This window comes from Primulina eburnea, chromosome 17 (genome assembly GCF_022965805.1).
Source record: "Primulina eburnea isolate SZY01 chromosome 17, ASM2296580v1, whole genome shotgun sequence".
Taxonomy (NCBI): Eukaryota; Viridiplantae; Streptophyta; class Magnoliopsida; order Lamiales; family Gesneriaceae; genus Primulina; species Primulina eburnea.
In genome coordinates this window covers 3,932,477-4,004,565 of record NC_133117.1, presented here as the reverse complement: position 1 = coordinate 4,004,565, position 72,089 = coordinate 3,932,477, and the positions used below count along the sequence as shown (strand labels likewise).

The 72,089-nt window shown below is 34.4% G+C and overlaps 5 protein-coding genes across 6 annotated transcripts; 4 read left to right on the top strand and 1 right to left on the bottom strand.

Annotated features, from left to right (window-relative positions):
• The first annotated feature begins 4,319 nt into the window (after positions 1-4,319).
• Positions 4,320-14,598, top strand: LOC140818498 (zinc finger CCCH domain-containing protein 64-like). Of its 2 annotated transcripts, none has more exons than XR_012114995.1 (10): positions 4,320-4,465; positions 4,573-4,846; positions 5,716-5,845; positions 5,950-6,069; positions 6,710-6,827; positions 7,024-7,475; positions 7,906-8,191; positions 8,530-8,623; positions 13,533-13,643; positions 14,268-14,598. XR_012114995.1 is itself a non-coding variant. In XM_073178469.1 (10 exons), exons 1-10 carry the CDS (start codon positions 4,388-4,390, stop codon positions 14,394-14,396), a joined length of 1,827 nt encoding a protein of 608 aa, XP_073034570.1. In that variant the 5' UTR covers positions 4,320-4,387; the 3' UTR covers positions 14,397-14,598. The 2 variants fall into 2 exon arrangements, 1 of the variants encoding a protein (XP_073034570.1); XM_073178469.1 differs by having other exon boundaries at positions 13,498-13,643.
• A 9,910-nt stretch (positions 14,599-24,508) lies between these two features.
• On the top strand, positions 24,509-31,357 carry LOC140817791 (uncharacterized). Its single transcript, XM_073177579.1, has 16 exons — positions 24,509-25,196; positions 26,064-26,153; positions 26,238-26,477; positions 26,558-26,704; positions 26,792-26,881; positions 26,983-27,072; positions 27,526-27,645; positions 27,737-27,904; positions 27,986-28,045; positions 28,127-28,234; positions 28,340-28,447; positions 28,607-28,978; positions 29,097-29,393; positions 29,547-29,936; positions 30,016-30,259; positions 30,491-31,357. The coding sequence occupies exons 1-16, from the start codon at positions 25,112-25,114 to the stop codon at positions 31,152-31,154; spliced, it is 3,273 nt and encodes a 1,090-aa protein (XP_073033680.1). The 5' UTR covers positions 24,509-25,111; the 3' UTR covers positions 31,155-31,357.
• Positions 31,358-31,681: 324 nt separating this feature from the next.
• Positions 31,682-34,182, top strand: LOC140818169 (uncharacterized). Its single transcript, XM_073178056.1, has 4 exons — positions 31,682-31,791; positions 31,901-32,007; positions 33,789-33,867; positions 33,956-34,182. The coding sequence occupies exons 1-4, from the start codon at positions 31,789-31,791 to the stop codon at positions 34,001-34,003; spliced, it is 237 nt and encodes a 78-aa protein (XP_073034157.1). The 5' UTR covers positions 31,682-31,788; the 3' UTR covers positions 34,004-34,182.
• Positions 34,183-35,665: 1,483 nt separating this feature from the next.
• LOC140818096 (WD-40 repeat-containing protein MSI4-like) lies at positions 35,666-43,393 on the top strand. The gene is made up of 15 exons (XM_073177937.1): positions 35,666-35,942; positions 36,467-36,530; positions 38,564-38,650; positions 38,738-38,800; positions 39,080-39,145; positions 39,243-39,317; positions 39,843-39,918; positions 40,010-40,196; positions 40,530-40,611; positions 41,289-41,362; positions 41,463-41,574; positions 41,688-41,762; positions 42,002-42,078; positions 42,826-42,925; positions 43,016-43,393. The coding sequence occupies exons 1-15, from the start codon at positions 35,695-35,697 to the stop codon at positions 43,112-43,114; spliced, it is 1,485 nt and encodes a 494-aa protein (XP_073034038.1). The 5' UTR covers positions 35,666-35,694; the 3' UTR covers positions 43,115-43,393.
• Positions 43,394-64,777: 21,384 nt separating this feature from the next.
• On the bottom strand, positions 64,778-66,738 carry LOC140818473 (probable polyamine oxidase 5). The gene has a single exon (XM_073178432.1). It carries the CDS (start codon positions 66,587-66,589, stop codon positions 64,970-64,972), a length of 1,620 nt encoding a protein of 539 aa, XP_073034533.1. The 5' UTR covers positions 66,590-66,738; the 3' UTR covers positions 64,778-64,969.
• Between the last annotated feature and the right edge of the window lie 5,351 nt (positions 66,739-72,089).

The window sequence follows — 72,089 nt, the reverse complement described above, 5'->3', positions numbered from 1 at the left end:
TTAATATCCATCTATTTTATCGATTTTATTTAATAAAATTTAATTTTGAAAGTACGCTTAAAATATAATAAACAATAATTTTAAAAATGAAAATTTTGAATTTAAATGAAACTGGTCGATAGATCTCAAGTGTTTCAAATAAACTTTGAATCCTTAGTTTTTTTTTTAAAAAAAAATTGACCAATGTCATTTTGACAAATATTCTCATATCAATATTTTAGATTTGATTTATTACTTTAAGTTCAAACCCAATTTTTAAGGCACAAATTCATTGGATATATAATATAATGAGTGTTTTTTTTTTTGCTATAAATAATTTATCACTTTAAAATTTAAGCTCACTCAAATTTATATTATAATATTAAGTTTGAAACTCTGTAACTAATTTTTGATATCATTGTATGCTTTTAATAATTATATATATTAACAAATTGTTAAAAATTTAATCCAAGTCATATGTAGCTTAACAAATAGAGTTTTTGTAATGCCCGAGATTTGAGTTTGATACTTTTGAATTGATATATATTATGAATAAGGTGATGGAAGAACATACGTTGGGAAACGACGTTGCCAAATTTGAGTTTATTGGTAAAGGGAGACCGCACCCGTGCCCTGTTTTTTTACCGTACCCGCGGTAGTTGGGCAGTAGGGTATGATATTAGTACAATAGAGACACCGCACCCGCGGTACAAAAGTGAGCGCACCCGCGGTCGTCTATTTTGAAAATTTGGAAGAAAGGCCGTAGGCTCAGCGCACCCGCGGTGCAACGTGTTTTATGAAGAATAAGCCACTTGCCCCTTTTCATGCATGAAATGTTTATATATATATATAAATCGGCCCTTTTCTTCTCAGAACAAGAAGAAAACGGATATCCAGGGAAAGCTTTGATTCTTGATACTGGAATTTGATTCGCGAGAAATCCGCCCGTCTGATTTTGAATCCGACTTCGGTACTGTGTTCCTATCGACGTCGGCTACAACTGGACGTAAGTTGTGTTATGTTTTGATATGTTTTGAAATTATGATGTTGTTGGAATCGAATACACTTCATATATGATGTTCTTGACATGTTAGACATCGTAGAATCAAATACAGATTGAAAAACAGACTGATTATGGAATTGTTATGAATTTCAGAGTTGATTGGGTTGAGATATGATGTCAGATTTGTATCCTTATTGATCATGAGTTGCAGGAATTGATATGTGTCGAGTTGTATTGCTGGGTATATTGAAATTGTGCAGTTATGCCGTTGAAACAAAATGTGATTTAGTTCTGATTATATCCAGTACCGATTGATTGGGATATTGATATTGTATTCCTCGTTATTGTCATTGCCAGACTGAGTATTGATAGACTTTGCGTTCGAGACTTCGACAGATTCAGAAAGACAGAAAGAAAGGTATAAATTAATGTTGAGTTGAGATTGCACAACTCGAGTGAGGTTTGACTCGAGTTTCCCTAAATCACATACTTAGTATATTGAAGTGATATTTGCAATTAATGATATTGATGTGTGTGGTCTATTGATTCATAGACAATGGATGGGTGACCCCCTGGGAAGTCCTTGTGTTGCACCCTTTTTTTTTTTTTGCCCGCATGGGCTTAGCTCAGTTGGTCAGCAGCAGTGAATCTTGGAGCAATGACAAGGGATCGAGTCTCGCAAGCGGTAGTGTGGGAGTTAAATTCCCTCCAATGAGGGGGAGCTCCTTGTGCACGGCGTAGCATAAGGTCTAGCTGTTGTTGGTTGGCTGAGTCACCATGATTTACCTCCTCTCACATTCCTGTCGGGCCGGGGATGAGAGGCGCCTAAGGTGGGCGATTTCACCTTTTGGAGCAATGTATTGAGTCATAGACTGATTCGTCTAGCTATCGGCTGATTCGTCTAGTAACTGTGTAACGCCCCATATTCGACGACTGTCCTCACTGTATCAAGACGGGTCTTTCCAGCGTGCTTATGTCCTCACTCACACGCACCCTGGGAAACTTCCCAGGAGGTCACCCATCCCAAAATTTCCCCAAGTCAAGTACGCTTAAATTTGAAGTTCTTATGTGATGAGCTACCGAAAAGAATATGCGCATTCATGATATGAGTAGTACCAATCAAATCTTTTAAGCCCTCTTCAACTGTACAGTCCATTACATTGAACAGTCTCGGAATCCCTCTCCTTCCGGTGTAAGAACCGTTCATTCATGTTCCCTCTACCTAGAAGCCTGCCAGGAGCCGCTCATTGTCAATGCAACTAATGGCACCGGCGATCACCCCCCGCCCTCTTCGGCCCCGGGCCTCACATGCCCACCAGCTTCCGCTTGGTTCGTCCTCGAACCACACCGTACTCGGAGAGGTCGGCTCTGATACCACTTGTAACGCCCCAGATTCGACGACTGTCCTCACTGTATCAAGACGTGTCTTTCCAGCGTGCTTATGTCCTCACTCACACGCACCCTGGGAAGCTTCCCAGGAGGCCACCCATCCCAAAATTGCCCCAAGTCAAGCACGCTTAACTTTGGAGTTCTTATGTGATGAGCTACCGAAAAGAAGATGCACCTTCGTGATATGAGTAGTACCAATCAAATGTTTTAAGCCCTCTTCAACTGTACAGTCCATTACATGGAACAGTTTCGGAATCCCTCTCCTGCCGGTGTAAGAACGGCTCATTCATGTTCTCTCCACCTAGAAGCCTGCCAGGAGCCGCTCATTGTCTGTGCAACTGATGGCACCGGCGATCACCCCCGCCCTCTTCGGCCCTGGGCCTCACACACTGGCTGATTCGCCTAGTCATTAGCTGATTCGTCAATTATGTGGCCGATTCGCCCAGACACTGGATATATGAATTATATCGATGCCGTTTAGGAATGGAGTCATTCCTATCGACTGAGATTCGATATATTTGTCAATATCCAGACACCGGGATCCCTAGATTAGGAATGAGTCAAGTCTGAGTCTGAGTGTGATTCATTGTTTGATATTGATTTATGTTTCTGATTTGATACATGTTAGGAATATCTGTTATATGCTTTTATATTGTATATATGATTGCATGTATACATTGTTTATACTGGGATGTATTTCTCACCGGAGCTATCCGGCTGTTGTCTTGTTTTTTATGTGTGCATGACAACAGGTAGGGCAGTATCATGATCAAGAAGAGGATGAGAGATTCAGGATTAGCGTGGAGATCTGGACTTAGATTAGAGTGATTTTCAGGACTTGACATAACGACTGAACTTTAATTAAGTTAAATAAATGTTGTGCAAGATTTGTACTATTACACTGACACGTGTATTAGATCTATTATCTTATGTTTCCGCACTTTTATATTAAAAAAAAATTATGTCCCATTATTACTTAATTGTTAACTTTGATCTTAATAACAATTAAGTGTTGAATTAGGTTCGGGTCCCCATAACAGTTTTGGTTTTCTAAGCATCAAGTTGTAGGTTCAATTCCTAATTTTTTCTTTTTTTTCCTCATTTTTTCTCTATTTTTTTAATTCATATATCAAAATTACAATGTTGTCTCTCATTATTTCTATAATTACATTTTGATCCTCATTTTACTCTAAACAAAATCTATACTATCTATACTATATTATTATATGTAAAGATATGATAATAATTACTTAGAGAGGACACCAACTTTTTTTCCAATTTTACCCTTATATGATACTAATATTACTTTTGTTTTTATTTTTTAAATTTCAACACACACTTTTATTTTTATTTTTTTTATTTCAATCATTCAAATATCAATTTAATCACTCCATAATTTGTCAAATTTCACTTTAATCCACCGATAATAATAAAAAATATTATATACACACGCATCGCGTGTGCAGAATAACTAATAAATTATAAAAAAATATTATACAAACACACGACGCGTCGATGCACTAATTAAATTTATGTATCCATCCTTTTTTTTTATAACCGTCCCTTTTTATAAGGAACTGAATATATGTAAAAAAATTGGCTTACAATTCACCAAACTACAAGATCTCGAGTTTGTAAAAAAAATTATTATTATTTCTAATAGAAGATATTTGTAATTCTTAATAATATATATTATCTTGTTTGACTCTTAAAATAAATATTTTAAATGATACCGAAATATTTAATTTTATAATTATCATTTTTAACATACTAAAACTCGTCAAATCATAATATATTTTACATAAAAAAATCTAAACAATTTTTTTTTTTTAAATCAAACAATTTTTTTAAATTAAAATAATTTCATATTAATTATTTAATATTATTTAATTAAATTAAAAATAATAATTATAACATATATTTTTACATATTTTCCAAAGATTCGTTTATTTGTCGTACCATTTCATTTCACGTAGTTCAGTTTCAGCTCTCTGGAAGTTAATCGCCGTCTCCGGCATGGCCGCCGCTCCTAGAATCCTTCTCTCCGGCGATGTCCTCGGCCGCATCGGCCAGCTTTTCAAGCGTGTTTCCTCTGTATGCAATACACCTCGACACTCACTCACCGTCATCATACACACACACATTTATCGATTCCAACTCCATTAAACTTTCGATGTATTGTCGCCATCTCAACTTTGCAGGTGAACAAATCGGCAGGTCCGTTCGATGCGTTGTTTTGCGTTGGTCAGTTTTTCCCTGAATCCCCGGACCAGCTCGAGGAGTTCAACGACTACCTCGAAGGACGCTCTCAAATCCCTATTCCGACTTACTTCATCGGCGATTATGGTGTTGGTTCCGCAAAGATTTTGTCTGCTGCTGCAAAAAATTCGGCAAACCTAGGGTTTAAGATGGATGGCTTGAAAGTCTGCGAGAATTTGTATTGGTTGAGAGGCAGTGGAAAGTTCACGCTACACGGTATGTAATTACCTACTCTTAAGTCTTAACAATTCTGCCTTTTTAATTTGAGTTACATATTGAATACTTTTTGCTCGTGGTTTGAACTGGTTCTTCAATACGTTCTGTGTATGTATGGCTTTTTTTTTTAGTAGGATGCGTTTTTACGTTTAAGTGCTCGAAATGTAGTGCTGCAATTTGACCACACAGTAATTAAAGAGATGGACGTAACAAAAACGTAACTAGAACTGTTTGTCTCGTGAAGCCTCACCTCATGAGATATTGATGTGCTTTACCAATTATTCGAATCCCTATGGCTACTAACCAAATGTAACAAATGAAGTTAAACACCACATTTATCCTTGTATGTGTTGTTTATAGTCCTTTTAATCGTAGGATGTTTCTGTTGGGTGTAGATGAAAGTTGTATACCTGGACTTTTTAATGATCATATCAACAACGGCACTTTGTGTTGAGGGTGAAAAAGAAGAAAGAAAATTGAAAAAAGAAAAAATAATTGATGTTGGGGTGTAAATCTAAGGTCAGACTAGCTTCAGTAGATGTTATTGTTTTTGTTTAAACTGCAACGGGCTTGTGTCTTTGGACCCTAACAGCCTAACTTCACAGGGCATATTAGATAACAATGTTATTTCCCTCAAATCTCTACTGGAAGTTGCATAATGTTTTCAATTTAAAGTGCCTGCTTTTTAGTGTAGATTTTCTTCATGCTTTTCCCTTGTCTACATTTTTTTGTAAGTAACCTTAATTTATTTACTTTTTGATTTTTGAAAGCTGATTAGCGCTTGAAAGTTATGGTTCAGGCCTTCAAAGGGTTGTATCATGCATATCTAACATTTTGCATCCTGTGCTAATATGAAAACTCGTGTTCAGGTCTTTCTGTGGTGTACTTATCTGGTAGGCAGTCTGCAAGTGTTCAACAATTTGGGACTTACAGTCAAGATGATGTTGATTCACTGAGGGCATTCTCCGAGGAGCATGGAATTGTGGATCTTTTCTTTACATATCCTACTTATAAACATAAAGTTCTTGATTATTCTTTCTCACTATCTCTCTCTTTCAAATTCTCCTCTTGCCACGATCTTTGCTTCCTTCACTTGATTTTACTAATGAATGGCCCAAAGGGGTCACAAATAGAGCTGCTGCATCTGAAGCTACTTCTGGAATATTGGATTCATCTACTGGTGACCCCACCTTATCAGATTTAGTATCAGAGATCAAACCACGGTAAGGAATGTTTAATTTGCTCATGTGATATTGTTTATCCAGAGGATTTTGGTAAACTCATGAAAAGTTTATGGTTTTGACTTTAATACCTATGAAAACCAAATTAGAAACATAACGAATCAAAAAGGCAAATCTAAAACTTTGGCCATGTGTATCCAAATGAGAAATTAAGATAGGGTCTACCAACTAATAGTTTTAGTTCGAGAAAAAAATTCCCTCGAAGCTTTGTAGAGATCCACATTGAGAATTTCCCAAAAATCAATCCTGTAAAAGAATGGCTGGTATTATGAGGAAAAAAATATAACTTCTGAAACAGCATGCGGAATGCAGGTAACACGTAGTATTGTGTAAATTATACTGGTAACTGTTCTAAAAGAGTTTAGTAAGTTTACTGTCTAAGCGTTTAGTTGGTAGATTGTGGCAGTGACAGTTTTAGCCCAGTCAGCAGTGCTCGCAAAATCTCTGAAAAGTGAAATGAAAAATCTTTGAAAAGTGAAATGCAAAATCTCTGAAAAGTGAAATAAGTCGAAGAGTAGGTGTTTGGAAAACACGTGTGAAAATGATTTTTGTAACGTTTTGCTATGATACGGCAATATTTGCCCTTGACATAATTTCTAACATGAGGTCACTTTTATGGTAGCTACCATATTGCAGGGACAGTTGGTGTCTACTATGATCGGGAACCTTATGTTAACGTTGGTGCTGTCCATGTGACTCGTTTTTTAGCCCTTGGGTCAGTTGGAAATAAAAACAAACAGGTTTTTGTTCTTTTTCAAATTTTATTCTATCATTTCCTCACATGTGACTTTCTGCTTTGTATGTTTCTAAATTCTTGCTGCACTTATAAATTCTGGATTTGCAAACCTGAAGAATGTCATGTAGAGTGTTATGCTTTTTATATTTTTTATGACACTAAAGCTACTATCACTTGATAATTTTTACTTATGATTCCAGAAGTTCCTTCACGCCCTTTCACCTATGCCAGCATCTATGATGTCTGCTGCTGAGATTTGCACAAAGCCGCCAAAAACTACTTTGTCTCCTTATTCATTTTCAGAAAATGCCAGCTCTGCTGATCAAGGAGTAAAAAGATCTGGAGACAGTAGTTCTGATACACAATATTGGCGTTATGATGACTCTCGCAAAAGACCGAAACATGGAGATGGTGATGGTGAGAAGTTGTGTTTTAAATTTGTATCCTCTGGGTTGTGTCCAAGAGGAGAGAAGTGCCACTTTCGTCATGACGCAGAGGCAAGAGAACAATCTGTCAGGGGTGTGTGTTTTTATTTTTTAAACAAGGGAAAATGTGAAAGAGGTCCAGAGTGCATCTTTAAGCACAGTTTACTAGAAGATGGAGAAGGATTTTCTGGAAGGAGATCTGAATCTGGCACTGGAAGCTCAAACAGGTACAAGATTGTTGAAGTTTTGTTCTATAGTTACTTTTGAATTTACGTGGAGCTTAAATGCCGATGGACAAATGACTTTAAAATTCGTTAGATGAAAAACTCTTTAGTTGTGGATCAAAACATTACTGCAAATGGTAGAAGTTAAGTTAAGCCCTTTCACATGATTTTGATTCTCTGTAAGAATCATAAATCCAAAATGAAGTATCATTAAAAGCTTGAAATTGGACAAGGTTTTGATTTAATAAAACCCAGCAGAAATATAGAATCTTATGAATTTGTTAATTTGATCTAAGATCCGTATAGATCATAGTTTTGACTTAAAAAGTCTGCATAGCTTTATGCAGCACTGGCATGCTATATTGTTTTCTTGTGGTTCATTCCATTTCTGGCGTGACATAAATCAACAACTATAAACATATTAGTGTATCAGGTCCAAAGAATGCTGGTTTTGTTTGTCAAGCCTCAGTGTGGAGTCTCATCTAATCGCCTCGATAGGAGAAGATTACTATTGTGCACTCGCCAAAGGACCATTAGTCCAAGATCATGTGCTCATAATACCTATTGAACATGTGCCGAGCACACTTACTTTACCCCCAGAATGTGAAGCACGCATATCTAGATTCCAGAGCAGCCTTAAAGCTTACTTTAAGAGCCAAGGGAAAGTAGGAGTTTTTTTCGAGTGGATATCTAAACGTGGAACACATACCAATCTTCAGGTATGAAAAGTTATACTCTTTTATCCTGGGCACGTTTTACTGATAATTGCTGGTAGTATGGCTTGTCCTGTTGCCCATATGTACCTGGAATAGTCCTGTTTACTTTGTGTTATGTCTTTGTTGCTTGTGTTTTGTTTTTCCATTTGACATTGAGTTTATATTCTCGACTTCACATCATTTTCCCTTATGTACATTGACCAATATATACATGAATGTCAACTGCTCATTAGCCATCAATTTATATAGGTTATTGGCTTTAAAGTTTTATGAAAAATCTCTGAGTGATTCCTCTAGTATTTTTATGATTTTTAAGACTCCATTGGTTTATCTTCTTGCAGGCTGTTCCTGTACCATCATCTCGTGCAACTTCTGTCAAAGATATTTTCAATTTAGCAGCGAAGAAGTTGGGTTTCAAGTTCACAACAGTTGAAAGTAAGCTTTTATTTTGACCTCAAGTGCTACTATCAACTCATAGATACCTATACATATAACTGAGATATGAAACTAACCCTAAATAGTGGAATCAGAGTTGTTATTAGGCATAAGATCATGAAACAGATGCAAGTTTAATCGCAAAGACCGTCATATTTCGCTGTATAATTTTAATAAATAAAACCTAACAGTAAGATGAATGTAAATTGTGAATCTGAATTATTAACTTGAAGATTCAGACTGTTGACAGCCAAATTGGAAGCAGTCAAGCATCATTGACTGAAATAAGTGTGTATTTGGAAACAAAGGTCATTGCCATATGTGTAGGAAGGAGTCCAATAATGTGATTCGTATCTTGAAAAATATAGTTGATTCATTTTGATTTACTTTTAAAAAAGGGTGATTGGAATTATGTTCATTGATGCGTAAGTTGTTGGTAGCAATTTGAACACTTCATATATAACGCCCTTACCCCAGCCATTACTATATATTATAAGCATGCACAATTAAACTTGATAACAATAATTAAATAGCGAAAACCAAATAACTTAATCATCTTACAACCCAAACGAAATCAGAACAATGATTGCAGTCTTAAACGTTAATACAACCGATATCGAAATCATAATCTTGCACGAGAATATTAGAAACCAAATAAAACCTTCATTGGATCACCACCGAAAACCCAACTACTCTAGTCACTGACTTGGCCGAATGAACCGTGGAATGGAATGCCCAAGATAAAAACAAGGACGTGAGCGACAATTGCCCAATACGAGTATGTACGAGTATACAAAGCAATATGATTCATGTGAAATGCAATACGCTCGGTATCAAGGATCAAGTCAAAAATCTCATGTTCAGTCTAGAGATCTATAAGTGTGTAATCTAGAATATATAGGCATGTTTTGGCTCCCACACAGTGTTTTCAAAACCAGGCCGGCTCGATCGGGAACTGGTCTTGAGTCTAGTTTGAAACACCTTAAAAAACCATTTAAGCGGTCAAACCGGTCAAAAACTGGTTGAACTGCCTATGAATGCCGGAAAATCGGTTCAACCAGTATTTTGAATTTTTTTTGAAAAATTAATTTTTTAAATCGTAAATTTAATATTTTGTTCTATATGTACATAATTATTTGGAATTTAGACTTCGTTAAAAATATTATTTTAGTAATTATATAATTTATTTAATTTATTGTTTTTGTTTTAAAAATATATATAACTATAATTGGAATTTTGGATATATGTATATAGTTATTTAGTTTTTAAACTTTGATAAATATATATTTTTTGTATATTTATATGTATCTTATACGTATGTTTAGATTTTAAACTTAGATAAGTATATCTTTTTTATTATTTATACACATTTAAAATATATTATTTATTATATTATTATTTATATAATATAATGGCTTTTTGGTCTGACTATCGGTGTTTAGCTTCGATCATCGATCCGGTTGATAAGTATATATTTTTTTATTATTTATACACATTTAAAGTTCCTCCTAATGATTCTTAATCTTTATTTAAGGTTTTATGATTATGTCGGTGTTTAGCTTCGATCACCGATCCGGTTGATTAAGTATATATTTTTTTTATTATTTATGCACATTTAAAGTCCTTCCTAATGATTCTTAAATCATTATTTAAGGTTTTGTGATTATATTTGTGTCTGTCGTCCGTCCGTTGATGACGCCTCGATCTGCGTGTCCCTCGAGTCGACACTAGCTCCGAAGCTTCCCGACACTAGGGTGTTCAAACTTCGGATAAAACCGAAAAAATCGAAAATCCAAACCGAAAAAACCGAACACTAAACTGAACCGAAAACCGAATTTTATAATTCGGATATAAATGTTAAAACCGAAATTAATTTGGTTCGGTTTCGGATTATAAATGTCAAAACCGAACCGACCGAAAAAACCGAAATTTAATTAAATTAATAATGTTATTTTTATTTTATATTATTTAATGAGATGATATTAGTGAATGAAGAATTATTTTGAAGAATACTTAGTTGATTGTTGTTTATGTAATTCATTTGTACTTTATATTTAAATATTTTACTAAGAAATCATTTAAAAAAATAACATATTATATTTTATAATATATTTATATTATTAATTTAAATAATTGTATCAAAACCGAAATAACCGACCGAAATAACCGAACTATTTCGGTAGAAAACCGAACCGAACCGAAGAAAAATGGTTCGGATATCGGATTATATATTTGTAAAACCGAAAACCGAAAAAACCAAAATAAAAAACCGAAAACCGAACCGAACCGACCGATGAACACCCCTACCCAACACTGTAATGCCCTTGAAACTTGCTAAAACATATAAGGTATATGAAGTTAGAATAAAGTGAGAATTGGAGAAACACCGTATATTTTTTATAAATGTAGAGTCAACAAGGATTAAAGAGTCTACAAGGATTAAATAAACAACTAAGGAGATAAGATAACTTAATCCTAGGAATTTAAAATACAAAGATACAAATAAAGAGATAAAATGATTGATAAGTTCTTATCCAACTAAGTAAATATGATCAACACTCCTTCTCAAGGTGGGTTGTATAGATTGATCATTCCCAGCTTGGAACAGAATTCATAAAATGTTGGACGAAAGATAGCCTTGGTTAGTATGTCTGCCACTTGTAGTTGAGTAGGAATGTAGGTGACAATAATAATCTCATCCTCAATCTTCTCACTAATGAAGTGATGGTCTACCTCAACATGTTTCGTCCGATCATGGTGCACTGGATTATTTGATATGCCGATAGCTGCTTGATTATTACACAACAATTCAACTGGGAGATTTTCTTCCACTTTTAACTCGGTTAGCAATCTTCTGAGCCACATCTCCTCACAGATCCCATGGGCCAATGTTCAAAATTCAGCTTCCGCACTGCTGGGGGAAACGACAGGTTGCTTCTTACTTCGCCATATCATTAGGTTTCCTCGTACAAATGTGCAATACCCTGATGTGGAATGTCAGTCTGTAGGGTATCCAGACCAATCAGCATCACCGTAGACTTTAGTTCTTCGGTCTGTAGTTTTTCTGAGTAGAAATCCTTTACCAGGAAGCCATTTGAGGTACCTCAACACACGATATGTAGCTGCCATATGTTCCTCAGTCGGGTTGTTCATCATGTAAGATCAGTGACGTTCCATGTGTTGTTATTTTCCGATGCCTTTATTTCATCAAGGACTACAATTTTCCAATTTGGATCATCTAAAGCATGATCTATGGTGGGGGGAATTTGGACCTGATCTAAATTGAAAAGAAAAGCACAATACGTAGGTGAAAAACGTTCAAATGAGATGAAGTTGCCTATAGGGTGTTGTGTGTATGATCGAATTCCTTTTCGTAGAACGATAGGTCTTTCATCAAGGCTATCAACAAGATCACTGTTGTTGATCCCATGAGTATCAGTAATGATTAATTCTTGTGAGTGTGTACCTGCATTTTTTATTGGGGAGATTTCATTAACAGTCTGAATTTGTGTGGGTACTTGTATATTCTCTTGACGATGATGGTTTCTTCCAGAATTGGTATGAATTGGCTCATGGAGGTTGAGTTTTCTAGGAACCGGTGGTGGATCTGCTGGCTTAATATTAGATGTAATAGGCTCTATATAAGGAATGGATGGTATTGTGGATTCCCAACTGCTCGGTTCATTGGTGGTTGACAGTCCAAAGGAAGATCTTCTAGCCTCAAATTGAAGCCAATCACATCCTTTGATCTCTCCCAACTCTCATGTAATTGATTTCTGAAATTATGATGTAAAGATCTTCCTTTGGACTGTAATATTTGAACAGAATTTTCCATCTAAATCTCGAACTTCCAATATACCATTTTTGAAATGACCGTTATTATTTTTAAACCCGCCTACACTTGCTAGCAACCGTTAATTCAAATCCGCATATCACCGTTTTCCTGATTCCTTGATATTTTTCATCCTTTCTTATTTGTCTCATCTTTAAGATACTTGTCATTTTTTGCTGCTGCTTGTTCTACATGTTGATCCTGGGTAAAATTCTCATGTGCAGTAAATGAGTTTGGGTATTATGGAGACTTTGGTGTGTTCGAAGTTGGGGGCTTGAGTTGTATGCTATGTGCTGGTCATTGGCCCCGCTTTCCAATTCCCGAATTATATCTCCAAAATATTATTGGTATCATGAAATATTCTTGAAAACTGCTGACTGTGCTACAATCTGTGGCTACCATTATGGCTTCCCTTGAGGTTGATCAACCCGAAAATTACCTTCTTAATTAATGGCCTGTGGTATTAGCAATTACTAGTGAGTCATGACATGAAGGAACAAGCAGATATCAAGCGAGTGCAATGAGCCAAAACTTGAGTGAGGAAAAGTATTGAGTACTAGATTTTACTTTGGGCACGACAAGATAGATGAAGACTCTTAATCTTTGAAAGCTTGTACAGGACTAGGATGTCTTGCCCTCCCAGTGATTATAAACTTCTATATTTGTTAATTAATTTCATTTCTTATAAAAACATAGTCAAGGAAGGTTTAACTTCATTTTTTCGTGATCTAATGATGCCAAGACTCCAAATATAGTACCCCCGGGACAGGTATCCTCTAGAAATTCTTTCATTGGAAAAACAACAATTTTACTCTTTATCCAATGTTAAACTGGATAACAAGCTCTGTAAAGTTATTGGTACTCAAAGATAATTGTTCTAGACCTTAATAAGAATGGAACACCTCTTGCCCTATCAAGTGCTTCTATGGTTTTTCTTCCATGTTAGTTCGTACATATCAGGGCTGCTAAGAATGAACGTAAAGTTGTATGTTTTTTTATCATTAACATTTTCACTTCATCTCTTTCTTTATTTTCTATTCAGATGATAATAGTTCTGAAGGACGGAAATTACTGCAGATGCATCTCGATAAGAATCAGAGTTTATTTTATGTGGAAGCTCCTGGGGGAACATTCATGTCACATGTCATCGAGGAGAATGAAAAATTTCCTGCTCAGTTTGGTCGCGAGGTAAGAATATGAAACTGCTACAAAACAAGGTTTGCAACTTCTCGGCTTTAAAAGTTGCGTTGAACTCTAAAAACACTTTAGAAGTAATGCCATCAAATTATACTGTATACTTGTTTCCAACCTCTTTCTGCAGGAACACAAATCCAATGTTGCTTTTTACTGTGTGTACGATATCATATCCCGTATAACACAATTGCACGATTCACGTAACACTGGATCCTAATCTGGGCCCGATCTTTTAAAAAGCGATACAAGCTTGCTAGTGCTTGATTGAGTTCATTAGACCAACTTACAACTTAAAAAATCCGCGCTAAGAAAACTATAAGTTTCTTATCGTTATCTTATTTTTTTAGTGAAAACACATGCTTTCCCTCCTATGTGGTACATTTTTTTCGGATTTTTTCAGCATTCTAATATCAGGTTGCTTTTTAGTGGACTCCTCATTCAACTTGTCAAAACCTAGATGCAAAGTCGGCCCCCTTTTATTGACTTCCACAATTTCTGTCAACTCGACAAACCTAGATGCGAGATCAGCTCCCCTTTTTTGGGAACTTCCATAATTTCAACTTCATCTCCGAACATGAAATTTTGGTCATCTTAACTTTACAACATTTGATATTGTAGGTTCTGGCTGGGTTGTTGAATATAGCTGATAAGGCTGATTGGAGGAATTGCCAACTGACCAAAGATGAAGAAACAAAAATGGCTGACGATTTTAAATGTCGATTTGAGGAGTATGATCCAAACCACTGATACAAGAGCAAGTAAGTCAACCTCTAAATACAAATATACCTTTTTTTTATGACAACAAGGGAGTGGGGGTATTATGCTTTTACTTGCTTTAGAACCATGTCCTCTCATAACCATAAAGAGTTCTTGGACTCAAGTGAGATGGAAAGGCATTTTCTCTGTTGTTAATATTGAATTTTATATACAAATGTTCACTATTTATTTGCTTTATGCTAGCCCAATAGTAAAGATAAACAATGAAATTCAAACATTGAATTCAAATGTTGGAGAGATATCCGTTGGGACGTTCTCTTCTATCTCTCAGGGACTATGCCAATCCAACCACCAGGCGGTGGCTATAAGTATACTTTTCATTTTTGTTTTATTGTAATTTGGTTGTTTTTATTGTTTTAAAATGTATAAATTTTGGTTTGGTGAACATAGTTTAACGTGGGAACTCCTTTATTAATTTAATCATATTTCAAATCCATATGCACAAGTAAATAATACATGATAAATTATATACTGATAATTGAGAATTAAATTTAATTAGTTGTGGATAAATAATCAATCCTATTACTTACAAATAAGTGTTGGGACTATGAAAAAAATAAGAAATACGAAGGATAAATTTTTTTATATCAATATAAGTTGATTTAATATTTAATTTTTTTAAGCACTGAAATTAGAAAAAAGATTTGGCATACTCAAATATTTAGGGGAATGTCTCTACATGTGTGTGTGTTCCAACACGGTTAGTTTAAGATAGTCGTATCGCAAAGATAATAGAATAGGTTTTTTGTGAGACGGTTTCACGAATATTTATCTGTGAGACGAGTCAAGCTTATCGATATTCACAATAAAAAGTAATACTCTTATCATAAAAAGTAATATTTTTTCATGTATGATTCAAATAAGATATTCGTCTCACAAAATACGATCGTAAGATCGTTTGACACAAGTTTTTGTCAAAATAATGATTAAATAAATCTTTTTAGAGTGAGTTTCACGTGAGACCGTCTTACGGATCATAATCTGTGAGACGGGTCAACTTTACTCATATTCACAATAAAAAGTAATATTCTTAGCATAAAAAGTAATATTTTTTCATGGGTGACTTAAATAAGAGACCCGTCTCATATATACGACCCGTGAGATCGTCTCACACAAGTTTTTGCCATCTTTCTAACACAAGAAATGTGTAAATTGAGGTGTTCGTGTAAGAACATAAATCACATAAATTTGGTCGAAATCACAACCATTTATTCCCCGAAAAGTGGCGCAAATCACCATAAAATTTACAATACACGGTTGGATGGGAAACACGAACATTCTATCACATATCTATATTGTTTATTAAGCCACAACTACGTATTAGAATAACGAAATTACTTCGGTAAATTTCACAGCTATTGTAAGGCGTCGAAAAATAATGATATTAAATAAAATAATATATATTATGATATTGCGTCATAATAATATATATTTAATATTATGGTATTAATATTATGATATATATTATGATATTGTGTCACAGCTATCTAATATTATATATTAAATTATGATATTTAATATATATTTAATATTATGATATATATTATGACATTGTGTCACAGCTATTTAATATTATGATATTAAATAAAATAATATATATTATTGTAAGGTCCCGAAAAATAATGATATTATATATATATATATATATATATATATATATATATATATATATATATTGTGACAAAAATGTATAAATGTACATATATTTAGACAAATGGGTACACTCATGTATGCATATATACATTTACATTCGTATTTAATTTGACAAAAACTTTATAAAATATTATATATATTATTTACTTATATAATAATAATTAGAATAAAGTATATAATCATAAAAAGGTGAAATGGTGAATCAAATTTCGACCGTAGAGTAAACGCAACTTGCCTTTGTAATCATTCTATAGCTTATGATAATCCTTGCAATATGTCCTCACAATCAGACAAATTGTCCAGCCTCACCTTTAATTATAGACAAAGATAAGATTTTGTTTCCAAAGTCTTCCTTTTGAAATGATGGCTCTATATTGTCTAAATAAGCATCATTAGTGTAAATATTTCTTTATATATTGCTGCTGTTACTAATGTTTGTTAAACAAAGACGGCGTAATAGGAATATGACAAAAACTTGTTTAAGACTGTCTCACATATCGTATTTTGTGATACATATCTCTTAATTGGGTCATCCATGAAAAAATATTACTTTTTATGCTAAGTGTTACTTTTTATTGTGAATATAGTTGTTGGTATATGTTAGTGTACATCCGTAATTAGCCCATGTAATGTACTGAAGTTGGTACATGTACCCATGTATTAAAGTCGCATATTAGCTTTAGGGTTTTACCGCTTTTGAACTCACGTTTCTTTGAGCTTCTATATATGGGTGCTTGTACAGACTTTTTGAATTAATTCAATAGAAGTTGGATTCACCATTTTCCTACTTGGAACGGTTGTTTGTTTAACATTGTATCAGAGCCACATCTCCGGGGAATCATGTTCGCGAGATTCATCGCCAATTTTTCTATTAATCGTCTTGGCTCGCAGCTAATTTTGCATTCAATCGATTGAGATCGTTGAGTACTTCATTTTTTCCTCGCACATCCGTTTTTATCCAGCTCCAAGTTGATAGATCCATGGCAAACAATAGTAATTTCAACGATCTCCTGTTCTTGCACCCATCCGATGCTCCAGGTATGACTATTGTTGGTGAACGATTGACAGAGGTAGAAAATTATGGCATTTGAAGTCGTGCTATGTTAATCGCACTTCGTTCTAAGAATAGATAGCGATTATTGACAGAGAACGTGTGCGCGACCAGCTGTAGGAGATGTTACCTTGAATCAGTGAGAAAGATGTAATGCATTGGTATTATCTTGGATTATGAGTTCTGTTTCGAAAGACATTTTTAGTGGAATTGTATATTCTAATGATGCTTCTACGGTTTGGTTAGACTTGAAAGATCAATTCGATAAGGTGAATGGCTCGTGGATTTTCTCTATTCACCGAGATCCTGGGAGATTGACACAAGGAAACAACACAATTTCTGTGTATTTTTGTAGGCTGAAACAACTGTGAGATGGATATAGTTCCTTGGTCACCTTGCCTTCGTGTGAGTGTGCTGCAGCGCGAAAATATGTCGAGCATGATTAGCAACATCGTTTATTGCAGTTTCTGATGGGCCTTAATGATAGCTATATGGATATTCGAAGCCAGCTTTTGATGATGATGCCTCTACCAACACTTAGTCAGGCGTTTTTGTTACTTTCTCAAGAGGAATCTCATCATTTGTTGTCCTCGGTTGATCAACCTGCTTCAGTCTTCTACTCAAGACAAGGACAGAGCGATGAGCGAAGGAAAGATGTGCTTAAATGTGAACATCGTGGATGGAATGGACATGTCAAGGCTCATTGTTTTAAGTTGATAGGCTATCCTCCAGTCCACAAGTTGTACAAACCACAACAGGATAAATGAAATTTTAAACGATTTAGTCCAGAGTTTGACACGCCCAAGATGAGGGTTGTAGCTCACAATGTTGATGGAGAAGACAATGAGTCCTCACCAAAGACCATTACAGGGGTTGTCTCTAGCTTTACCCCAGCTCAATATGCTGAGATATAACAACTACTGGGAGGTACCACTCTACATTTATCAAACACTAACGCTGCTAAAACTCTGGAAGCATGGGACACCAATGTTGTAAAAATGGCTGGAAAATTTCCAAATGGTGCTCAACTTCTAGTTAGTGCTAAAGGGTCCGTGGCTGTTTTATACAACATTCCCATTCATGATGTGCTTTATGTTCCCAACTTTCAATTCAACCTTCTCTTTATTTCCAAATTCACTACATCCCATAACTACTATGTCACATTTTATCCTCATTATTGTACATTTCAGGACCGTAAAAATGGGAGGATAATTTGGATTGGTAGGGCACAACATGGACTTTACCACTTATCAACAACACTATCCCAGCCTTCTCAAGTTCAAGTTGCACACCATATAACATCTAGCATACCACAGTGTAATACTTTAATTTCTTGTACCTATGTTACTCAAGATTTGTGGCATCAAAGACTAGGGCATATGTCATCTCTAGAATGCATTTGTTACTTATTCTGTCAAAGAGCATAGATATGTCTCATTGTGGGATTTGTCCTAAATCGAAACAAACAAGATTTATTTCCTAAAGTTAGTTTGTCCAAAACTTCTTCTTTGTTTGAACTTAACTAGTACTACATATGAGCATTTGGGGCCTTTTTCGAACACCAACCTATAATGGAGAAAATTATTTCTTAACAATTGTAGATGATTTTTCTAGAGGGACATGTGCTTATCTTATGCAATACAAATTGGATATTCTTAGACTTCTAAGCCAGTTTCTTGTCTTGGTTTTTACTCAATTCTCCTTGAAAGTCAAAACAATTCGAACCGATAATGCTTCTGATTTCATCAAATCTCGTGCCCATATACTCCTCAACAAAAAATGGGTGGTTGAAAAGAAACATCGTCATATTCTTGACTTGGCCCGAGCTTTGCACTTCCAATTGTCTGTTCCCCTCCATTTTGGGGAGATTGTGTCCTCACTGCAGTATACCTCATAAACGTACTCACAGCCCCCTCCTTACCAACAAAAGTCCTTTTGAAGTCATTTTTGGCAATACCTCTTAATATGCGCATTTGAAAGTCTTTGGTTGCCTTTGTTATGCCATATCTTTGCATCTCACACACAAGTTCTCTCCTAGAGCTAAGGCTAATGCGTTTTTGGGCTATTCCGTTCTTCAAAAAGGATAAAGGGTAATGGATCTTGACACCAAGTGATTTTTTGTTTTAAGGGATGATGTTTTTCATGAATCTCATTTTCCATTTGCTAAAAAGTCTCGGCCCAGTTTCATATTTCCTGAATCCATTTCATTATTCGGTCCTTCCCACTGGAAGATCACAATTTGTCAGATGACCCCATTTCTTCAACTATTCCAGCCCACACACCTCCAATCCCCTTGAGGATATCCTCTCAAATTGTCCAGCCACCTATTTGGACAAAAGATTTTTCTTGTCGCACATTGTCTCACGTCTACACTACTCCTTGCTCTTATCCCATTTCCAACCATATCAACTACTCAAAATTTTTTCGGTCCTATCTAAGTTTTTTAACTGCACTTTCCTCTACCACCGAACCACGATCTTACCATGAGGCCATCATGGATCCTAGGTGGAAGCATGCAATGGATTTAGAACTAGCAGCTCTGGTCTCTAACCATACATGGGATGCTGTTGATTTACCTCCCTATGTCAAGCCAATAGGGTGTCGATGGGTGTATAAACTGAAATTCTCGCCCAATGGAAATGTTGATAAGTTTAAAGCGCGGTTGGTTGCTAAGGGCTATACTCAACATGCTAGAGTTGATTTCCATGACACATTTTCTCCTACAACTAAAATTACCACCATCCAGTGTTTCTTCAGCATAGCAGCCATTCGAGGTTGGAGTTTATTTCAAATGGATATTGCTAATGCTTTTCTCCAAGGGGACTTAGATGAGGAGATCTTTATGCAATTGCCCCTCGGTTATCACGTTCAAGACCAGAATAAAATTTGTCGACTCTGCAAATCCTTTTATGGTCTTAAACAAGCCGACAATGGAATCAAAAGTTTGCTGCTGTGATAATTGAAGCAGGCTTTGCGCAATCTCAGCATGATCATTCCTTATTTACTCATCATGATGCTCATACCAATATTATTTTAGTGGTTTATGTTGATGATATTGTCATCACTGATAATAATATGGATGCATCTGATGCCTTAAAGATGTTCTGACACTCTAAACTAGAGCTTCAAGACCTTGGTCTTTTAAAGTATTTTTTGGGGATTTAAATAGAAAGTTCTACCGGTGGCATCCTCCTGAATCAACGAAAATATGTTTTGGATCTTCTTGCTGATGCAGGGGTTCTGGGAGCCAAACCTTTTGATACCCCAACTGAACAGCATCAAAAGCTCACTTCCCATGAATTTGATCGCTTGCTTCCCTCTCCATTAGCTGGTGTCTCGGATAGTGTACTTACTGATCCACACTCCTATAAACGATTAGTTGGCTGATTGATATATCTTATCATTACTAGACTCGATATATATTATGTCATTCAATGTTTAAGCCAATTTATGAACTCTCCTAAACACTCACATATGGATGCTGCCATGCGGTTTGTAAAGTACCTCAAGGGATATCCTAGTATGGGCATTTTTCTGTCCGCTCACAACGCTCTGAAGTTATCTGCCTATTGTGACTCGGATTGGGCTTCCTTCCCCATGTCTCATCGATCACTAACAGGTTTCTGCATTAAATTGGGTGATTCAATGGTGTTATGGTGAACTAAAAAACAGAGTACCGTTTCAAGATCTTCGGCCAATGCAGAGTATAGAGCCATGGCTACCACCTCGTTTGAGATAGTTTGGATACAAGGTTTGTTGTCTGATATGGGGGTGTTGTTTACAGAGCCTGCCAGGTTGTATTGTGATAATCATGCAGCTTTACACATTGTTGCAAATCCCATGTTTCATGAACGCACGAAGTACATCGATATCGATTGTCACCTCATCCGCGACAAGATTAAAGCTGGTTGTTTTCAGACGGCCTACGTTGCTTCCTCACATCAGCTCGCTGATATCTTCACCAAAGGATTGGGTACCGATCAACGTCGTTTTCTACCGTCCAAGCTTGTTGTCCATAACATGTTCCAAGCTTGACAAGTTAGTGTACATCTGTAATTGGCCAATATAATGTACTGAAGTTGGTCCATTTACACATGTAAAGTCGCATCTTATGGTTTTACTGCTTTTAAACTCACGTTTCTTTAAGCTTCTATATATGGGAGGTTGTACAAACATTTCCAATTAATTAAATAGAAGTTGGATTCACCATTTTCCTACCTGGAGCAGTTTTTCGTTTAACAACAGTTAACCATATCACATAAGAAAAATGTATGTTATTTTTGGGTAATATAACTTCGGGTAATATGCAACTGATACTCGTAAAATTTGATATTTGTTGAAAATGAATCAACTGACATTTATTTGCCTTCGTGGTTTTAACGGGAAATTGGCCTTCAATCTCCAGCCGTCGATTTTTTTTTTGTGTTCAGTCCCTGGGTACTTATTTAGTACCACATTTCCACATGAAGTGTACCACATTTCCACATGAAGTGTACCATATTTTGTATGACATAGTACTCCAATTTTGTGGGTAGGGAGTGAACCCAAAGAAATGTTTTGATTGGAGATTTTTCACCAACTTCTCCTTTATTTGTGGCATTTTTATAAACATCGATGTATGAAAGTAAATATATTTACACACATATAATTTTTATATAAAATTAGCATTGATCTATGTCATGGCATTGCATGACATTTTGAGCCTCGATCCTATTGATGGTCATTTTGATATCGCGTGTATGATCGAGGTAATTGTTGAAATGATAAGGAGTTGTCACTAGCCCGAGAGATGTTGTAGGCCGATAAGACGCAATATGTCTGTAGTCCCTGAAGAGCTGACCAACACATGGTAGTAGACTGGTGGAGTGGTCACTACGGCAATGTAGCCAAGCTTTGCATGTTGCTCGAGCTATTATTACTCTGCAATTACCGATTGTGCTTTTCTCGTTATTTTATTTACCCTTGCATGTGGATTTACTCTTATCATGCATTACATTCACATATCATTCATTTTAGTACACATTATTTTTATTTCGTTTTTTATATATTGGGTTATTATTCACCCTTTCAGAGGCAATTACTGTTTTGTGTGTGGATGGTAATCATGGCAGCACGACGTCCATAGTCCAACTGGGTGATGAGTGGTCTAAGCAGAGCACTTATAATGTGATGTTCATATATGGAGTACTGACGATAATAGAGGAGATAAGGATAAAACCCAATCTATCGTACTTCTCAGTGAGAGTTATATGGTCAGTGTATATGCCTCTCCAAGCGTTGTGTGTGTATATATTTATGGTTGTTACCCTAAAAATTTGAATGGTGTGGTCTCGATTATTATAATTTATATGGTTTTGATAACAAGAACGTATGTGTTTGAGATTTGTAAACATGAGGATGTGTGTTCAAGAAAGCACACAAATTTAAGTAATTTTTTTCATATGAACTTTTTAACTATCCAGAAAGATTAATATCCTTAACAAAAGGTGACTTGATTTGATAGTACATTACAACCTAAGCTAGTGAATGCGCAGAATGCAGTTCAACATTAATGGATTTGCCTCACTTATTTATTGATCTACAACTGTGGTAGGAATAAGTATTGGTGAGGTGTCAAATGCCAATTCACACGTGCACACATCAATATCTCAAATCCCATACACAAAAAAGAATTGAGTCAATAAAATAATTATTTATTTTATTTGAAAATATAATTCATTATGCTTCTTTATCTTACAATTTTTGACCAACTATTGTTAGTTTAAGGACTAATAATTATTTTTGCAAAAGTTACTCATTCCCAATAGAAAAGGCTGACTTTCTCATGATTCCACCTTTCTTTATTTTTTTAAAAAAAGTAAATGAAGATTTTTTGTTCCCATATGCAAGATTTAGTTAAGTATCTCTTAAACCATTCATCTAAACAATAAACTTTAATAGTTCTTTCTATTTTTAGACCATCTCCAATCCAACGTCATTGTAGACGTCGAGGATGGTGTCGCATAGCGCCAACGACCTCGTATTCACCTGTTTTATTATTTTGAAAACATTTAAATAAGACGTCGAGGATGGTGTCGCGTAGCACCAACGACCTCGTATTCACCTGTTTTATTATTTTAAAACATTTAAATAAGACGTCGAGTATGGTGTCGCGTAGCGTCAACGATCTCGTATTCACCTGTTTTATTATTTTTAAACATTTAAATAAATTTAAAAATGATTTGATTGAATTATTATTATACAAATGTTTTATTCACTACTTGAATTCATTTATTTAGTAAGTAAATATTTTTTAAAAAAAATTTAGTTCCTCTCTGAATTTTCACTGACCGATGCAGCATTGAGGTATTTTATTAATTTATGTTTTTAATTATGTCCATAATTTTAAAACTAGCCCAAATAATTAAATTGATGAATGTGTAAGTAATTAAATTCATTTTTTTAGTTCTTAATAACTAACTAAAGTACTTATTTTATTCTTTCATCATTTATGATAAATATTTATAAGCATTATATATGTTTATAGGATAAGCAATGCTATTAATCTGTTAAAAACTGTAACTTTTAGAAAAATGACAAGAACACGATCCCACATCTTATTTATTTATTATTTTATGATATATAAGTTGTTGAAAATATCAGTACTTGAGTTATTATTAACACAATTGAATAATTAGTTGAATAAATGAACTAAACTATTAATGTAAGCTATTTAAATGTAAATAATTTTTAAAAAGTTATTGAATAAAAAATTTGTAAATAAAATAATAAAGAATATTATGTGAATATCTTTTTAAAGTAAAGTTTAAAATTTATTGATTGAAGATAAATTTTATATTTATTACATAATTATGCTTTTTTTGAATCTAAATTCTGTGCTAAAATTGAGTTGCTAATTGAATTTGTCCATGATACATATCAATTGACCAATCTTATCCATTTTAAAAGCATAATCATGTGTGACTGAATAAATTTATATAATAATATCAATCGTGATTATGATATTTTCGCGTCATTTTTTTTTATTAAAAAAGTTCATTGTGCAGTCGTGTTTATATATATATATTAAAGTTTTTATATAAGAACCATCAAATAATTGGGTTTAACAAAAAAAAGTTTGTGAAATATTTCAATGAGGCTCTAATTATGACATCTCTTTCTTTCTTTTCATGCAACTATCTCATTAATTGGCTATTAATTGCAATCAATATCAAAGAAAATCTCCTCTCTTTCTAGTCAAGAACAGAATAAATAATATACACTATTTTTTCATCCATAAACTGAAAATATAATAAATAAATTTGACAGAATCACTCTCAGATATTCCATCTGTGTCTCTCATGTGTGCATGTGAGTGAGGAGGGAGAAATTCATAAAATCTTGAACAAAAACAAACATGGCTGTCGCTGTTTTACCAGCTACCAACACTCGTTAGCAATAAGACTGTTCATTTTTTTTTCTTTGCCAGAAAGGTTTAAATATTGGTAGCTTTTTGTACGCACTATTCTTTAAGTGCACATATGTCAGTGGAAACGGTTGTTTCTCACTTGTTTGATTGCTCTGCCCGGAAAATTTTGAATCTTGTATTCACAGCTGCCAAATCTTGTTATTATCTGGTTCCAATTTCTGTAATACCCATTTAATCAAGAACGAGAAAAGATTGTTTTTTTTTTTTTGGTTTTCATGGTATCATCGAGTGTTTGGATTGCGTTTTGCTAGGAACCGACCCTCCTTATTTCGTGTCTTGCTTACCTCTCACTCTTTCTGCCAGTGGGTCTCCATCTTTAATCTAACCACTTTTGTTTTTGCTTGAAGACATCATCTTTCTTGCACTAATTTCTGAAGATGAATTGTTTTTTGTGAGGAAGATCAGTTTTCTGGGCTTCCCTTATTTTGGTGTTATGTAGCTTCTTGATGTATGGATTTTCATTGAGATTGAGTGGAGGGGTTTCCCTTTCTCTTGTTTGGATTTTTGAGTGAGATGGGGGTGGTGATGCTTCAAGTTCTTGGATTGGTGCTGAAAGCCTGTGCCTTTTCTTGTTTTATGGTGATTCACGCACTTGCTGGTAATTCTTTCAATTTGTTCTTGCTTGATATTTTATCCAAAGATCCGAGAAGCTTTTGTTTTCCTCAGTGTTTGGAACAAATTATTCGATTGTTCTAGTTTGGAGGCTTGCCGCTACTTTGATTTGGTTTTGGCAACATCAAACTACTAATGCATTTCATGATTTAGAGGAATTAGTTGTTTTTGGTATTTATTTTTTAAAATTCTTTAGAAGTAAAGGGTGGAAACTGGATATCAAATATGATTTGTGAATTATGAATTTCACACATTGCTCAAAATCTTCACCCATTTTTCATTCCTGAACTTTTCCATGTTCTCAAGTTTGTTTGCCAAGACCAGTTCTGTAATTTATGTAGATAGATTCGTTGCACCGAATTGGAATTTCAGTCTACCACCGCTTAAAGATTTTGTCGGTGAATTGTGAAGGATGCAGACCATTGAATTGCCTCAAATCTCTTGATGTAGCAACAAATGCCTTCAAATTTTTAGTGGCCATTCTTCTAATTTTGTAAGCTTGGCCCTTTCGACAGTTGAAAGATTCTGCTAAGCTACATCGGCCATAGGCTTATCGAAGTTCAATGCTTATTCTCCAAATCTATCCACCCGTTAGTAGATATGTGCATATTAAATTTGAAAGACCTGGCTTGTATCTATACACAATTCATTTGTTCCATCTCCCGGAGTGCATAAAAATTTGGTTGCGACTCCATTCTTGAGAAAATAGAATTCTGGATTATTGGCCATGCAATGTATGATATCTGCTCATTTTATAAATTCTAATGCAAAATTCCTTGTGCTAGTTATTTTTAGTTTATATTGCTTCTGTTTTGCATATTCATAATTTTGCATCTTTCCTTATTTTCTGAAGGCTTACAAATTGGGGAACGAACGCCTGGCCTTTTGTATGACGAAAATATCTTAATCAGCATAGCACCTGTTGCAGATCCTCCATCCTATGGTAGCATTCGTATTCATAAATGTACTATCATTTTCGATACTTCGTTCGATATTAAATTAACCTGCAGATGAATCACCATTTCAGGGACAGGTTTCCAACCTCCAATCATAATTCCTCCTCGCAGCTCTGGACCGGTACCTCAATCAACAAAAGGTCTTGACTTTTCCCCAAGCCCAAGTTCTCCTTCAACACCACCTCCTACTATTCTTGTTCCTCCCATCCCATCTATTCAGCATGCTGTCCCAGCCATGCCACCAGTACCTCCTCCAGAGAATCCTCCGCACGCAGAACACCCTCCCTCTCCCTCTCTGTCTGATAATCCAGGTAACTAGTTATAACTAGTAATATTATAAAATCTTGTCAATTTGTATTGGTTCGATATGATTTAGATTTTCATTATGCAGTACCGAGTATGCCACCTTCTATTAGTTTGCCGTTGGAACCAAGATCTCCGCCGCCAAATTCTCGTCCAGCTATAGCACCCGAAAATAATGCTCCCCACTCACCAATAGCTCCTGAAAATAACGCTCCCCACTCACCAATAGCTCCAGGTTGTTCAAAGCTGAGGATTTGTTCTGATCTCATCATTCTTTACCCTGCAGTTAAATTCACTTAATATTGGGTATTTTGAAATGCAGTATCAAATGCATCAGCTCCAACGAGTATCTTAGGCAGTCCGCCACCCTCACACTCCTTTTTACCTGAAGAACCACCTTCCCTTCCGCCTGGTATGAGTTTTGTCCTCTTACATTATTGTTGAAAAAACCCTTTGAGTAAATCTCAACCAAATCATTCTTGAAGATGATTGTCTGACGAGTTGATCACGTAGTGCCAGACATGTCTTCACCTCCACCTTCTCCTGGAAATTCCCCATCTACTGATCCAATATTACCTGAAGAACCACCGTCCAGTCCACCAGGTGACACTTGTGTATTTTTTTTGAGTTTATCAGCACAGTTGCTATTGACTCTTCCAGTTCAGCTGCATTGTTCATCAATTTGCTACTATATAGCTAAGTTGAGCTAAATGGCTGAATGTTGCCTTGATCATTTTTCACTAAAAAAACCTTGAGTCTCTTCTTTGGGTCAATTCCATGCTGGAACGAGTCATAAAACTTGTGGAGTAAGCAACAATTCATGGAAGTTTAAATTTGATATCGCTCGAGTATCTTGCAAATATGCACTTCCATGGATAAAGAACAAAAAGTTCACTTTTATCAGTATTTATGAATTCTGTTTTGAATCAGAAACAATTTTTAGTCACAGTTGGTAGAGTTATATTTCTTGAAAAAAATGCTTTCCAGTCTATGATATTACTAACATCTCTATTGAGGATATTATTAGTTCAACTGTTTTGCTGTCCTTTCTGGCAGAACAAAGTGCCTCTCCTATATCAGCTACTCCTCCAAGTGTAACAGGTGCTATACCAATTGCATCACCCGAAAATAATCCGGCCATCCATTATGCACCTATAAGCCATTCCCCATCGGAAGGTTTGCAAAAAATTTCTATTTTCTAATGATAATCTGGACATATAGTAAATGGACTCTTAAGTGTAAGTTATGTGCACCTCTTCTGGTTCAGCTCCTTCGACAAGTAAACTGCGTCGACATTCTATTAGTGCTCCTCCTCATCCATATTCCGAGTTGGCTCCAGGGCCTTATCCAATGAAAAAGTCGCATCATTCAAGGGCTTATAACAATGCTCCTGCTCCATTGTTCCATATAATCCCTCCTACTTCAAGCACACAATGTTTGTTCATACTCCCAAAAGTTTTTTCTGATGATATTACCTTCATACTTTATTTCTGATGCATATTGTTTCTCCATTCAGCTCCAAGCTCAGGTCCAATGGCAGATTTCTGGCATTATGCTCCACCACCCACAACTGCAGGTTGTTCATACTCTGTCTGACCACAGCTTACCATGACGTTAATGTTGTTGTGCTTGTAAGTCTAATAATGTCAAATGACAGGCTCTTCTCAATATGCATCTCCGATTCTTGCCCCAATTCCTTCCTTAGGGAATCATCCTCCTCCTATATTTTCTTTACCTCCAAAATCTCCACCCGAGCCTGCCAAAGGTAATTGTGTCTGTTTTTGCCCTTCCACGTGGTTGAAAAGCTGCCTTTGTGTTTTGTTTTCACTTTACTATGAGTGATTGAACGAGTGTTGTCATCGTGTTGAAGTTCCGTTCATTTCTCCTATAATGCCCCCCTCTGGGTCAACAACAAAAGGTCCAAACATGCCGCCACCGTCCCCGTTGCAAGAACTGCCACCTCCACCTCCTCATATAGGTAAGTTTTTTCACCAAACTTCATTTTTCTTAGGAAGAAAAAAAATAACTTTTTTGTGAATCCTTTTTCAAAAAGATTATCTGCGTAAAGATACTCAATTTTCTCTGGTGCTTTAGTTATTATCTGTCAACGAACTCAATCATTTATTTGATTTAACAGCTTGTGCTCCTCTGACGTGCACCGAGCCATTAACATATGGTCCTCCTGACTCTCCCTGCATTTGTGTGCTGCCAATACAAGTGGGGCTCAGCCTTACTGTAGCTCTGTACACCTTCTTTCCTTTAGTTTCAGAACTCGCAAAAGAAATTGCTACTGGAGTATACATGAAGCTAAGCCAAGTTCGCATCATGGGAGCAAATGCAAATGCAGTTAATCCACAAAAGACCATCGTTCTTATTGATTTGATACCTCTCGGAGCAAAATTTGATGACACGACAGCATATTTAACATTTCAAAGATTTTGGCACAAGCAAGTGGTTATAAGTATGTCACTGTTTGGTGATTATGATGTACTATATGTGCGATATCCAGGTAATGACGTGGGCCTAGATTTTTTTTTTTTTTTGAAAAGATGTGGACCTAGTTTTCTTGAATGGGTTGTGTTTGTGGTTTGACCTTACCATTTGAGTTGCCACCTCACAAATCTTAGGTCTTCCCCCTTCTCCGCCTTTGCCTCCGTCAACCATTGGGATTGTAGGAAGTAACCCATACCCTGGTCATGACAATAATGCAAGAACAGTGCATCCCTTTGGGGTGGACGTAAGGAGAAATCAGCATAACGATGGACCAAAAAGAGGCATTCTGGCATCAATTATTGTATCTGCCTTCATAAGTTTTGTCTTATTTTGTGTTATTGCATGGGTTTTCATGTTCAAACACAGAAAGCTTGGCTACCTATCTAATCCAACTCCACCAACTACCATCCGTTCCCTCGCAAAATCATCAGGTAGAGTATGTTTTTTTCCCTTCCTCTGGCATACATTCATCAGTGGTTGTAAGCATCATAGTGACACTAATTCCATCTGAAATTTTTCTATGAACTTCTAAAAAAATATTTAAAAAAATTAGCTGAGGAGAATATATAATGCATATGATGTAGGCAGGGCAGTATCTATGATCGGAAGTGGCCCCAGTTCTCCTTCTTTGTCTTTGAGTTCAAGTATTGCAGCTTATACTGCCACTGCGAAAACATTTAGTTTAAGTGATATAGAGAGAGCAACTGATCACTTCAACGAAAAGAGAATACTTGGCGAAGGTGGCTTTGGAATTGTTTACAGTGGCATGCTTGAAGATGGGACCAAAGTTGCGATGAAGATGCTCAAGAGATACGATCAGCAGGGCGGTCGTGAATTCTTAGCGGAAGTTGAGATGCTCAGCCGGCTTCATCATAGGAACTTGGTCAAGCTTATTGGTATATGTGTTGAGGATCGTACTAGATGTTTAATGTATGAATTAATACCAAATGGCAGTGTGGAATCTCATTTACATGGTATGAACTTTTGATATCTCGTCAATTTATATTTCTTTCCATTAGATGTTCAATATTTTATTCCCATACTTGTTTTCAGGCATTGACAAGGAAAGTGCTCCACTTGACTGGAGTGCCCGGCTTAGAATTGCCCTTGGAGCTGCTCGAGCTTTAGCATATCTGCACGAAGATTCAAGCCCCCGAGTCATACACAGGGATTTCAAGGCCAGCAACATCTTACTGGAAGATGATTATACGCCAAAAGTATCTGATTTTGGTTTAGCTCGTACTGCATTGGAAGAGGAAAACAGACATATTTCGACCCGTGTCATGGGAACCTTCGGGTATAACTCGTTTCTAATATCTCTTGTTGAAAAAAACTGATGTGATCCTTAAATAGAAAAGATGAACCCACCTCCTTAGCACTCATTTTTATGGAAAAACATAATGTCCTTGCGTGCACGCATCGTCCTGTTGGGGAGAAATTGTAGCATCATTTTTTATTCTTTTTGCATTTTTTTTTTGTTTTCGTATCAATATTTTGAGTTTTAACCGCTATTTATGCATCATACCAGGTATGTAGCTCCTGAGTACGCAATGACAGGGCATCTTCTTGTGAAAAGTGACGTTTACAGTTACGGCGTAGTCCTTCTAGAGCTCCTCACGGGGAAAAAACCCATAGACTTGTCTCAGCCACCCGGTCAAGAAAATCTAGTTTCTTGGTCCCGCCCGCTCCTAACTAGTCGAGAAGGTTTAGAGTCGATCATCGACCCTTCCTTGGGGCCCGATTTTCCATTCGACAGCATAGCGAAAGTTGCTGCTATTGCTTCAATGTGTGTCCAACCAGAGGTATCACACAGACCCTTTATGGGAGAAGTTGTTCAAGCCTTAAAACTGGTGTACAACGAGTGCGAGGAGACGAAAGAAGAAGACTTGTCCATAGATATTGAAGCTAGGAAAAGTACTAACTCGGATAGATTGCCCCATCTTTTACTCGATCAGTCCCCGGTTTCTGATTATGAATATAGACTCGATGCCGACAAGGATCTTTCCATGTCGGAGCTTTTGAGTTCTACAAAACCCGGGAGAGATGATTCAGAATCTTTTAGGTGGAATTCAAGCTCCGGACCTTTGAGAACAAGCAGAGCTAGTCATGTTTGGAGGACGATGAGGCAACTATCAGGGGGGAGCGTGAGCGAGCATAGGATGTTCCATCGACTGTGGCCGGGATCTCATTAGTGTTTCATTGAATCATTCTGATGTTTATAGCTACTGATTTCTGAATGTTTGGTGCAAGTAATTAGTTAAATTTTGATCCCCTTTTTGCTCGAATTCATTTCGAATCAAGACTCGAATTTTAATTCAACTCGAAGTACTCGAGAATGTTCGTGAGCTACTAAAAAAATAAATGCTCGAAATAAATTTATTTAATATATATAATATATTTAATTGTATTACATTAAAAAAATATTAAAACTCATTAATTACTCACAAACTATCGAATAAAATAATTTATATTCAAATTAAACTCGAATATATTCGAGTTCTGTTCAAATTCAATAATCTCGATATGTGTGCTACACATACTTGCTTAGCATCAAACTAATAATTTTATGATTTTATCCCGAATTAAAATATCTGATTTTATTCAAGTTATCCATCAAATTAAAACAAAGAAAACTGAAATTAGTTTGAGTTATTTTTGTATCCAACTGAAATAATTATTGATGCGTATAAAACGTGTTGCTATTGAGAAGTGCGTTTTTCGTTATTAAGAAGCGACTTCAGCACTCTCTCTAAAGGCAACATATTTCTTTTCTATATAATATAATATTAGTAATAGTCGTGCAGCCTTAAACCCTCGAAACAAGAAATGGTAATCTTGAACTCATCAGCATTGATTTCCACTGTTTTTTTTTATTTATTGATTTTATGTTTTTTCGGAATGTTGTGAAGCTAATTTGGATTTGATTTTCTCGAAAAAGGCTCAATCTGCGAAACCGATCTCAAGCCCCGTCCCGGACGCTTGGTACCCAACGCTCTCCGTTTTTATGCTCGCCATTGGCCTCGTTGTTACCGCCTCTTTCTTCATGTAAGGATTTATTCACTTGATTTTGTATTCTGTTGTAATTTGGTGGGTTGAGTTTGGATTTTTACAGAATGTTTGTTTTTTTTAAAAAAAAATTAGTTGCGGGGTTTGGATCTGAATTTTAGCACAGCTTGTTTTCGTTCTGTTTATTTTGTCTGGGATCCATGCGCTTGATGCATATCATTTATATAGCTGTTGTCTGCATGGGATCGCAGCCACAAATTTATTTGTCTACACCTTCTTGTACGATTGTGTAGAAAAAGTTGCATTCTTTAGTTTATGATAATAAGAAGTGTACATGTGTTTTTTTAATGGCTTTTTTAAAATACCTGGATTCTCCACCATTTGTGTTTTTCTAAAAAAAAATAATTTAGTGTTTATTTTAGGCTGTTTGGTGTGTAGCTTGTTAAATTTCCATAATTGATGATAATGGTAGAATTCCACCTTAATAGCAGTGGCTGATGAGAAATTTGCGTGTTAGCAGCGACAAAATTCTACATTTTATTAAAATTTTACATGATTTTGAAGCTATAATGACACTGTCTACCCTTCATGCGTATCTGTGTGGAATTATGCCTAATCTTGTGGATGATCTCGACAGTATTATGGATCTAACGGGGTTGATGGTTTTGGTGCATGATAGTTTCTGCATGCAGTTTATCTTTCTTTTAACATTCGTACCTTGTGTGTTATGCACCACCAGAATTCATTCAGTTTGATGGTTTCATTGTTCATTCTTTCTTCACGCAGTATCTCTTTCTTTTAAGATCCATAGCTTGGGCGTTATACAGCATCTGGATTCGTTCTTTTTTTTTTGAATAAATTACAATTGTATGTTAAGCATTGACTGTAATCATTAAGCTTTGTGCTGGTTGTTGTCACTTGATAGTTTTTATCTGTTATATATTAAATGGATAGAAACTTTCGGCTAACATTTAAGCAAATCACGATGAATATTAGCAGAGAGTTATGATATTATTGAGTATAGGAACTTTTCTAAGCGGACTAGTTTCAATTTTTACGTTGTCATTGGCATAAACGTCGATCCCATCCCAGGCCAACACAGTAATACATTAGAATCGAAACATATTGCAGAATCCTCCAACCTTTGGAAATGAATGTAGCCTTCCAGTCCTTGATAAAATGTCCCAAGTGTTGATGGTATTCTACCTTGAATTGGAGCTGGATCTTGCGGATATTAAAACAGGCCTGAAGAAGTGATGGATTTATTTTCACACCTTCAAAAATAGTGGTGGTTAGGTCGTGAAATCGCCTTTTTATTTTTTTGTATTACTTTTGGGAAGAAATCTGTCACTTGACAAAATGAAACATTATCTGTAGGCACGCTGTATCTAGGAGCAATCTCAATCATCAATTATTTTTCTAGTGTATAAAGCTATTTCATTAGTGAAGTAATGTCTTTTGATTATGTGCCCCTTTGTCCTTCGCATAACCCTATTGTTCTAGTGCATGTTTCTTGGCTTGCCATAGGCTGAAGGCCACGATTCGTAGTTTCTAAGATGAACATATTGTTAGTTTAAGGTGAAATATCACGTAGTAGGCCATCATATTTGCACAGAAACTGATGAACGTGACATGCTATCTAAAATAATTAATATCATGATTTCAGATTTTAGAATACAACACTTTAGTGGAGTAGTTTATATAAGACGCATGTCTGGCATGCACCTAGGCTCCAGGATATCAATGTGCCTTTAATAAATATGGCAAAGCTATATGATCACCTCGTCTTAGTAATCGTCTTATTTGGCATTTACGTGCAGCTACGAGGCCACATCCTCGAGGAAGAACCGTAGTCTTGCAAAAGAACTCACTGCCGGTGCTGTCGCATCTGTCTTCTTGGTACGTCTATAAGACTCATCTTATTCTCACTGTTATATTTTTAACTTTTCCGTTCGCTGGTGATATCGAGTTTACCATCCTTGGGCAGGGGTTCGGATCTTTGTTCTTGCTACTCTCTAGTGGAGTCTATGTTTGATTTCAGAACGTCGAATTTGCTCGAAAAAAAAACCATATGTTGGTGAATGTTGATGCCAATATTTATGATTAATTCACATTTCCTCCCATTTTGATACTAGAAGAAATTAAAATATCCATTCTCTGTTACTGACAGCACGTTCTATACAATTCAATAGATTGCTTCAAGTTGCAGCACAACCGTAGTTCCTTTAAATTTTTTTTTTAATTATTTTCAAAAATAATAATTTGAATTAAGCATTTGATATTTTTTAAAATACATTTAAACTGGTAGTTTAATTGTTCATGATGCATGTCAAATATTTCATTACTTATTAAGCAATTTCAAATGCTATGCGGATATGGGTGAGTGTTCGGTCAGTTCGGTACGGACTGAAACGAGTTTTCTAAAATCGAATTGAACGTATTTTTTTATAAAACTGAATAAACCGAACATATTTAAAATCGGTTAATTGATATAATAACCGATGTTTCGGAAAAAAAAAAGGTTAAATGAAGTCAACTAGAATATAAAATGTTGAAGTCGACTGTCTACAACAAAAATATATTATGAATATTATTTAGGTTCTATAAAAATTTTATTATATAGGTTAAATTGATTACCTTATCTTTTAAATCAAAATTTGAAATTGAGCGATATTTTTTAAAATTAAAATCGAATTTCTGAATAATCAAACCGAATATCTAAGTTCATGTTAGAATACCGGAGAGTTCTTGTAAGAAAGCTTAAACCATTCGTTAACTGATATTTTTTTTAAAAAATTTAATGATTGTAAAATTTTATGTCCAATCGAAGTGCATTTCACAAATTTCAAATATTCATCACAGCATTTTAGTAAACTGATGTTTTTTTTTAAATAAAATATTTAATGATTGTAAAATTTTATGCTACGGTTTGCTTTTAATTTGGAGAAACAAATTTTCCTACGTGAAATTAAAACAAATATATCTTTATTCTAGTTTCTCAAAACATAAATAATTAATTATAGAGTAGGTCTCTTATAAGACGGTCTCATGAATCTTTATCTCTGAGACAAGTCAAACCTACCGATATTCACAATAAAAATTAGTACTCTTAGCTAAAAAATAATACTTTTTCATGGATGACCCAAATAAGAGATCCGTCTCACAAAAAACGACCGGTGAGACCGTCTCACACAAATTTTCGCCTTAATTATATAATTTGTTCTCTATATTAACAATATGTTTCCCAAAAAGAAATCAGACAAATTCTTATCTATTTTATTTAAAGATTTTTTTAAAATTTTTTGGAAGGATTTTAATTAATAGATTTCAAATGACACTCGTCGTTGATGTATTTGAAATTCATCGCAATTATTATTGAAATAATATATATTTTTTTGGAAAAGAATTGAAATCCATTTCAATTTTCTCCATCCAAACAAAATGAATTTGAAATTTACGGTATCAAATTAATCAATCCAAGCACCCCAAATTCTAAAAATAATCATACGATTAAATGTTAATTTTTTGTAATTGGGTAAAAGTTTGCTAAAAATAATTAATTTTTAAAAAAGTCTTTTAGTCAAAAGTTTTTAGTCCCAATTTCTTTAATGAAGGAATGTGCCAAACAGAGCCTTGATGACGTCACCTCCGTACCATTTTCACCGTGCTCCGTTTTTAAATTCTCACTCACTCTGGAAATAACACCAAAGCGAGAGGGAGGGAAAAATGGAGGCTACGCCGACTACTGAGCCGAAGAAGCGTGGGAGGCCCAAGGGTTCCACCAAATCCAAAGGAGACAAGGAGAAAGACTCAGGCGGTGGGGGAGGGGCGGCGCAGCCCAGAATGAGAGGCTCGGGTGGTGAAAAGAGAAATGCCGCCGCCGAAGAGAGCTACGCGCACTGGAAGCTGCTGGTGCCGGTGCTGTACGACTGGCTCGCGCATCATAACCTAGTTTGGCCGTCTCTCTCTTGCCGGTATAGCTTTCTGGAGTTTTATTCTTTTGGTTAGGGTTTTGTGAGGTCTTCGTTTTCAGTCAAAGGTATATTGAAAAGCGAGTGTAGGTGTTGTTTGGAATACTTCATGATGTGATTTTATGTGGAAAAGTGTATGCGTGGATGATTAGTGTTGCTTGGGGTTAAACTGGTGAAATGGTTTTGAATTTTCTATGGACAAAAGGATTATATGGTGCTCATACCATGTGATTGGGTTTTGGGAACTTTATTTTTTGCAACTAGCGATGTTGAATTCATATTTGGTTGCGGTATGGTGATTCCCACATTCTCATGCCTCCAATAAGCAGTAACTTGATTTCTCTACATCTGATAGAAATGCGGGCCCAAGTTGAAACTTTGGACTTTTTTTTTGTTGGCTGGAATATCTGTAATGTCCGTAGGCTGTATTGTTCAGTTTGTGCTTGTTGTTTTTCAATTTATGATTAACAATTACACGTTAAAACAATGTAATGATGGTTTACTTTGATGTTTTTTAATGGTCACAGTTGGGGCCCAGTTCTTGAGCAAGGAAACTACAAGACCAAACAGCGTCTTTATCTATCTGAACAAGTAAGCATTCTCATCTTGTCCATGAATGCTTTTTTTTCTTTTTTTGAAAAAAAAAATTAGTTCCACGACAATTTTGTAGTACTAATGCCTGCGATTTATATCACGTGAAATTGCTATTGATTGTGCAGTTGACAAATGGCTGTTTCCCAGACTAAATATTTTGGAAGAAACAAGGATCCCTTCTACCCTGTGAATGTCTGAACTGAAATTATATACGACTGTCAACCATTACAACTGAGTTCTAACCATATGATTGGTTTATATCTTATAATTATGTTGGCGGTCACTTGTATATGTGGTGGACATGTTTGCAAAAATTGCATATGGTTCAGTTTGGAGTTGTTTGGGGGGAAATATTTGGCCTGCTTTTAGTGTGGTTCTACAAGATTTTCCCAGACAGATGTCATGTTCTTTCATTTCTGTTTTGACTTTAAAATTTAATCATTATTAGTCATGGGTAACTAAATTTCATGCATTGCTCTACCATTGAATTTACATTTTATTCCTGTAATATATTTTTGGCTATTTTTCCTCCGATGAATACTAGCTATATTATAATTGTACAATCTTTTTTCCTAACGCGTGGTCTACTATTAGGGATATAAATGAATCAAACCGCGCCGAACAGTATGAGGCTCGAGTTCGGCTCGTTAAAGATTTATCTAGGCTCGAGATCGATTCGAGATTTTATTATGAGGTTCAAGCTTAATTTGTTTTGAAATTACTAAGCTTGCGAATAGCTCGAGCTTGGTTTGATAATAGTTCATATATCATGTTAAACGAGCCTTACTCGAGTTTGGTTCGTTTTCGAGCTCATTAAGCGGGCTCTTTAAGCCTACATAGAGCTCGAGTTCAAACTTGATTCGAGCTCGTTAAATATATAATTGTGCTCGAACATACACTAAATGTATCTGTATGAATAAATGCTAAACTAAGACAATTTTTTAAATTCATTCATAAATAATCAAAACAACAAACTTAAAAACTAAAAAATCATAAACGAAACATATAAACAAACATGTTTGTGAACTATAAACGAGCCGAGCTCAAGCTCGCAACACACATAAACAAGCCGAACTCGAGCTCGCGAACAGGATCGCGAGTTTATAAACGAGAATGTTCATGAGCTCTCGAGTCAAATATTCTTAATTTCGAGCTCAACTCGATAAGATTATTGAATGATCTTAAAGGAGCTTTTACTGAGTTGAGCTCGAATAGCTCACGAGAGTTTTGGTTCATGTACATCCCTGTCTGCTATGGAATTTAAAAATAAGATTATCAAGAAAATGTTTGACTTATATAATAACTATATATATAGCCGTTAATCTGTGGGGGTATTATTCTTAATCTCAATGAGGCATAATAATCCTCAATATTCTAAAGTTTAGATATATGAGGAAAATTATATTGTATGGAGTTCAATAGATACTTTACAATCTATTGAACAAGAATATATGTCAAAAATTATAAATATGGATTACCATTAATTTTATTTAACCGTGGATGCATAATCCATATAGTTTCAAGTTTGATTCCATCCTTCTGCCTACATATAGGGGCGCTAACTCCATGATAGAATCAAGGGCCCAAATTTAGCCACACATACATGGAGCCCACTAAATTTTTTAAAATCACATATGTGTGTGAATCTTGTCCATCCAAACCAGTGCCTCCACATGTAGCATCGAAGCAACCGAGTTTCAATGCTTCATAGCATCGAAGCAACCGAGTTTCAATGCTTCATGGGCATTTGGAGCTAAAAAAATTGATATTTTATGTTTTTTATTTCCTAGCCGGTGCTGCATCCTCATTCTTAAAGTTCCACTTTTGGTGCTTGATGGTTTCATTTGTTTTTTTGTTGTCTAAATAAATGAAAAATTACTGGCACATTGATTTTCCTTTCCAATGGAATTTTCTGGATCTTTTTTGTAGCTGAATGAATGTGACTATTTTAAATTTACAGCTTTTGCTTTGCGTTCCTTTATTTGACATCATCGAGCTAATTGCTTCTACCTTGTTTATGCCTTGATCAGACCGATCACACACAACCAAACACTTTGATTATAGCAAATTGTGAAGTTGTCAAGCCCCGAGTTGCTTCAGAAAATCACATTGCTAATGTATGTACTTCATTTACTGTTTTATGTTGTAATGTTTTTAGCATAAGGTTTCATGTTGATTTGGTTTATTTTATTCTGAATTACTAGTTCAATGAAGATGCGCGTTCGCCGTACGTCAAGAAGTACAAAACTATCTTACATCCAGGAGAGGTATCAACTATCTGAATCCCCTAAAACTATGTGCCTGCATGACATGCTTATTTATTTATATTCATTGTTTTGAGATAATGATCAATCCTGATTCTTAAATTCTCTTCATGAGAAGTCCATATCATCTTCCTTGACACTTGAAGATGATATTCCATGAAACCTCTGAAAATTTTAATTATTTTATCGCATGTATTGTTTTTATGGTCACTATAGAAGTTTTTGTCATTGTATTCATCATCAACCTTTGACAACCAGTTCACATAAATGGTTATTTATCAGGTGAACAGAATCAGAGAACTGCCTCAGAATAAAAATATAGTAGCAACACACACTGATTGTCCTGAAGTAAGTGTTTGTTCAAGGTTTATGTTTTAATTTATTTGAACATGGTTTATATTTTGTTTGAACATTTAAAAATTGTTGGTTCTTTGTTTCTTATCAGGTTCTTATTTGGGATGTTGAATCCCAACCTAATCGACATGCTGTCCTTGGAGCTGCTGAATCTCGTCCGGATTTGGTGCATTTTTTGTTTCTTGAATTTTATTTTAATCTATTTACTCTCTCTCTCTCTGCGTTGTGCACCTAATGCTTTTCAGTAGAACACCATGTGCTGTATTCTTGCTTAAGTTGTGGAAAACTTCAAACTCTGTGACTGTATATTTCTTCTAATGTTAACTTACAAAGTTGAAGTGTCAGAAAATTTGTCAGTGGAAATTAAATTACTCACAACAAAATTTCTTTTTGAGATTTGTTTTTGGGACATACTAGTGGTACTGAGTCAGATATAGGTATATTCTCAATATATAATCCTCTACTCTATGGCAAAAAGCTACCTGTAATTTTTCGGTAATTCCCAAAATAGATGAGCCTCTTACATCTATATAATTCCTAGTGACTCATAGATTGGACTTTTATTCCTTTGCCATTTAAGCCTCTTGAAAATTGGTAGGCACAAGACTATACAGTTTAGTTATCGGAGTTGACTTTTATTGCTCATTTTTTGAGATTGGGAGCACCAAACATAAACTGTTTGTTTCACTAGGTGTTGTCTGGACACCAAGATAATGCAGAATTTGCTCTTGCAATGTGCCCAGCTGAACCTTTCGTACTTTCTGGAGGTTTGAACTTGACTTTTTTTAATCTATGTCTCTCATCTGAGCTTTTTCTAGGTTTTTTAGTAAAGTTTTATAATGATGAGGTTTCCAACAGGGAAGGATAAAACTGTGGTACTGTGGAGTATTCAGGATCATGTTTCATCTCTGGCCACAGATTTAACCCAGTCTGCTGAATCCACCAGTTCAATTGTGAAAGCTGCTGATAATTCTCCCGTTGGTCCACGTGGAATTTTTCAGGGGCACACTGATACAGTTGAGGACGTTCAATTTTGCCCATCAAGGTAGCTTACTCTTGTGATTGGATTGTTGATAATGTTGAATACATCAACTTTTTTCTAGGTTTACTTTATTTATCGATCTCCTGAATTGGATGGGTGATGTAACTTCAATCTTGCGAATATGATTGGGTTGAGTTAAACAGCTGCAAAATCTTAAACTTCAAAGTAAATTTTTTCTCTTATAACTTGGCGATTTTCTTTCTATTTAACTCATTTTATTTGCCATTGCTTTCCACCATGAAAAGTTTTGTCTTCGTACTTCTCTTTTTTCTGAATATCCTGATATAGCTTCTGGTTATGTCGTTGTGTGCCTGACATATTTGTTGCATTGTTAAGTTCGCAGCAGTTTTGTAGTGTCGGAGATGATTCCTGCTTGATACTGTGGGACGCGAGGATTGGCAACAGTCCGGTTGTTAAGGTTTGGCAGATCTTTTTTTTTCATTTGTTAATAGGACTTGCTTTACTTCCTTTTGGATATTAGACTTAAAGATTGTTCGAGCATGCAACATCAGGATGTTTTCAGGGTTTGGAAATAGGTTATTTGGTGTAATCTTAATGACAAGTTTTTCTTAATTTGAACTTCGCCAATCTCGAATGGTCTGGATTCCTTGAGCATAAGAAATGAACTAATTCACGTTTCCTTAATTACCATAGACCACCTCATTTAGATGTTTATATTTTCATAAGCATAGTTGCTACCCAGATTTTATATTTGGTTTGATCGTACATCCAGTAGAACTTATTTTAATTTCTTAATTTTTTTTTTTGTAATGTCATCGTTTGTCCATGTCTCATCAGTCAACTTCAATTATTTTTTATTTGTTTTTAATTATTCATACACGGTTATTTGAACTTTGCTAGAAGGCAGAGCTCTTTGGTGTTGTCTTATGTTGATCTTAGTGTGAAATATGAAAACTTTATGTTGGTTGAAAAATACCGGTTAGAGAAGTTCAAGGTTTGAAAATTCACTTTGTCATAATGCATGTTTTTCTTCTCTCTAATTTTTTGTCCTTTGAATTGTGTTCCTTTGATAGTAATTTCTATTGTAGTTTGTTTTAGTATTTCACTCAACTGGAATATTTCTTGAATTATTAGGTTGAAAAGGCACATAATGCTGATCTTCATTGTGTAGATTGGAATTCTCAGGATGAAAATTATATATTAACTGGGTATGTGTTTGTCTATCCCATGATTGTGAATGTCAATATTACCAGACATTAGCAACTTGATTCATTAAAAGAATGTTATTCTACTTTCTCATTATTTCAGGTCCGCGGATCACACAGTTTGCATGTTTGATCGCCGTAGTTTAACCTCTGATGGAGTTGGATCGCCTGTCCATAAATTTGAAGGTCACACTGCTGCTGTTCTTTGTGTCCAGGTATTTCATTTGTATTTTCATATTGTAAATAACTTTTCTATGATGCATAACTAATACATGGTTTATCGATATATTTTTAATCCTGAATCCCTGATGCATAATTCAAATTTTAGTGGTCACCTGACAAGCGCTCAGTCTTTGGGAGTTCAGCGGACGATGGATTGTTGAACATTTGGGACTATGAGAAGGTGATGAAGCTCATGCTCTTAGTTAAATTCACTGTGGTTTAAAACTTCTATTCAAAGATTTTGGGCACTTTCTTTAGAAAAATAATTTTTATATGTGAACAACGTTGATGTAAATATCTTATTGGTCGGAAAGCACCATTATTAGATCAACTTCCTACCTGCCCTGCAGCCTGGACCCTACAAATCTGCTCACAGATGGATCTTTACGTGCTCATTTTATATTTTTTATTAATCTGCAGGTTGGTAACCAGGAAGAAGCTGCGTCCAAATCTCCTAATACTCCATCAGGGCTGTTTTTCCAACATGCTGGACACAGGTTAGACTCTTTCTCTTATTAGAAAATGAAAATTGAACCTGTCAATCATTTGGCAGTTATATTTATATGGTAGATGTACATTTATTTCCTGTATTATAATGTAAATTAGTTCCATGACCCCTTTCCCCCAAATTCTTCAGTTAATGCGTTGCAACAATATGTGAAGTATTTGGCAACCTTTTTCTCAATAATAATTATTTTATGCTTTGCTACAATGGATGAGAAGTATTGTTTACTATCTTGCCGGATCTTATTTTCAAATTATTTAGAAGCGCTTTTAAAAATGTTCCTCTCAGATGACTTTGTTTGGTCTATCTTTGGTAGTATCTAGCTGTGTAATAGCATAAACATTGTTTGAGGAACTAAATTTATGTATTAGAAGACGATCAGTAAACTTTTCAATTTAAGGTGGCACGTCCTAGTAATTGAGGAAGAATGTGATTGTGGTGGGAGAATAAAATTGATAGAAGAAATACCATGGCTATATGCAGATGCCTTTCTGTGAAAAGCAGGTTGTTGAAAAATCAAACTTGTCCTATTTAACAGAAGCTAGACACTTGAAAACAATGTCTGCATTCTGTTTTTTGGCTATATTTTCCCCTAAAATGTCGTATGCATAACCGATAATCTAATAATTGTAGTGTTATAGTAAGCGGGCTCTTTGATATCGTACAATTTATGTCATAGAGAGAATGTAATTTTGTTTCAATGATGGATTTCCTCTAAAAACTGTTATCGTCGTTCCAGGGACAAGGTTGTTGACTTCCACTGGAACGCCAATGATCCATGGACAATTGTCAGTGTATCGGATGATGGGGAATTCTCTGGTGGTGGTGGTACCTTGCAGGTGATATTCCAATTTCTTTTCCGATGCGGCAGTTTTTCACTGACCTGCGGTTGGTTTCGTGTTTGATGGTTTTATGTTGGTTTGGCATAGCTGTGGCGAATGATAGATTTATTATACCGGCCCAAGGACGAAGTTCTGGAAGAGCTTCAACAGTTCAAGGACCATGTCATTGAGTGCGCCAAGACTTGACAAAGCCCAGCATTCAAGGGTACTGTAGTCTCTTTGTTAAATTTGTTAGATGAATTCGGATGGATGATGTTGGTTCTAGCTGCAGATTTTCTAGTTCTAATGTTCAAAATTCTGTCTTCCTACTTTGCGAAATGCTTGGAATAGGATGTAACTCGAACTTTAGATTTCGAATTCGTTTTAACCGAACCAACTTGGCTAAAAAAATTTGGGAGCTGCCAGATTCCTGATGGACGGTAATCGCAACATGATTTTTATTCATGAAAAGTTACTGTTTGAAGATGTCGAGTGAGCTGCTGTTTGCTTGTTTCCTATGAAATGTATGGTTTTTGGTTTTGAAATGGCATCGTTTTTTGAAATTTGAAGAACTATGGCAGAGGCTTGAATGAGTGTAATTGGCAATAATCTTTCTATTTTTGTATGGTTGTTTCAAATTTATTTATTTTCATATCCTTTAGATTTACATTTGGAATGGTGAATTTTATGATTGGTTCAAATATGAAATTCAAAGAAAATAACCAGCAGTTAAAAAAATCATGAATATAGTGTATTAAAAAGCTAATTGATATTAGTGTTTGGGAGTATGTCGTATGGTGCAGTTTTTTGTAATAAAAACCAACCAAAAAAGGAAAGTGAGAAAATAATATAAAAGTGTTAATATAAAAAAGTGATATTTTCATAAATAAATAATCATTAAATTTTAAAAATGGTAGTCATATTTTTAACATAGAAAAATAATATTTTCGTAAATAAATAGTTATTAAAATGTAAAAAAATGTTACATGTTCAATTTCCTCTTTTCATTTTACGCTTTCGGCTCGAAAAAATTTGGGCCAGCCCATCAATTTTGGAAACAATGGTCCACAGACTATATACTTGCCCCATCTTTCACAAATCGTTATTTTTGGCCCAAATTGCATCACACCGAACCTCACACTACGTAATTTCTTCAAAAGGTCGAAAGCTAAAATCAAATCTTAATATAAAATAATCACTAAAACTAGTAATTTACGAGGTGCTTTAAGAATTGATAAATCATTTGATTTTAAGAATAACAAATAAAATAGAATAATTAATCGTGGAACCAATCTTAATAAAAAAATAATCGCTAAAACTATCAGGAAAATATGTACCAAATATTGTGTTAAGGATGTTAGCACTTTAAATCAAGGTTCTAAAAAGCGTGAAGCGTCCCGAAGTGCGGATGTCAAGCTCCAAGCTTTTCAAACTTAAGCGAGATTAGCACAACCTTAAGCGTGAAAAAACCTTTTATTTTTAGTGTAATTGTAACTATTTCAAACCAATAAATAGATAAAATAATACATAAATATGATAAATTTAAGTCTGATGCATTAATTCACATATTTATAAAAGCATAAAAATCTCAAAATTACAATCTTTATTTGTTTTTGCAACTAAACCATATTAAAAAATTCTAAATATTTGTCAAATTATTACAAGACATGCTTAATTATAATTAAAATTAAAAAATAAACATCTAAGTTTTAAAACTAATTAATTATTTTAAAACAAAAATACATAGCTTCAAAATAAAAAAATTTAAAAATAAATATATGTGATTAATTGTACTTAAACACACTTAATTAAACGCCTTAATTACGCTTAATTCGATCAAACTACAGTTTAACCGCTTTTTTCCGCTTTTCTCCGAAGCATGACGTTTTTGTCGAGCTTCAAGCTTAAGCGGATTTTTTAAACACTGCTTTAAATAAAAAGTTTTATGTTGTACACTTATGTATATCCGAGCTCGACTTGATTAGAACTTGAGTAGTCACTCGGCTTGAACTCGGTCAAAAACAAGCTTGAGAGGGCAATGATTCAGATTATCCTATTAGAGGGCAATTTTCATTTCCTTAAAAAGAGACTAATAATAGATGATGATTAGCAAAAATTATTTATAAGGCTGCTATCGATTTCAAATTCATAAGCAGATCCATTTGGTTATTTTGGTAAATATACTTGATAACGAATTTTAAATGAAATCATTGTACTTGATTTCAAATTCATCTCATTCAGCATATATCAGATATAATTATGATCTATCTAAAAATCGGTAGTGTCGATGCTATCTGTGGGGACAGTGTCCCCACAGGATCTGAGCCGTTGATTTTAAAGAAATTGGTGGACCCCGCATATGTGTGGTTAAAACTGGGCCTCTGATCTCCTCATGGGTTCAGTGTCCCATGAAGTAGGGTGAAATATTCCCTAAAACTCAAATAAATTTCGACAAATATTAATGAGCGTTGCATACTTTTCATAAGTGAATTATGATGAAAGGAACATAGATGTATTGATATAAAATCCAATATCTTATGATTAGACATATATTCCTCCGAGTTAATCTAGATGACATGTTCTTGTTCTTTTAACAAAAGGGTTTATTTCTTTAATGACTTTTTTTTGTTTGAAAAAAGCAAAGTGTGATTCCAATATGATAACATACCATAATCACATTAATTCATTTAAAACTCCATCTAAATGCCCAATAAAAGATAGAATATCTAGATTATATACAAACTATAAATAATGCTAAACTCCCTTTTCATTTTGGTTCAACAAATGAGGGATTTTTATGGTAGCTAACCTTGTATCCCCTATTCAAACATGTAATCCAAAACAATCCTATCACGCGTTACGGAAATATTGGTTATCTCGAAGAAGAACCATTTTTGTCCACGATTAATTTAAGACAAAAACTTGTGTGAGACGGTCTCATGAGTCGTATTTTGTGAGACAGATATCTTATTTGGGTCATCCATGAAAAAATATTACTTTTTATGCTAAGAATATTATTTTTTATTGTGAATATCGATAGAGTTGACCCGTTTTACAGATAAATATTCGTGAAACCTTCTCACAAGAGACATACTCTTAATTTAAAAGAAGAATCAAGATTTGTGATGATTGCTATGTTGGTACTAGGTTTATATATATAGACACACAATATTACTAGGATATGATTATATATATGTATGTATTTTATATATCACTATCAACTATAAAGATATTGTAAATTGTGTGTAGTTGGATAAACATATAAAATTGTAATTTTGACAGTGTATATTTGTCTTTTTGTGATCTTGGTTCTCTATTATGTTTAAGTTTCAGTTTATCCTTTTTCTAATGAGTGATGTGATATTGACATATGCAATGTCCGGTAAAGTAGACCATACCCCTGTGGGCAGTGCCCGCAGGGTAGATCTAACGGCTCGAGAAAATCCGAACCAATTTTTTTTTTTTTATACATGGTGGTGGGCCCGGATCACTCATGTGAAGTGATCCGGGCCGTTCCCTTCCCGTGCAGGCAGTGCCTGCACGGACTGCCTGCACGGGCAGGGTGAAATAATCCGCAATGTCCTATAAGTGCTCATAATGATAATCGACTAAAATTGTCAAAAGTCAAGAAATATAATATTAAAACCAATTTTGGCAATGATCATAATTACAAAAAGATAGCAATTTCTTGATAAAGAATGATTTATTTTAGCTCTAGAGAATAAACACAAACTATAATATATATATATATATATATATATATATATATATATATATATATATATATTATTTTTTTTGTAAAACTTTGGAATTTACTCATTATTACAAAAATTATTTTTAATTGACATACCATTTTAAATTTCATAGATATAATGCAACATTTGAATTGGATTATGAAACCAAAGGATTTCGAATGCTAATGAAATATTAAAATTTAAATACAACATTATTGAGTTCTAAGTTTTTTTTTTTTTTTGGAAATGATTGAGTTCTAAGTTATCCATGATGAAAATCCAACATATTAAGTAGAAATTCATTATTTATGTAATAATAAAAATCGATTCCAAAAGTTACTATTGCTGTTGAAAGCAAAACAATGACTCCAATAGTGCATATAGAGGGGTCATTTTTTTTTAAAAAAAATAAATAAACATTTTGGACTGAATATATTTCAAATTTTGTTTTTGTACCTTAAAATTATTATTAATTAAATTGGTGGATCGAACAAAACAATTGATTGAAGATTGGTTTTTTCTATCCTTAATCATCAAGGATTGTTTGTAAATTTGAGTTACATATTTTAAAAAAAATCAAATTGATATTTATATACTTTTATTCAATTTATATTATAAAAAGTTCCAGTTGCATTTGGATATATGAATTTAGAACTCGAGATTTCGAATCTCTAATTAATTATATTTTGAGTTATTGATGTACATTTCAAATACATCATAATATAAAAGCGGTTTCGAATATTTTACTCAAATCATATATCAAATCCAAATTCTCAAATCAAAAGGCAACATTAAACCATCCAAATAATAAATAGTTAAATAAAATATTGATTAGGCCTTTTGTGAGACGGTCTCACGAATTTTTATATGCGAGACGGGTCAAACTTACCGATATTCAAAATAAAAAAGAATGCACTTAGCAAAAAAGTAATATTTTTTATAGATGACCCAAACAAGAGACCCGTCTCACAAAATACGATCCATGAAACTGTTTCACACAAATTTTTACCGAAAATATATTATCACATATCAAATGAATTTATTTCTACAAGAAGTAAGTGGGGCAGCTTGTTTTATGTAGCAAGAATTTCAATAATAGAGTCTCGAAGAACAGCTCTGTTGATTTAGACTACTCGATGTCACCCACATATGTCGCCTTTGTCAAATCCCAAACACAACTCTTGATTAGATTTGATCTTCGCTTGCTAGGTCGATTTGATCTTTTACGTTGACAAATATTATTTTTATTTTATATATTTTTTGCGTTGTTGATTTACTGTTTATAAGATGTTGTTTATGTTTGCAGTTCTACATCAATATTTTTAATTGAAAAACGAATAAAATCGTTAGAATTTTAAAATGTATAAAATCAAAACCAAACTTTGACAACATAGGAAAAAAAAACTACAAAAGAAAAAAAAAATATAGAAGATCAAAATTGTAATTTTCACAAAATATACTGAATCAAGTTTAAAATCGATTATGTTCAATTTGTTGAATCTCTAGATAGACTATGAAAACTCCCTTGGGGATAATTCTTTAAGGATGGATCCACAATGAGAGAACGAAAGAATTATTATTTCATTAATCGAAAAATTATATGGATCATTTTCTCACTCGATCCTCTTATAGAACTTGAAATATTTAGACCTAAAATATGTTGACTTTGTATGTATATTATTTGATAAAGATGGATCAACTACGTGTATTTCATATCTTTCTTTGAAATGTGGCCATGTAGTATATCTATAAATAATTAGCAAAAACTTGTGTAAGACGATCTCATAGGTCGTATTTTGTGAGACATATATCTTATTTGGGTCATCCATAAAAAAATATTACTTTTTATGCTAAGAGTTTTACTTTTTATTGTTAATATCGATAGGGCTGACCCGTCTCACAGATAAAGATTCGTGAGAACGTCTCATAAGAGACCTAATCTAAATAATTAAAATGAAACAAAATTGGTTATTTTTTCAGTAGGTGGAAGATATGGGGAACCCTAAGGTCGATTGTAGACCAAACTTTCCATTAAATTTATATCAATTTACACTACATATATATTTTTTGAACATGCCGAATTTTAAAACATGATATAATAATATGGTCGCCTTCGGAGCGATGAAAATTAATTTGTTTTTAAAATTTCAAGGCTTATTTTTCGAAAATGAAATAGAAGATAATGTAAATATTGTAGGCAACAAGAGAGCGAAAGATTTGGTCGATATCGTCGACAACATTTGGTATCAAAGAAATAATTGAGAATTTTGAGATGGTTTCTAAAGAAATCCATGACACCAAGTAGTTTTTGGCTCATACGTGTAGAAGAAGACCTATCAATAATAAAACCTAAGATAGAGAATGCATGCAAAAACACCTCTAGTCTCTACTATGCTTGGTGTCTCTTAGTTAAGGACATTTTGGAAGCAAGCACAAGTGAATCTGATTCCCAATTTAATAACAACATATGGGGTCCTCGAATTTACCAAGATTTCATCCAGCTCATCCCTTGTCCCAATTATATTCACCATTAATGCCCACCAAGATTTTCTATTAAATAATAATAATTATTGAGTTACAATAATTATAACTATCAGATAGAGCGATCGAATTATGACATCTGTTATGCTATATAGTTTAAAAGATTTGAGTTGTACTATTATCAACAACTATATCTTTTGTTAAAACGACATACACTCAATCCTACAATCGATATCAGAAGCAAGGTCATGAGTTCGATTCTCATTGATTGTAAATAGTGCAATTATTGAGAGATATATTATTGAGGTGTAATCATTGTCCATGTGAATAGAGAATAACGACACTTGACCTATTACGAAGTTTATAAGATTTGAGTTGCAACATTACTATCAGTTATAGTTTTTGGTAAAAACGGTAGACTTTGTTCCTACAATAATAATAAAAAATATTACGTGTAAAAGAAATTCATGGATTATTGAATGAAAACTTATATCCCTTGTGTAAAAGGAACTGTCCTACTTGCCCATAAGGGTAAAAAAGTGCCCTACTTGCTCATGTATATGAGAAAGATTATTAGTTGCTACATAAAAGATAGGATTTAGTTACAACAGTATATATAGCTTGAATATTTTTAACGATAAATAAATATAAATGTAAGTTACATAACATTTTGATAATGGCGTCACATTGGTTAGTATGTATCAAATATTGATTTGTCAATTTTTCATCGTATCAAAGACTATATTGTCACGTCTTGAGACTATGGTTAGTCGACACAGACGTTATTTAACAATCACACAATTGAAAACAACAAACCTCGTAATACAATATAACGAAAGCCAATTTATATCGTAAATTCTAAAGAAATAATATTATATTTACAACATAATAACTTAAAACGATAAAATAATGCGAAAGTGTTTTACAACTTAAATAAAACGTAAACTTAAACTACTTGTAGTGTTTATCAACTTGAGTCCAGGTTCCTGATTTCAGGTGTTTGATTTGATACACACAACAATTAAGAACACTCGAACGAAAATAACAACAGAGCACACAAGACACACAAACACGAGATTTACGTGGTTCGATCAAGAATGCGATCTACTTCCACGAGAGGTGCTTTCACTGTATTGAATCAATTAAGTACAATGAACTCTTCTCGGATGATATCAGAACTCTTTCACCATGTACCTCTTGCCACTTATTCTCTCTGCTTATTTATATAGCCAACCACCTTGGAACATTCCCACTTAATGTCCATAAGTCGACCTCAAGTGTCTGTCCTGATCTTGTTCAATAGCTCATCCCTAACCAACCAACCAACTTATAGTTTCCTTAACTGATTCACTTATAACCGTCCACTTGGATAGCTGACTTGGATTGCTGACATACCACACTACTGTTCTCGTGAATCACCAGCCCTATAACTGGTCTGACTCTTCTTCTTCGATATGTTCTTCAGGCTTATCTAAGGAGGATAAAGTAAAGGATGAGTGATATGGTCGTCACTCAGTAAGTGAGGGTTGTTCGAACACATACAATAACATACATAAATTTCGAGAACAACATGATTCATATCATCAACATATTTTTGACCTAGGCATTGAGATTCTTTTATTTTTATGGTTTACTGATATCAATCCCTAAGTTTTACTCTTCTAAGGAGGCGATGCCGTATAACGATTACAATCTCATTGTGTAAGAGCCATAACATATTGATATTGGGATTCTCACCTATATTTAGTTGAATCCTCACAGTTTCAACACATAAGACATATGATAATCGTATCAAAAAGGTGATAGAAAAAGAATTGCACTATACTAATTTTTTTTTTTAAATGATGCATAAACAAAATTCATACTTTTAAAACAAGCCTACTTGCCTCAGATCTAGATGAAAGAAACATGGAGGGTTTCGTGTACTAGGATTTTCGAACTTTCCCTTGGGTCTGAACTACAGCAGAGCTTCGCTATTCTCCAGAATTTGGAGAGAAAAATTTCGAAAATGTGGAGTGTTTGAATGGTGTGAAAATTCGAGTGGTATAGGGTGGTCTTTATATGGGTGATGTAAAAATCTTACTATAATTCGGTTGATATTCCTTCCAAAATTTTGAGATAATTATTCCATAATTCGATATGCTTATTCCACAGATAAAATCATGCCAAAAAAACGTGTATACTAGGTATTGAATTTTGAAATTTACTCCAAGACTGGATGGTTGAGCGTATACGGTTTTCTTATGTAGATTCATAATGTATCTGGACCGTACTGTAAATTTGCTAGCTTCCTTGTTGAGAAAACTGTCTTGTATGCAATATATCCTTCCAATTAGGTTTATATCCAGTAGGTTTATATACAGCCTTAATTTCGAGTTTACTGTGTATTTTCCACTAGATTTCGAATTTCATGTATTTATTGGCTGGAAATTTTTTTTGAATACCATGTATTAATCAATATTTTCGAATTTATTATTATTTGTATAATTCAAAAAAAATATCTTATATATGTATGTGATCAATTAATAATTATATCTCCCAAAAATATTGTCACATTCCTCCCCATTTGTTGGAAATTTCGTCCTCGAAACTTGAGTTTGTTTGTTCTCCAAATAGGTCGGGATATTCCTTATGCATCTTCAACCTCCCAAGTTGCTTCTCGCTTCGTGTGGTTGGACCATTGCACTTTGACATAAGGAATAACACGTCGCCTAAGCACTTGCTCCTTGGTGTCCTCGATTCTGATGGGAATTTCTTCGTACTTCAGTTCTTCTCCCAAATTACTTTCGATCATGAGTGTTTCTACTTCCAACACATGACTTGGGTTTGAGATGTACATCTTTAGTTGGGACACGTTAAACACATTGTGGATTATTGACATGTTCGGCAGTAGAATCAATCTATATGCCAGCGTGCCCTCTTTCTCAAAGATTTTGATGGTTCCACATATCGGGAGTTTAGCTTTCCGGATTTTCTGAATCGAACAACCCCTTTCATCAAGACTTTCACGTAAGCATTCTCGCCAACGTTGAATTTTACAGGCCTTATTTTCAGATCTTCTCAGCTCTTTTGTCGATCTTGAGTTGCCTTAAGTTTTTCTCTCACAATTGAAACCTTGTCCAATGTTATTTGTACAAGTTCGGGTCCTATCACGGATTTTTCTCCCACTTCATTCCAATATAGGGGTGATTGACAATTCTTTCCACAGAGCTTCATATGTGGCCATTCCAATGCTGCTGTGATAGTTGTTGTTGTATGCGAACTCGATTAAAGGTAAATGAGTGCTCCAATTGTCATTGAATTCAAGGGCACATGGTCGCAGCATATCTTCTACAGTTTGTACCGATCTCTCAGTTTGACCATCGGTTTGAGGGTGATAAGCTGTATTAAGAGTAAATTTTGTTCTCATGACATCTTGGAAGCTCTTCCATAAACGTGAGACGAACCTTCAATCTCTGTCATACAGGATGCTCATTGGCACTTTATGCAGTCGCACAATGTTGTCTATATACACTGTAGCCAACTTGTCAAGAATGTAATTCGTGCGGATGGGTAGGAAGTGTGCGGATTTTGTGAGCTTATCTACGATTACCAATATCCCATCATGACCTTGCCTTGACTTTGTTAATCCCAGCACAAAGTCCATAGAAATATGCGCTCATTTCCACTCGAGGATTTCTAAAGATTGCAGTAATCCTCCAAGTCTCTGGTGCTATTCTTCGACCTACTGACAAACTTGATACCTGGAGATGAATTCTGCCACATCTCTTTTCATTTTGTTCCACCAAAAATTCTTCTTAAGATCTCGGTATTTTTTGTATTCCATGGGTGAACGGAGAACTTTGACTTGTGTGCTTCCTGTTGGAACTTGTAAGTTTTAGAGTTTGACAACCAAATCCGCAAGAGAACTGAAGAACCAAAACTGATCGAACATAACTAAGAGATTGAAACTGAAAAAAGACGAATAAGTTCTGAAATCGATGACTCAAAGATCAGTAAACAAAATAGAAATTAGAAATGAAGACTTCGCAAAAATGAACTGGAAAGACATATATCAACTGAAGTGTTCATAACTGAGGAGACATCAGTTAGAACTGATATAGTCCAGTTTAAGCTAATATCAGTTAAGCCACATCATCATTTGTATTAGCCGATAACTGATGGTCCGTACTAAAGCAGAACAATTTGATACATCGTACCACTATCAGAAAAAATCATCTACATTGGACTAAACGATTATTCAACGGATATTAATCATTAAATGCATTCAATATAAACGTTGGAGTTGAAGACTATATATAACTGATCGATTCAGCTGAAGAAGGATAGTGAAACACGCAAAACGAACTATCTACAATCATCAATCAGTCGTGATACAATCTCAAGCATTTTTTTAGTTTATAAATCTCATATTATAGCTCTCATTTGTTGTATTTATTCGTAGCATTCAGGTATTCTAGAGCTATTCAGTTATCTATGGAACATTGTTGAAAAGCTAAAAGTTTCAGTTTGACAATGTATAAGTCCAACTGAAGTGTATTATTACAATCTGTAGTAATACATCAAAGTCTTTTAGTGAAAAATTTATCTTAGAGTCAGATAAAAGGGATGACGTATGAGCATTTGAAGTCTCCGAACATCCATAAAAACCAGTGTGTTTTACTTTCTTGTCCACTCATTTTCCGTGGCATATCAGTCCAAGTATTCAATCTGCATTTCAGTGTAGTTCCGAACTATCATTAATTGACTAATTTACATTGACAAACAAGATTTCAGAATTAGTTCAATCAAAAAACTGCTTCACATTCCAAAAGATTTAAAAAATCCAGAATATTTATTCAACCCCCTCTTCTAAACACTCAAACTGCATTAACCAATCCTAACACTTCCGTAATTACTTCTTGGAGAAGGCTACGCTGTCAGGTACGCACCACCGTCCTTTCAACCTTAGGACCCCTTTGTCGTTGATCTAGAGATCTTGAGACTTTCCTCTTTCGACTTGTTCTTTTAGCTTAGTCAGCTCTGGGACTCGGTCCTGATTCAAATGATAGTTTCTTCCAGACATGGCTGGGCAGAGAGTGAAGCTAGGGTAACCTTACCTCCAGTCTTCCTACTTAAAACATCAGCCACTTTGTTTGCTTTGCCCGAGATGGTATCTTATGGTCAGTCATAGTCCATTAAAAGTTCAATTCCTAACACTTCCGTAATTACTTCTTGGTGAAGGCCATGCTGTTAGGTACACATAACCCTCTTTTCATCCGTAGGACCCCTTTGTCGTCGATCCAGAGATCTTGAGACTTTCTTCTTTCAACTTGTTCTTTTAGCTTAGTCAGCTCTGGGACTCGATCCTGATTCAAATTGATAGTTTCTTGCAGACATGGCTGGGCAGAGAGTGAAGTTGGGGTAACTTTAACCCCAGTATTCCTGCTTAAAGCATCAGCCAGTTTGTTTGCTTTGCCCTGGATGGTATCTTATGGTCAAGTCATAGTCCTTTAAAAGTTCAATCCATCACATTTGCCTCATATTTAATTCTTTTTGAGTGAACACGTATTTGATGGTATGTGAAGATTTCATACTTAACGCCATAGAAGTAGTGTCTCCAAATTTTTAAAGCAAATACAATCGCAGCTAGCTCCAGATCATGAGTAGGGTAGTTCCGCTCGTGCGGTTTCAACTGCCTTGATGCATAAGCATTCACCCTTTCTTCTTGCATGAGTACGCATTCCAGACGTTCCTTAGAAGCGTCACTATAGATGGTGAAATCCTTATTATCTGTGGGCAAGATTAATACCGGCGTGGATGCGAGCTTTTCTTTCAATATCTGAAAAAATTTATCACACTTTCACTCCAAATGAACTCGAAATTTTTATGCGTGAGTTTTTTTAGTGGTACGGTTATCGAGTAGAACCCTTTGACAAAATTCCAGCAGTAACCTACCGATCCAAGAAAGCTCATGTTGTCAGTGGCTTCGAAATTAAAATTACAAGAATTTAATATTTTCAAGAATTTAAAATATTTAAAAGTTTAAAATTTTCTTAATTAATCTAAATTCTTCTTCTCTTGGAAAAAAAATCCTGGATTCATTATTTTCATCATATAAAATTTATGAATCTAGATACTTAAAATTATAATAAAAAAAATATGCTTAATTAAGTTTTGATTCATCAGACTTAGAAAAAAAAAACATATTCAGATCAATCTAATACATATAAAAAAAGAAATCCAAAACTCTGCTAGAAACAAAAATTTGAAAATATTTCGAAGACCCCATGAAAATGGTTGTATCTTAACCATGGAAAGCGGTCTTATGCTATTGGACCCAACAGAAATTTGTGCTCTCTTTCAAATTTTTAAATACGTATATTTTTTGCAATAGGATTTCACCAATTTAATAATAAATTTATATAAACACAAAAAATTCCATCAGATTATCTCGACGATTAGTTTTGTGAGACGAATATCTTATCTGACCCGACACATGAAAATGTATTATGTTTTATAACAAAAGTATTAATTTTCATTACATATATGAACAAGGTCTAATCGTCTCACAAATATGAAACCGTCTCACACGAGACCTATATTTATATAAATAAGAATAACAATCTCTATTTACAAATCCACATTTACTTACTAACAGTGTGAAATCATATTCGAAACTTGGATCAATTGAAAATTATTATTTAAAAAATAATAATTTGTTTATTGATAAAGGAAAGAGACAATTACATGTAATTATATAAAGAAATATATTGTTTGAAGTATATGATATATGATCGAGTGATAAGTATTGCTGGTAGGAGCCTGTATTTCAAATCTCTAACATCTTCATGTATCCAAAATATCATATTTCAATCGATCTACTAAAGAGACGACATTTGCTCTCCAACAATTCCCTTGCAAAAATAATTTCACCACCAAACAACCTATGAATTAATGTCGAATATGCAATTTGACTCTTAGATCGACTATACAATTAAACACTTCACATTTTTATTAGATGTAATAAATACTAGAGAGCGATTGTGATTGTTTCAACGTCTGTATTTGTAAGGCCCGAGAATTTGATTACCGTAATCTGAAATGATTTGGGTATAATTACCGTAATCTGAGATTAATCTGAAATGATTTATTGATTAATCAAGGTAATTATAGACGGAACAGAGTGGACCGGGAAAGACGGGAAAAGACGCGAAATACATGTGCGAGGGTGTGTAGTCGCGCACATGCGCGACGGGATGCACAAGTATGCGCGCATTGGGCAGAATCTTTCGCGCACATGCGTGACGAGTAAGCGCGCACATGCGCGTAATGTCCAGAACCTCTCGCGCATATGCGCCGAGATGGTGCGCGCATATGCGCGAGGGACAATTGTGCGGAGACAGTAGGTCTCGCGCATATGCGCGGTGTCAGTGCGCATATGCGCGAGCACTCCAGTAGCAAGTTTTGGATAAAGCCTCCGACGCATATGCGTGGAGTTTGGGCGCGCATATGCGCCAGGCATGCAAAACGTAAATTTGCCACTTGGTTGTATGTGCGACGTGTATATGTTTATATATATATATAGAGATAAGGAACAAGCAATTCAAATTCTGAGAATTGAAGAAAGGGACGAGGTAGCTTACGCGCATATGCGCCAGGCATGCAAAACGTAAATACGCCTTTTTATTTCAATCTGTCCTTCAGATTTTGAATCCGACTGTAGTACAGTGTTCCTAGCGACGACGGCTACAACGTGACGTAAGTTTTGCTACGTTTTGACATATTTTGAAATTATGCTATTGTCAGAATTGAATAAGATTCATATACGATGTTCTTGTCATGTTAGACATCATAGAATCGAAGTCAGATTGAGAAACAGACTGATTATGAAATTGTTATGATTTTTGGAATCGATTTAACAGAGATTTCATATCTGAGGTGTATTGTTATTGAGATTATGAGTTTTATTGATACTGATTACGAAGTCTGGTATTATATTTGTGATGTTTGGACTGACGGGGTTATCGAGACTGTACTGTTATGCCCTCAAAACATCGATTGATTGATATTGATCAGAACAGGTATTGAATTGAGTTAGATATTGATATTGTGCCTGTTTGATATTGTCATTGCCAGATTGGAAATAGACAGAATTGACTTCGGAACTTCGTCTTCGTCAGAGCAAGAAGATAAAGATATAAATTAATGTTGTGTTGGGATTGCACAACTCGAGCGAGGTTTGACTCGAGTTTCCCTAAATCACATACTTAGTTTATTGCATTGATATTTGAAATTGATGAGATTGATGTTTGTAGTCTATTGATTCATAGTCACTGCATATATTGACTACAGAGTCGTTTAGTCATTGGCTGATTCGCCTAGTCACCGGCTGATTCGTCTGGTTATTGGCTGATTCGTCTAGTTATCGACTGATTCGTCTAAACTTTGGCTGATTCGCTTAATTACTGGCTGATTCGTCTAGTTATTGGCTGATTTGCTTAATTCTTGACTGATTCGTCAATTCTGCGGTTGTTTCGCCCAGACATTGGATATATAAAATTATATCGATGCCGTTTAGGGATTGATTCATTCCTATCGACTGAGATTCGGTATATTTATCATTATCCAAACATCGGGATCCCTAGGTTAGAGTTGAGTCGAGTCTGAGACGACGTGTTGTTTGAGTCGAGTCTGAGTCTGAGTGTGATTCATTGCTTGGTATTGATTTATGTTTCTGATTTGATACATGTTATGAATATTTATTATATGCTTTTATATATGTTTTATATGATTGCATGTGTACATTGTTTATACTGGGATTTATTCTCACCGGAGTTATCCGACTGTTGTCTTGTTTTGTATGTGTGCATGACAACAGATAGGGCTGGATCAGGGTCAAGAAGAAGATGAGAGAAGACAGTTACCGTGGAGATCCGGACTTAGGAGTATATCTGTTATATCACCTGAGATGTAGTGAAGAAACAGTAGTTATTATGATTTCTTGTTGTACAGGACTTGTACTTAGATCTGATTAGTGATCTTGTAAATGAGATAAGACTTATTTCATATGCTGCGTACTCTCGTATTTAAAAAAAAATTAGACCATGTTTATTATAATTGATTAATTATTCCCAGAAGGTGATTAAGAATTGAATTAAGTTCGGGTCCCCACAATATTAATAATATCAAGTATCATGTTTTAATTGAAGCCAGTCCGACGACCTTGTAATAATTACATCACCTTACAACCTGAGTATCCAAAATTTAATATAGGCTTCTATACTAACTATAGAATTAACCACTAGACCTTTCTACGTTTGTGTTAGCGTTTTGTATCAATAATCAAGTCTTGTGATACGATTTAGTCCGTAAAAACAAGATCTTCGAAACACATGGTTTGTCTTGGTTTGGTTTTCGTACATCGCACCAATATCGGAACTATTGCCTTTACTCTTGGATTGAACACATAAAAATCTCTTGGCAACAACATGCTATTGCCTCTTAGAAAAAAATGAAAGTTGATAGTAGGTGCAAAAAAGTTAAGCAATAAATGGCATGCAACATGATTGTTTTAATCAACATGTCTCAACCAAATATTGGAGCATTAACGACTTCTCAAGCCCAATAATGAATCCAATATTGAGATATATGCTTCAAAGTTCCATAATACATCCATATGTAATTGCTTGGACTCTTTTATCCAAAACATACCTCTTACACTTTATTAAAGATTCTCAAGGCACTTGAGAAAATTTACAATACATCCACACAAATATGCGAGTGATGGATCCAGGGACACAGTAAAAAAAAATCGCCCTAATTTACTGTCACGACATCGACTTTATTTATCAACCACACATTTGAAAATAACAAGCCTCATATATCAAAGTCTAGAAACAACTAGTTTATAAATCATAATCAACATTGTTGTTGCAATGTAAAATTTTTTAAAAACACAAGTGTCTTAACTTGAATTAAATAAAACCTAAAAAAAAAAAAAAAAAACTAAATGGATTTCTCGATTCCTCTAGGTTACCAACCTCAAAACTAGTCTTGTTGTTGTTTTTCTTCTATTTAATCTTCAAACTTATCTAGGAAGACAGAGTAAGGAATGAGTGATATGATCCTTCTTAGCAAGTGAGGTAGTTTGAGCACATACATAACAAATACACATGATCTTCGAACACAACATATCATACATAACATAGTTCGTATAAAATATATCATGACCATAAACATAAACATAAAATTGGCTTAGATGTTGATATTCTTCAACTTTCCACGGCTTACTGATATTAATCCCTAATTTATATTCCTCTAATGGGACGAGTCCATGTTACATTTACAATCTCATCATGCAAGGGTCATAAATTTATTGTATGTTATGATTTTGACTCATATTCGGTTGAATCCTCACAGTGCCAAAACATATGGTGTCGTACCACAAGAAGGGGAAGAAGATGAATCATGCTCGATCAAAACTTTCAAAAATGAACTAAGCCATAAACATTATAGTTTTAAAACAATCCAACTTACCTTTGAATTGACTGAAAAATTCGAAAACCAAAGAAAGATCACTCAAAAGACACTACGAAAATGCAGCGGCACTTCGATCGAAAAATTATCCGTTTTACAGAATCCTTTGCGACTTGTTTAATTGTTGGATCGAACTTAAACTTGTATAGTGCATCCACAAGTAAGTCAAATACGAATGGTCGAAATCGGGTTTGGAAGTTGTTTTGACATGTTTACGGATGAAAAACAATAATTATGTTATTCACGTATAGAATGTGAGCAATTTTATTGTGAAAGCTCTATACAAAAACATAACAGTTGGATTTGGCATAATTTTGGATATGCTATTCAGAACATACGATAGTGTATTCCGAACGGTGAAGATTGAATTCTATGCATTGGAGCGATGTAAATAATTTTCCAAACATGGACAACACTTCGATGACTACATCAACACTTTGATCAAAACTTTGAACTTTTTCATAAGGTGGCTCTATAAATTTTCAGCATTTCTTGCTTCATAATGGTGTGATTTTTGGGTGGAGGGTCCTTGGATATTTATAAGAAGTCTCGATGGCTTGTGTTGCCCTATCTACCCTTGATTAGCCCATCCTTGTAATGGTAATTAAATATTAAATCATAGTAAAATTCCTTTCATTCTTTCATGGTGGTGGCTGAATTTCTTGTCCGGAGTTGCCTTAAAAGGGCCAAAATATAGGCTTAACAAGCTATTAATGTGGCATGCATGTACTAATTTAATGGGATTGCAGCCAAATATCACGGGCTATACATTCCTTCTTCCTTATTGGAAGTTTCGTTCTCTAACATGAGTTTACATTATCTTAAAAAAGGTATGGAAATTTCTTCCACATTTTCTCTTCCAACTTCCATATAGCCTTTCGTTTGGTGTGGTTAGACTATTTCACCTTGATGTATGTAATGGTGTGTTTAAGTACTTAGACTTTGGTGTCTACAATCCATATTAGGACATATTCATATTTCAGCTCTTCTCCCGTGTAACCTTCGATCATGAGCAGTTCAATTTCTAGAACATGGCTTGAGTCCAGGATGTATTTCCTTAACTGATACACGTGGAAGACATTGTTAATCTTTGACATATCTGGTGGCAATGTTAGTCTACAAGCCAATGTGACCACTGTCTCCAGAATTTCGAATGGTCCTATGTATTGAGGAATCATTTCTCCAGTTTTACTGAATTGAATGACTCCTTTCATTGGTGACTTTATATAATTCTTTTCACCAACGGAAAACTTTGCTGGTCTTTTGTTCAGATCGGCCAAAATCTTTGCCAATCTTGTGCAGCTTTGAGTCTGTCTTTGATGATAACCACTTTGTCCACTTTCGCTTGGATTAGTTCTAATCTAGTTATGTCTCTCTCCCCTATTTCGTCCCAATACAGTGGTGATCGAAACTTCCGTCCATACAGGGCTTTATTGAGACATTCCCATACTGTTGTAATAATTGTTATTGTAAACAAACTCTATCAATGGTAAATTTTCGCTCCAATTACTATTGAAGTCTATGGCACAGGACCTTAGCGTATCCTCTAGGGTTTGAATCGCTCTCTGTTTGGCCATCAATTTGAGAGTGATAAGTGGTACTAAGAGTAATTTTCATTTTCAAGATTTCTTGAAAGCTTTTCCAAAAACGTGACACAAATTTTGGATCTCTATCTGACAAGATGCTTCGTGGAACTTAATGTAGCAGCAAAATGTTATACATGTTTAGAGTATCCATTTTTTCAAGATCGAAATTAATGTGGACGGGTGACAAGTGCGCATATTTTGGGAGTCTATTTATGATTATCCATCCCTTCGTGACTCTGTTTTGACTTTGGCAAACTTATTATGAAATCCATTATATTCTCATTTCCATATGGGATTTCTAGAGGTTGAAATAATCTTCTCGGTCATTGGTACTCAGATTTCACCTGTTGGCATACCTGGAATTTAGAGACAAACTCACTGAAATTTTCTTTCATTCCGCTACACCATAAACTTTCTTTCAAATCCTTATACATGCTTGTACAGCTAGGATGGTCTGTCCAGATTTCACAGTTCGCACCATAGAGTTAGTGTCTATAAATTTCCAAAGCAAAGACCATTGCTGCTAACTCGAGATCGTGAGTAGGGCATTTTTGCTCATGCAACTTCAGATATCTTGATGTGTGATAGGCTCGTAATAGTTAGTATTTTTATTTTCATATTTCCCATTATTCCAACCTCCGATATGTTTAATTGATACATTTTTTTTGTGTAATTTTATTGTAGGAGGAACTTTTACGGTCTTGGAGCAAATTTGAGTTAAAAAGGTGATGTTTATCACATTTGAAGTTTCAAGATAGAGTTTTGAAAGAGAATGATCAAACCAGAAGAGGTCCTGGAACAAGGCGTGTCCACGCTTTGTGACTATTCTTCAGCTGCCGGCATAACTAAATATGAAGTCCGAAAACTGCAAAGACAATATCATATTTAAGACTCCTAATTATGGTATTTGATTTGTGAAAAATAATTGAAGAGATATTTATTCTTATTGAGAGAAATAAAGATAAGATAGAGTTTTATTCCAAAAAAACTCTATCATATCTTTGATATGATTTTTAAGGGTTATGATTTGTATTAATGGGCTCCTCTCCTTGGCCCAATAACTACACAATATACACGTTCTACATAAGGCGGCACAATCAATTTCTCCCCAATCACCACAACTCACGTGAAGAACAAGGAGAAAAGAGGTCAAGGATTTTCTCTCCGATTTTCTCCACAACTCTAGGCTAAGTTTTATTTTTTATTCAAGGGATATTTTTACTGTTTAATTTATCACTGTGAGGTATTCGTTCTTAGATTTAATATTCTTGTTATTCCAAGTATTTGTCGATTTATAATTTAATTCTATGAAAGTTGTATCTCAATTAATCTGACAATTTAATTCGATATATAATTTTCTACTGCTATCCATGAATTCAATGATCCGTAATTATCATGAACGATTGGTATATGAGTAGCGATAGATTAGGTGTGTTGTACTATCATAGAATGTTTAATCTAAATAAATTAACAAAACTGGATTTTTGTCAATTGCAGCTATCTCGGTTGTAAGATTTCAGGATTAACTGTTTTCACAAATCTAAAGCTATCTTTAATTAATATGGAACACTATCATGCCCATTTAATTATTGATAATTTTTGACTGGATGTTGAGTTTGGTCAATTAAATTAGGAAAACACAAAGATTTTAGCAGCTATCCTTATAATTCTAAGGTTAATTACTTGTAACTGCATGAATAAATAATATGTTAGTCGATGAATAGTGACATAATTGAATACTGAAAATCTCCTTGAATCAGAGTTTGGTAATTTAATTCTCGTTTAGATTTACTATTTTTTATTGCTTTCTAATTTTAGTTTTAATATTTTATTTTGTTCTTATCAATAAAACCCCCTTGTTATTTATTTTTCCTCGAAAGAAATTATCCTCCGTTCCCTATGGATTCGACCATGCTCACCATTACACTAGTTTTATTTAAAGAGTAAGCATTTAAGTTTGGTGGCACGACGACATCACACTAATGTGTAAGCAATGACTCTTCCTTCTTGTACGAGTAAGCATCTGAGATTTTTCTTTGATGTGTGGTTGTAGATGGTAAAATCCTTGTTCTAAATAGGCAATACCAACACTGATGTATATGCAAGTTTCTTTTTTAATAATTGAAAGCTCTTTTCACATCGATGAACTTTTGGTAATAGCATGCTAATCTAAGAAAGCTGCTAAATTCGGTCACATTCTTAGGTCTCATCCAATCTAGTTAGAATCACTTCTACCTAATTGGATCCACTAATACTCTTAATTCCGAGACAACGTGACATAAGAAAGATACTCCTCAGCCATAATTCGCATTCTGAACTTGGAATAGAGCTCTTACTCCGTTAATGTCCAAAAAGCAAGGTGGAGGTGCTCTTCATGGCCTTTCTCGTAATAGATAAAGATGTCATCGATGAACACCACTATAAATGTGTCAAAGAATGACTTGAACACCTTGTTCATTAGAACCATGCAGGATGCTGGCACATTCATCAACCCAAACTGAGGATCTTCATGGAGGATAAAATTTGCTTAACAAGTGTGTATATAATTAATTTACGAAGTAATATTTTACAAAAAATTCCTAAAACATGTCATGGACAAAAAGTTAATTTGCTTGACATCTACCTTAATGTTTGTGTCAGTCTCACATGTCATTAGTTTTTTATATGTTGAAAAGAAATTACGGGATCTTGAACTCTAGATCTCGTCTTCGTAATAGAATTTGTTAGGTTATAAACTCAAGATATTTATCATCCTCAAAGACTTGCGTATTTGGTGGTATAACATCTTAGATTTATGAGTTAACCTCTTGGATTTATCAGTCACTCTTTATTAATTTAATATATGTTGTGGGACATTAGTAAGATTGTCGATCTCTTGAGAAGTCGACATCAGCTGGTATCTGCTATAGACATCTTTCACTCAATTTTCATTATTAAGTACATTTATAATGTACTTTAATCCAGTCTATTTATAATTTTTTAATCGACAATGATCCGATAATAATCTTTTTCTAGATTGCTCATTTCACTATGTCGACTCTCAAAGATGACACAATGATATGGTGTAAATCTAAAAAAGATATCGTCTCAAAAAACTTATCCTCATATAATATAAACTCTTGGATTTATAAATCTTGATAATATAATATATACATTTACGACAAAATAGTGGTGTTAACGTGCATGGAAAACATCGGCCCCACACGCTAATTCTGCATTAAAAAATACCTCCCTGAAACTTTCACCATGGAGAATTGAGGAACCCAAAGACAATAAAAATAGAGAGTAGAATTAGACTCGCCAGCCAGCAGTGCCAGCAGAATTAATGAAGATCAATACAGACTACTAGGAGGTGGCCGGGTTTTGCGGATCCTGTCCAGGCTCCGAAGCTGGTAGAGTAACTCCAAGTGATACAAATGAGATCCTATGCTTCTTTATTAGTATTTGTTTAAATATTATTATCATCATATTTTTCAGTAAAAAAAAAATTCAATCACGAGTCAACTTTGCTTGTTTTCGAGATGATCAAGACGCTACAATGAATCCTCATATCGAAAAAAACCATTTAATTAATGAACATGAAAATGAAGTTTCTTGAATTTCATGTCCCCATCGATCTCTCCTTTTCACTAGAGCAAAAACACAGACAAAATACTATATATCATGCTTGGATCTTTGCCAAAATCAATTGTAGCAACCAGATTGAATCAGCTCTAATAATGCAGCAGCAACAAAGTAATATTTCATACAACACAATTATAGTGCTCAAGAAGCCTGTTGGCTTCCCTTAGCCCACTATAGTAAGCCCCATGAGTGGTTGAGTAATGTGTTCTGTGTGTGGCCTCTCCAGCAAATAGGATTTGCAATGGTGGAGATTCAAGATTGGTGATTTGGGGCAATGGCTCAGCCAATGTATCTATGTCATCTATACTTGATCCGACCGCTACATAACTGTATGATCCCAAGAAGAGTGGATTTGTGCCCCATTGAGTTCTTAGAACTTTTGAATAATTGAAATGGTTGGGATTAGGATTCGTGTTCTTTTGGGATTGGGATTTTGTTGGTAAAAAGTTCGAAATGGTTGTGGAGAACCCGTCGAGGATTTGGTCGTCGGTGAGGGATTCGAGTGCGAGAGCCTCTTCTCCGGCAAACCATGACAAAAGGACCTTTGAATTGTTGTAAATTGGAGATATGAAGGATGTTTTTCTGATCCATTGAGGAATCTTTGGGTTCCTTAACTCGGAATCCGGGGGGTGGAACACCATTTCCAAGAAGGGGAATTTTGTTGGATTATTGGTCTCTTGATCATAATTTGAAGAGGGGCTGAGTTCCAAGAACACCTTGTTCACAACTCCATACCCGAGCTTCGAAATGGCTCTAGCCTTTGGACTAGGCAATGGCGGATTAAACAAATCAGAATCTTGACAAATCCCATGTTTAAGAACACCAAGTGAAACTGTGACAATAACATGATCGGCCAGAACGATCGACCCATCGCAAAAATGCAGCTTCACCGGTCTGTTTTCGAGGCCATTTTCCATGCGCAGAAGCTCTTTCTCGCTATGAGCAGATCGCCACTCGATTTTCGTAACTTTGCGGTTCAACTGAATCATTCCAACTGGCAACACGGAAGCTAAAGATTCGAGCACACTAGAGTAACCTTTAGCTATAGTAATCTCGTCCCCTGGAAACATTACATACTCTTTCTCCGCAACATAATCAAGATTGCGCAAATCCCCCGCGGATGTATAAGTTCTCTGTATCCCCTCGTGCATACGAAAAATGGATTCTTCAAGCGATTTTCTGCTCCAATTCCCAACTCCATTAACACCCTTCTGATCCTTCAGAAGCCCCCAGTAATATTCAAGACCATGCCTCAGAAAAGAACCCACACTCAGATTCTCAGACCCAAGTTTACAACGCTTCAACACTTCGCAACAAACCCGAACAGAATCTTCGTCCACGGGTTTCCCCTGAACGAAATCCATCAAATTCTTGAAAAAACCCGAAATGGGCTCGACGAGAGATTTGTTGAGCTCATACCCACCTTCTGCAATAGTGACGGGATCTTCAAGAATCACATCCATGCACTCCCACGGCTCCTGAGAGTGAAGTAAACCTTCTTCTTGCGCGATTTCATAAATCGGGCTGCCTCCAACTCCATGGATCCAGGTAGCCCCTTCCTCAATCCTGTCACCGCAGAAATTCGAAGTGTTGATTCTTCCGCCGATTCTGGCACCACCCTCCACTACTGAAAGCTCGAAAAGCTGCTTCGAGTTTGCAGTTGTGTAGAACTTGTTAGCAGCTGCTAGGCCTGCCATTCCTGCACCAATTATCACTATTCTAGGCTTTTTGCTCACCATTTTTGTGTTCTTTTTGTATGGTTTGATCACACCGATCACAGTTTCAATAATGAGAGAGATTCTGTGGAGAGTGAACTGAAATTTGTGTGATTTTTTGTGAGGCGATGATGAGTTACTGGAGAGGATATATAAAGCTTTACTTAGGTCAAGTGTTTGCCTAGTTGAGCTTTTTCTTTAATTCCCTTTTCTTTTTCTTTTTCTTTTTTAAATTTTATTTATCTAATAAAGACATGGCACTACTTTTCTTGAACACTTCACTTCACTTACCACTCTTTAATACATAATTTTGTAGGAAAAAGAAAATCCATCAATCTCATTTATCTCGATTTTCGCGTCGTTACAATCTTCACTCTTTTCAATTTACAAGTTTTTCTGTGATAAATATGATAATCAAATCCATAAATCCAAACGCAGATATCATAAAAAAATATTTGTATTCACCGTGTGACAAATTTTACAACATATTTAGAGTAGCAAGAATTCTAATGGCATTCGTGATGTTTAGTTTTATTCATCAAGCGCATTTATGTGTCTCGGTGGAGCAATATTTGAAAATGAGAAGGCAGACACGGAAGATATAATTAGAAAGATTAAAATCACCATATTTCGATGTATTCCTAGTTCGATTGATGCATTAGTATAGATCATTGATTATCTCGGTAACATAAGTTGTATTTATTGCCTTGTGCTGATGTTCAGTGTAGTTATACATGTACTATCTTTTTATCTGATTTAAATGAAGTAATTTTTTTTAAAATGTACTATCTTTTTATCTTATTTTAAATGTAATAATTTTTTAAAAAAATATATATAAGGTTTGATGAAGCCCTCCACCAACCTCACATGTGAATGAGTGAACGACGGCCCACCAAACTGAACATACTGAATGGTTCTCATTACTCAATCATCCCTCCAATCAATACCAGTTACCCTTCCTAAACACACACACAAGATTTCAACAACTTGATCTATACCAATTGTCTAGTCATGAATGTTATATTCCCTATTTTATATTTTAAACAATTACTTTTCTTTTAAATTCTTATATATTTGAAGACGTGACGGATTTTTCTATCCTACGCATGGAAAAATATTTCTCTGTTACGACATGGTGAAGTATCAGTCATAGAACATCAACACATGATGTCAACTTCCATTAAAATGTAATGATTATGTTATTTGATGGTGTTGAGATATGTTGAGAATTAACCTAACACAACATGCGGTTAAACGTGCCGTTCTTGTATATAAAAAACACAATAAAAAAAAAAAGAGGAAAGTAGATCAAGATCTCCATAAATACATGGATGAGTATGATTGTGAAAATAAGGTGAACCTAGTTTCTTAAATTTAGTCTATGCTTGCCTATCAATGTTTAGGCCTATCAATGTTTAGAAAAGAAGAAGCAAACATACATAGAACATGGAAAAGAAAATCAATGAGTTCTCTCAACGAGTTATTCTCGACATGAAACAAAAATTGTAATTTTCTTATGAATAAACCAGTTACAAATACCTTTGAAACCGATTAACCAAGAAAATTATATTTGAAAGTTATCTCTTAAGATAATTTTTTTTTTTTTGAGTAGGTTTCTTGGAGATGATTCACGAATCTTTATCTGTGAGACGGGTCAACCTTACCGATATTCACAATAAAAAGTAATACTCTTAGCATAAAAAATATTATTTTTTTATGAATAACTCAAATAAGAGATCCGTCTTATAAAATACGATCTATGAGATCGTCTCACATAAATTTTATATTGGAGTATTGAGAATCAGACCATCTTTTCGCAACATTGGAATTAACTTTTAAAATTCTGACTGAATCCATAGCAGTGCAACCTGTCAAACTTGTATAGGGTCTATTTTCAGATTCTCTTCTCCAATAGATTCGTTCAAACATATTCTTTTGAAGGGTGTATCATTACATCTGCCCTACATATGCTTAATTTTATACATAATATTCTTCTTAATTTTTTTTCTTGAAATAATATGTAATCTTTTCCAGTAAATCGACTCGTTCCGATAACATATTTTACTATGGAACATGAAAAATATAATTTAAACATATATCTAGTGCTATTTGATATATTTATCTTTGAATGAACCGCTGAGGACTCGTGTGAGAGTTGGTTTATGTGTACGCATTAATCTTGAATTAATTTTTAATGACAATAAATTATAATTTAATTAGTAGGTTTTTTGTGTGACGGTCCTACGAATAACAGGTCAACTATGTCAACACTTACAATAGTAAGTAAATTTTTTGGTATAAAAAGTAATATTTTTGGCATAAATCACCAAATAGGAGACTTGTCTCACAAAATTGACTCGTGAGACTGTCTCACAAATTTTTTTGTGATAATTTAAATACTGGTTACAACTACATGACACCAATTATTTTGCAAGTCTGTCTCATGAATTTTTTTGTGATAATTTAAACACTGGTTACAACTACATGGCATCAATTATTGGCAAAAACTTGTGTGAGACGGTCTCACGGGTCATATTTGTGAGACATGTCTCTTATTTGGGTCATCTATAAAAAATATTACTTTTTATGCTAAGAATACTACTTTTTGTTGTGAATATGGGTAGGGTTGACCCGTTTCACAGATTAAGATCTGTGAGACGACCTCACATGAGACCCACTTTCAATTATTTTGCAAGTCTCCATCGATTACATGCATATATTTTATCAAGTTCAATCTCTCTCAAATCAGTGTTATTGATTAAATCTTCATTCTTTAATAATAATAATAATAATAATAATAATAATAATAATAATAATCAAAAGCTGATCCTTTATGTAAATCTTCATAGAAGGCAGTGAAGATATTTTAAGCATAGTATATTGATTTAAAATGTTTTTAAAAGGCATAATTAAATCCTAAAATAACTTGATGCTACGAAAATCTTATCTATTAATGTAATCTTGATATTCTTTCACCATGGAGCCTACTATTCTTTAAACTTTATGTGGTAAATTCATGCAACACTTTATTCTTTGTATCTTTATTAAACAATGTCACCTGTTGTTATAAGGGTGAAATACTGAATATTTAATAATAAATACATCAAAGTCCCCATTCAAATCATTCACTTTTATACCTAAATTTAATTTTTTAAAAAAAAAAAAAACCCATGGGGGTTAAAATTTTTGTAAAGATTGGAACTTGGATCTAACTCAACCCCAAAAGCTAGCTCAAGGAGAGAAGATTGTCCAAGTCCATATATACAACTCCCATGTTATTTAACCAACCGATGTGGGACAATTAATACACCACTCTCACGCCCAGGAACGAACATCTCGAGCGTGGAGTTTACAAATGACCCAATTATGGGCAGAACGAGTGGCCTAATTATAGACAGTCCAACACATAACAGTGGAACCCGGGTTATGATGCCATGTAAAGATTGAAACTTAGACCTAACTCAACCCCAAAAGCTAGCTCAAGGAGGGAGGATTGTCCAAGCCCATATATACAGCTCCCAAGTTATTTAACCAACCGATGTGGGACAATTAACAATTTTTGATTAATCCATGCTATTGTTATTGGAGAAATTATGGACTCAATGAATATGAAACGTGTCCCCATTGCCAAAGAGGTGATCGATTGTGAAATATCAAATATATCTTGCAAAATCATAATCTTCTTTTCTGAAGCAACCAATAGATGTTACTAGAAGTCTACACCTCACTCGTTTAAGTATCCGAGGATTCTATCCATATGACTCGATCTAGAGTGTGACTCTGATACCTTTGTTGTGCAATAGAACTCGCATATCGCCACAATGATTTGATATTATACACTTTAGAATTAAGCTTTCATGGATTTGTTTTTAGACTTTACCCAAAATGATTTATACCAATGGAATTATGTTTTATATTATAAACTCGTGATTTTTTTTATATATTTCTAATGTGAAATTTTGATTGTTTTTGAATTTATGTTTAAATACATCTATCGAATTACAACTTAAGTCAGAGTATACACGTGCGTGTGTGTGTTTATATATATATATATATATATATATATATATATATATATATATATTAACACTTAACTCTAGACAAAAAAAAAATCCAATTTGTAGAATTATACATTGATAATTAGAATAAAAAAAGATATTATCTTACTTAATGTATTTAAATAATGCTATATTAAATATCAATTATTAGTTTTGTCTTAAACGACATTGAAACATTTATGTTGTCAAATAATATTGTTGGTAAACTTCAATTTAACTTTATTATTTCAATTACTTATATTTTTAGTCAAAATATTTCATATATATTTGGGTATATTTATTTTAAATGTCGTATGTTTTAAATTTCTTAACTATTAAATTTGATTTGAAGTCATAATATCTAATTATGTAGTTTACATATTTCAATTAAGAAAATGTTACGAACATCAATATCTCATTTACATGATCTCACAAATGGTATGACTTTTATAATTCAGTGAAGTGTTTTTCTTTTATTTTTGATAACTAATTACATAAAATAATATCTTATGCATCGTACGAGTGAAATACTAATAAATATACAAACAAGTGTTTAAATGCGGATTGAGCGTGTTACCGTATTAGAGAACAAAATGTTCGAATTGGTGACATAACAAAAACTAATAGCGTGCAAAATTAACTTGATAGAGTAGGTCTCTTATGAGACGGTCTGATGAATCTTTATCTGTGAGACGCGTAAACCTTATCGATATTCACAATAAAAAGTAATATTTTTAGCATAAAAGTAATACTTTTTCATGGATGACCCAAATAAGATATCCGTCTCACAAAATACAACACGTGAGACCGTCTCACACAAATTTTTGCGAACATGATAATGCAATGCATGATAATTTTTGGACATAAAAATCAATAATAACGTAAAATATCGTTCTTATTGGAAATATCTATGTCCACTAAATGAATCCGATAGCTAATTCAGCAAGTGCTAACGAAGGGCTTGAGTAAAGAAAAATCTATTTCACTTAATTAAATATAATATTGTTTCTACCTAATCGAATATCGATCTCTTCCATGCAATGGTTGGTATTTGTTTGTTTTATTCGGAATAAAAAGTTAAGTTCTTTGTAGGTAAAATATAATATCATAAAAAATATATTTTAAATTATATAGATTTTAAATATGTATATAAATTATAAATAATATATATTTATTTAAACATATATATGTAAGATGTATATAAATATATAAAAAAAAATAGTTATCAAAGTTTAAAACCTAAATAACTATATACATATACTAAAAATATCATTTATAATTATACATATTTTTTTATAAAAACAATAAATTAAATAAGTTATATTATTAATAAAATAATAATTTTAACGAAGTTCGAACTTCGAATAATCATGTGTGTGTGTATATATATATATATATATATATATATATATAACACAAAATTTAAGCGTTAAAAAATTAAATTTTCAAAAAAATTTAATAAAATAGTTTCAACCAATTGAAGCCGC

What these genes read in the sequence shown, in the direction of transcription:
- LOC140818498 (XM_073178469.1), top strand. Translation starts at nt 4,388, where the DNA reads ATGGCCGCCGCTCCTAGAATCCTTCTCTCCGGCGATGTCCTCGGCCGC. An exon ending in TGGAAAGTTCACGCTACACG is followed by an intron (nt 4,847 to 5,715) that starts GTATGTAATTAC and finishes ACTCGTGTTCAG; the next exon opens with GTCTTTCTGTGGTGTACTTA. An exon ending in ATTGTGGATCTTTTCTTTAC is followed by an intron (nt 5,846 to 5,949) that starts ATATCCTACTTA and finishes ACTTGATTTTAC; the next exon opens with TAATGAATGGCCCAAAGGGG.
- LOC140817791 (XM_073177579.1), top strand. Translation starts at nt 25,112, where the DNA reads ATGGGGGTGGTGATGCTTCAAGTTCTTGGATTGGTGCTGAAAGCCTGT. An exon ending in ACCTCCACCTCCTCATATAG is followed by an intron (nt 28,448 to 28,606) that starts GTAAGTTTTTTC and finishes TTGATTTAACAG; the next exon opens with CTTGTGCTCCTCTGACGTGC. An exon ending in TGTGGAATCTCATTTACATG is followed by an intron (nt 29,937 to 30,015) that starts GTATGAACTTTT and finishes ACTTGTTTTCAG; the next exon opens with GCATTGACAAGGAAAGTGCT.
- LOC140818169 (XM_073178056.1), top strand. An exon ending in GTTACCGCCTCTTTCTTCAT is followed by an intron (nt 32,008 to 33,788) that starts GTAAGGATTTAT and finishes ATTTACGTGCAG; the next exon opens with CTACGAGGCCACATCCTCGA. An exon ending in CTGTCGCATCTGTCTTCTTG is followed by an intron (nt 33,868 to 33,955) that starts GTACGTCTATAA and finishes ATCCTTGGGCAG; the next exon opens with GGGTTCGGATCTTTGTTCTT.
- LOC140818096 (XM_073177937.1), top strand. Translation starts at nt 35,695, where the DNA reads ATGGAGGCTACGCCGACTACTGAGCCGAAGAAGCGTGGGAGGCCCAAG. An exon ending in TGGCCGTCTCTCTCTTGCCG is followed by an intron (nt 35,943 to 36,466) that starts GTATAGCTTTCT and finishes TAATGGTCACAG; the next exon opens with TTGGGGCCCAGTTCTTGAGC. An exon ending in GTTCAATTTTGCCCATCAAG is followed by an intron (nt 40,197 to 40,529) that starts GTAGCTTACTCT and finishes TGCATTGTTAAG; the next exon opens with TTCGCAGCAGTTTTGTAGTG.
- LOC140818473 (XM_073178432.1), bottom strand. Translation starts at nt 66,589, where the DNA reads ATGGTGAGCAAAAAGCCTAGAATAGTGATAATTGGTGCAGGAATGGCA.